Raw genomic sequence first — 72089 nt, forward strand, 5'->3', positions numbered from 1 at the left:
ATATTCAGATCTGAATTTTTAAAAATTGTTTGAATGTGATTCAAATATGATTTTTTAAAAATTGTTTGAATGTGATTCAAATCTGAATTTTTAAGGTTGTTTGAATGTGATTCAAATCTGATGAATACTTGAGATCGTGGAGGTGAATATTTAAGTACTGAATTTGATGAATACTTGAGAGAGCACGGCATTGTTTCCCAACTGACTCCTCTAGGAATGCCACAACTGAATGGTGTATTTGAAAGGAGAAATCATACCCTATTGGATATGGTACGTAGTATGATGAGCTATACTGATATGCCAATCTCCTTTTGGGGATTTGCATTAGAATCAGCTTTGTATATTCTGAATGGGATTCCATCAAAATCAGTTTCTTCCACACATTATGAGATATGGCATGGAAGAAAATCAAGTCTTAAGCATGTTAAGATTTGGGATTATCCAGCTTATGTAAAAAAGCTGAATACTGATAAATTGGAAACCAGATCAGAAAAAGGTCGATTTATTAGATATCCAAAAGATAGTTTTGGATATTATTTTTATTTGCCTACTTCACAAAAGGTCGTGATAAGTAGAGATGCTACATTTCTTGAACAATAATTTGTTCAAGAAGGAGGCAAAGGAAGGCAAATAGAGTTAGAATTGGAGAATTCTAACCAACCAATAGATGAGATGGATATAGATCCATCTAGTCAACCTACACCCGTTGATGAAACATCTACAGCTGTTCCTCGTAGAACAACTAGGGTATCTCACCCACCAGTGAGATATGGTTTCCTTCATGAAGAAGAACAAGAGTTGTCTACTCATGAAGAAGTAGATCATGGAGATGATCCACTCACCTATGAAGAAGCTATATCAGATATAGACTCTTCAAAATGGATTGATGCTATGAAATCCGAAATTGATTCCATGTATAAGAATCAAGTTTGGGATCTTGTTGACCCACCTGAAGGTATTGTACCTATAGGGAACAAATGGGTTTTCAAAAAGAAAATTGGTTCTGATGGAAAGGTAGAGACCTATAAGGCAAGGTTCGTAGCAAAAGGGTTTCGCCAAAGGCAAGGAATCGAATATGAGGAGACTTTCTTGCCTGTTGCCATGCTTAAACCAGTTAGGATTCTATTAGCAATAGCTGCATACTATGATTATGAGATTTGGCAGATGGATATCAAAACAGCTTTTCTCAATGGATATATTGAAGAAAACATTTTCATGAAACAACCTAGGGGTTTTGAATCCCAAGATAGTTCCAAGGTATGCAAGCTAAAACGATCCATTTATGGGTTGAAACAAGCTTCGAGGAGTTGGAACATCCGTTTTGATGAAGCCATTAAATCCTTTGGTTTTATTAAAAATGAGGATGAGCCATGTGTATATAAGAAGGTTAGTGACAGTGCTATCACTTTCCTTGTCTTATATGTGAATGACATACTGTTGATGGGTAATGACACAAGTATGTTGATAACTGTAAAGGTATAGTTGTCAAATACATTCTCCATGAAAGACATAGGGGAGGCAACCTATATTCTTGGGATTCGCATCTATAGAGATAGAGCGAAAAGAATAATTGGTTTATCCCAAAGTCTATACTTGGAAAAGGTGTTAAAGAGGTTTAACATGCTTGATTCCAAGAGAGGATTGTTACCAGTGAGACATGGTATCCATCTTTCTAAACAGATGTCTCCAAAGACACCTGAAGAAAGAGATAAAATGGCCAGGATTCCATATGCTTTAGCTATTGGAAGTTTAATGTATGCAATATTGTGTACTAGGCCGGATATTGCATATGCTGTTAGTTTGACTAGCAGGTATCAATCCAATCCAGGTTTGGAACACTGGAAAGCTGTCAAGAATATCCTTAAGTACTTGAGAAGAACTAAGGATTTATTCTTGATCTATGGAGGTGGAGACTTACAATTGGATGGTTATACTGATTCTGATTTCCAATCAGATATCGATGATAGAAAGTTTACCTCTAGATTTGTGTTCATTTGTATTGGAGGTGCAGTGAGTTGGAAGAGTTCCAAACAGAGCACGACTGCAGATTCCACTCACGAGGTGAGTATATTCTTTGCATCGATCTTTGCAAGGAAGCTGTTTGGATAAAGAAGTTCATGACAGAACTTACAGTAGTTCCTTCCATTTAGTCAGCAGTTCCTCTACACCGTGACAACAATGGAGCAGTCATACAGGCTAAGGAACCAAGGTCTCATCAGAAATCCAAACACATAGAAAGGCACTATCACATTATCAGAGAAATAGTTAGGCGAGGCGATGTAGCCATGCAGAAAATAGCATCAGCTGAAAATCCAGCTGATCCATTCACTAAGCCTATGCCACAGACTCAGCTAGACCGATATCTTGAGAAGATGGGTCTAAGATATTGTAATGAATGGCTCTAGTACTAGTGGGAGATTGTTAGTAGTATGCCCTAGAGCATATCATTTAGTATGTATCTTGTACATATTTTTATTAATAAAAGGCATTTCCACTTTTTCGTTTACATAATATATTTATGTGTAATAGAAAAGGTCCATTGATATTTTGTTAGAAATTCTATCCTTAAGTTGTTAAGAATATGAGTGACAGCATTTCTAGCACAAAGTATCATAAATAGGTTCACAATCGAGGATACTTCATAATAAGGACATGATTTATTCAGAAAGATTGTATTCATGTTTGTTCCTAAGTTATTTATATGAGAAATAAATAAGATGGAATGGTGAGTCTCATGCCATATGACAAACATGATAGGCACTTATAAATGATAAGTAGGCCGAACCAGTGACACTTATGACAAGCACATAGAGTTTACTCTTGTCAATGCATTGTCATAAATCATATCAGTGCATATAATCTTTAGACCTGAGATAGCACAGTTATTTTGTATATAGGTAGTTTGAGTTTGATACTGCTTTCATGCTTGCACTATGTATGGGTATATGGGCATGTGTTAGCTCTTACTAGTTATATATGGAGGTAGGTGTTAATCAAGATGGAATTTGTTCCTCTAAGTAAATAGATATAAAATCCTATGTTCATTTAATTGTTCTTGATGTTTCAAGTTCCTGGCCAGGACAGATAAATTTAATCAGAAAAGAGTTTCTGATGAGAAAAATCTTTCTAATCAAGAACTAGAATTAAAAGAGAACATAATATTCATAGTAAATGGAGTTTGACATAAACCATGACTCTAGCTTGAGTTGGGATTTTATAACAGAGAGATTCTAATGCATGGTAACATATGATTATAGGTTCATTTAAGGTAAACCTTATTACTGATTGGGTGGCCATGGCATGCTATGGTAGGTGTTAACCATGGTCTATGAGGTGCATAAAATGATTTAGAGAAATCATTTATGGTAAGAAAGAGTTCTGATGATATTAAGAGTTGATATCATATCTCATTGCCAATTAGTGATGAGCCTAGTAAGTCACACATATACACAAGTTATCACCTAATTAAATATGATTTAATTAATTAATTAAAGAGTTTAATTGATTAATTAAATAGGTTTGGTTTGCAATTAGATTGTAAAGTCCCTAGCATGACTTGAAACCAAATCTAGATTATTAGATGTATAGTATAAGTTAAATTTATATTTAAAGTGTTTAAATATGAATTTAATTGATGAGAAATTAATTAATAGAGATTAATTAATTAATTTATATTTGATATAAATTGATTAGAAGAAGAGAAATAATTATTTTGGGTTAAGAACTCAAAATTAAGACACATGGGCATTTTGGTCATTTCACAGGGTGACATGTGGCACCATGAGATGGTGACACATGGCATTACACATAAGCTTGCCAAATGTCTTTTAATCATGTAAGATGATTAAAATTAAGATTAAATATAGGTTTGACACTTGGCACAATGTGATTGGGTCAATTAAACCTAGAACCAATCAGAGGGTGACATGTGGCAAGGGTTTAATGTGTTGACCTAGCTATATAAGTGTTGTTATGAAAAAAAAATAACACAACCAGTAGCCTCTTTCTTTGATGCCGTCGCCCAAGAAGGTTTCTCTCTTCTTCATATTCTTCTCTCATCTTTCCAAGAGATTAACAAACAATCTCTTGAATTAAAAAATACTAGAAATTGTTTCTAGTGTCCTGTTTACATCTTTAATCTCTTAAAAGGCAGAACTTGATTTTCTAAATAATAAAAAAAGCTTTAGAAGCTGTTCAAGGGCTGCCATAGGTGTTCTTGGTGTGGACGAGCTAGAGGGACAATATCTGGTGTCCTGAAGACGCATCTCAAAGGCGCAAATACACTGCAGTGCATCAAGAGGTTAGTGTGTTTGTTCTTGATTTAATCTAGGGTTCTAAAATTAATTTGATTAATTTTAAAATCTTAAATGGGAAATACAGATCCAAAAACATATTAAAAGAGTTTTAATATGTTATTTATCATTGAAATTAAATAGATAAAAATAAATCTTGCATGATGCATGTGACCCTAGGTGAAAATTTTTAAATTCAATGGTATAAACTTGTGTTTTTCATGCTTCCGTTCCATCAAATTGTGACCATAACATGTTCAAAAAGGGACCTGCAGTCACTGCACAAAACACTATAGATTTGGTCAGTCCAGGAAAGCTAGAAAGTTTGCAATCTAGCCAGTTATGGTGTTTAAGCCATAACTTGAGCTACAAAACTCCAAATGGAGTGATTCAAAAAAAGAAATGTAACTATACACAATAAGGAACAACTTTCATGTTGACAACTTTGCCAAATTTCTACTGTAAAAATGACCAATAGAATAGTAAACACAAGCCTTGAAATCTAAAAATTTTGAACAACTAACACTAAGCTTAGAAATGGTATTGGCAACCAATACCAACAACTTTAGAATGTAAAATGTGGTATGTTAGAAGTATTAAAACCAATGTACCTATTGCCTATGCAAAAGTCAACATTTTAGTTGACTAATGAAATAAATAGTAACACCTAAACTTAAATTTCAAGAATTATACAATTTAAAAGTGTAACGTGCCCTAGTACACCTAGCAAGATTGGTTTGGATAGGTTGGGATGCCAATAGGGTTCAGTTAGCAGTACTGCACATGGCAATTCTGTGATTTTATGGCTTTTAGCCATTCTAACATTGTGTTGAGACTTGGCCTTGTGCCTAATGTTGTTACAGCTTATTAGCTATTCTGTTGCACACTGGGAGATACATATGTGACCGATGGTGTGACGGCCCAAGGTACTTGATACCCAGTGCCAGTTTACCCGTTTATCCAGTCTAGTCATCCAGTATAGGTTACTTGGGCAACCAAAAATGAAAGTGAATAAATTTAATGAAATTATGAATATAACAAGTACAAAATAAATAAGATTACTAATAATGATCGAAAAATTGTCTGCATAAGACATCAGAACATGCACTGCATATTTATTTTTTATTATTTCTTTTTATTCTATTATTGGCACCACTAAGCATTATTGCTTAGCGCGTTGCTTTTTGCCACGCATAGGTTCTGGAGAGACCGATAGAGAGCCCAATAGACCACAGACTGGGTGAGACCATCTTCAGCTCTGCATAGTGTCCGTGTCACCTCACCAACGTCAGTGCATTAGTAGGACACTAGGTTTCATTTTGGGTATTTTGTAATTAACTTTTATTTTCTCATATGTAATTGAAACTTATGTAATGTATTTGGTATTAATGTAAATAGTGAAAATTGTGTTCATGAATGAAAAAGTGAATATTTATTTATGACTTTTACATAAATATCATATGAGATGAATGATTGAGAAATGGAAATGTTGTTGAAAAATATTGAAATTTTGTTGATGAAATGAAGTTTTGGATTGATTGAAAATTTTGAAAGTGTTTTTCACAGGTTCCGAAGAACTGTTTTCTCCATTTTTAGCCAGTACTCTGCCGGATTTTCTATAAAATTTGCAAAACCTCAAATAAATTGATGTTTTCTATAAATAACTTAAATAAATTATACTTCACCAATTGTACTTCATAACTATGAAAAAAATAAATAAGGGAGGATAAAAAAATAATTAAGATAAAATATGGTGTTCCGGTACACTGTGTGGCATATCTTGCTCGGCTACACAGTAGACGGGTAAGGGGTGTCACACCCAACCCCTCAGGGTGCAGAAGGGCCAGCTGCAAAAGCCCCACCTATGCGGTTTCCTGCACAATTTGCTCAACAGATGGCTGTATTCTTCCAGCAACTGATTGGTAATGCGTAAGTACAAGCACAACCCCCACAGAGGTAATATGAGAAGCTGATGAAATATGGCATTACTGAATTCAAGGGCACGGTAGACCCTCTTGAGGCAGAAAAATGGTTGGAAAGGATGGACAGAGTCTTCAAGAAGCTTCAGTGTACCGATGCCCTAAAATTTGAATATGCCGTGTCATTGCTTCAGGTGGATGTATATGAATGGTAAAAGACTATTATGAATAGTCTAATAGAGCCTCCTATTCTGACGTGGGGTGACTTTGTTAGGGAGTTTAGGCAGAAGTATGTCCTGGATACTTATGTCGACATGAAGCTTCAAGAATTTCTGAGCTTAAGACAGGGGGACAAAATAGTAGCTGAATATGAAAGAGAATTCTCTCGGCTGAGTCATTATGCTAGGGGCCTGCTTAATACCATCAGAGATAGATGTAAGCGGTTTGAGACTGGTTTGAGGCCAAGCATTAGGATGCAAGTGGTGGGTTTCAGGTATATGAACTTTTTAGACCTAATTTCACGAGCTCTCAAACTAGAAAGAGTCGAATTAGGGATGATAGTTGAGAAGGGAGTGAAAGAGAAGGAAAAGAGTATAAAGACAACTGGTTAGACTTCAAGCACTGGATTAGGAAAGAGAAAGAGTTTTGGGGGACCCAATACTCACAGATTTAGTAGAGGCAGACATTCGGGATAGAGGCCAGCTAGACTGAGTCAGCAAATGTCTAGAGGAACATCATCTGTTCACACTTGTGAGACATGTGGAAGGTGCATGGGGGAGTTTGTTTTAAGGCCATAGGAGCTTGTTATAATTATAGAGGAATTGGACATTTTGCTAGGGATTGCACTAGTGCATGCTGACCTATGCCTTATACCATAGCAGAGGGGTCAGCTCAGGGTTCTACCCCTAGAGCATCACAGACTGCTAGTAGAGGTAGAGGTAGAGGTTGAGGCAGTACCACCACTAGTCAGGGGAGATTAATCAACCTGAGCAGAGTGGTACACCAACCCGAGTATACACCATGCGACAGAAAGAAGAAGCAGAAACTTCTAACATAGTGGTTGGTGTATTTTCTATCTTTGATTAAGATTTTTATGTGTTGTTTGACCCTGGCTCTACCCATTCATATGTTAGTGCTAAAGTTGTTTGTTATCATGCTATTCCTTGCGTGAAAATGGACTATGATATGTTAGTAACTAGTCCATTAGGACAAGAGGTGAAGGTGAATAGATTATATCAGGATTGTCCATTGGTGATTCAAGGACATACATTTTTGTCTGATTTGATTGAGATGCCCTTTAAGGATTATGATGTTATTTTGGGTATGGATTGGCTATCCAGGCACCATGCAATGATTGACTGTAGATTGAAGACAGTCACTTTTGGTCTCCCTGAGTATATAGATGTGGTGATATAAGGGGAGAGACAGTTGTTGCCCTCTAATCTCATTTCAGCTGCACTAGCTAAGAAGATGATTTGGAAGGGGTGTGAGGCTTATCTGGCTCATGTGGTAGACACACGTGTGGGGACTCTAGACCTTAAGGATATCCTTACAATGTGTGACTTTCCAGATATTTTTCCTAATGAATTGCCAGGATTGCCCCTAGTTAGAGAGGTGCAGTTTGAGATTGAGGTTATGCCTGGAGTGGAGCCAATATCTATCACTCCATATAGGATGGCGCCTGCAGAGTTGAATGAATTAAAGGTGCAATTGTAGGAATTGCTTGATAAAAGGTTCATACGCCCTAGTGTGTTAGCATGGGAAGTGCCAGCATTATTTGTTAAGAAGAAAGATGGTACTCTCCATTTGTGTATAAATTACAGACAGCTAAACAAGGTGATAGTGAAGAACAGATATCCTCTGCCTAGAATTGATGATTTGTTTGATCAGCTAAAAGATGCAACTGTGTTCTCCAAAATATATTTGAGATCAGAGTACTATCAGCTGAGCTTGCAGGAGCAAAGTGTCTCTTTTAGGACTTGATATGGCCACTATGAATTTTTGGTGATGCTATTCGGGTTGACTAATGCTCCAGCGGCATTTATGAGCCTGATGAACACAATCTTCAGGCCATATCTTGATCAGTTTGTGGTGTATATCGATGATATTTTGGTGTATTCAAAGAATGCAGAGGAGCATGATAAACATTTGAGAATTGTATTACAGATTTTGAGGGAGAAGCAGTTGTATGTCAAATTGTCCAAGTGTGAATTTTGATTGAAGGAGATTGCCTTTTTAGGGCATATCATGTCAGGAGAGGGAATTAAAGTGGATCCTAGTAAGGTGGAAGCCATCCTTAATTGGAAACCACCGAAGAATGTTACGGAAGTTCGCAGTTTCTTTGGTTTAGCTAGTTATTATTGCAGATTTGTCGAAGGATTTTCTAAGTTGGCATATCCATTAATGAAGTTGCTACGAAAAGATGTGAAATTTCAACAGACTGACCAGTGCCAAGAGAGCTTTGATAAGCTAAAGAGATGTTTGACGGAAGCTCCAATCTTGACTTTACCTACACTAGGTAAAGAGTATACCATCTATAGTGATGCTTCTCATAATGGATTAGGCTCTGTGTTGATGCAAGATAGAAATGTTATTGCCTCTGCTTCATGCCGGCTTAAGTCACATGAAAGGAATTATCCCACCACTGATTTGGGGCTTGCAACAGTTGTCTTTGCCCTTAAGAACTGGAGACATTATTTGTATGGGGAGAGATGTTATATTTACACAGATCATAAGAGTTTGAAGTATTTAGGCACTCAAAAGGAACTAAATTTGAGACAAAGGAGATGGTTGGAGTTGATAAAAGATTATGACTGTTTGATTGATTACCAGCCAGGGAAAGCTAATGTAGTGGCAGATGCTTTAAGTCGTAAGACCATAGCTAGTTTAAAAGTTTCACCCTTATCTATGGTGCATGACTTAAGAGCATTACATGCAAAGTTGATGATAGATATAGATGGACAGATTTTGGCTACCTTGCAAGTGAATCCAATGCTGATTGAACAGATTAAAACAATAGCTCAGAATGATGATAGCTATTTGAAGTTAATGGAAGAGGCTTGGTATGGCAAAAAATCGGAATTTTTAGTAAATAAAGAAGACATGTTTCTATATCAAGGTAGAATGTGCATTCCTAATGATGTTGGATGTAGACACCACATTTTGGGCCGATCTTTAATTTCAACTCGTTTTTCAGCCGATCTCCCTTGTAAGCATTTTACCCGATCTCTATCACTTACTTGACCTCAAGTCATTTTCTTCGAACCCACAATAACTTATTCCCAGATGAATAATAAATCTAGAGTCATCTCATGAATAAATTGAGCATTTTTCGATCTCTATGTTTTTGCTCTAGTTCGGCTATCCTTTCTTTGCAAGACTTCGCCCGATCTTCTAACTTAACAATATGATCATTGGCAACTAAGAGTAGGGCTTTGGCAGCTGCTGCATCCTGAACTGCTTTCATGATCTCCAATCTTAAGAGATGAGCCTTCTCTCTGATCACATGCTGGTTCGCAATAGCCTCCAAACCTAAGCTCATCATTTGAGTTAGGAGATCGTCAATGCTAACCTAGGCCATCCTATTCCAATCTTCTTGAAAATAAATGGTAGCACCCAGGACCTTAGCCAGATCGGGATTGCCCTGAACTGAGCAATTCCTTTCTAGAGATTGAAGGAGGACCTGAGCACCTCAGGAAAGTGTCCTAACGGCTGGTCTGGAAGACCCCCCTTTTGCACTTGAGGAGACCGGAGGAGGTGGAGGTTCAGTCTATCGAGGTGGAGAAGTGATGACCTCTACCTCCGAGGTTGGCTATTCTGGAGGTCAGAATGGAGAGCTCGATACTTTTACCAAGTCTCGTTTCAGTGTTTGGGCAACAACATTAGCAGCTTCTTTCATCTCTCATATTTCGGGCGAACTCCCCTTTTCACTTATGGCTTTCCTTTGCAATCTCACCTCCCGTCATACCTGCACAAAGAACAAGTTAGTGAGTTCACTAAGATTAAGAGACTAAGGATATAGATTATACCGATCCAAGGCAGAGGTCAGAGAGTTACAGCTCATAGTCCTCATGGGTGATCACTCGCATCATCCACCATTTTAGTTCGGCCATAACCGCATCTAAACATGAATATTTATGAACGGTCCCCTGATTCTTTAATTCCTTTACCATGGCATTCTCGTCTTTATTTAGGGCGATCTTCTTTGGTGCTTTAGGAACTAAATACTGCCAGCTACGTGGAATGCCTTCAAACCTGTTGGGGTCCTTGCTCTTCAGTATGAAAACCGATCTTTCTAGTTCTTCAGCGAGGAGGGGAGATCAGTGAAGAGCCCGCAATTCGGCTTGGCTTGGAATAACTAATATTCATCATCTTTTCGCCGAGCGAGCTTATGTAATTCAACAAAAACCTTCACCGTGGGCTTAAGCTTTTAGCCTGACAAAGACCTCTAAAGGCCACCAGGGTTCGCCAAGAGTTCAGATGCACCTGGGCTACACAGACATAGTGGAACTTCAGAATGGCTTTATAAAATCCATCTAGGGGAAACCAAAGCCCGGCGTTTAATTGCTCTTCATACACCATGATCAGGTTAGTTTCGTCAAAGAAGTGATTAGCCCGAAGATCGCCATGGCATCTAATAAGTTCAAAAGAGTCGATCGAAAGATTATACTCTTGGCTAATAGACTGGAGATCAGCCTCCCCGAGGACTGATGGCAGTTCATCCACAGGTAGGTTATCTTTCCTTGAAGTCGATGATTGTTCTAGTCTATTCGCTTGATCAAAGATCGGAATAATGGCTATGATAGGTTCAAGTCGCCTACTGGGTCTGACCGTATCGCCTTCTTCCGAGGTCCATGAAAAGCGAACGGAAGAGGGGCTCACAACTCTCTAACCTTCGGTACCGCTCATTTTTTAAGAATAAAAATTAAACTGATCGGAAAAAGATTAAAACTCTTACCGGAGTATAAATCGGTGTAGAAAAACTTTAGAAAATGAGAGAGAGCATCGAAGTCATTGAGGAAATCTAAATATGGCATAAGTGGACAAATGGCTAACCCCTTCCTATTTATATTTGCCCGAGCATTAAATGCTCATGAAGCCCTAAGTGATGCATCAGTTAGCGGGATCTGACCGTTTCAATGACTCATCAAAAGAAAATTCTAGAAGCATGGTAAAGAGATTAGACAAGTGAGGTCGGCTAACGGGGAATCGACAATTGATCTTATAGTAAAAGGTTTGGAACCAAAGAGATCAGTCAACGGGTGTGGTTTGTGAGATCTAATAGGACACAGTTATAAGAGATCGAAAAAATAATGCAATAATAAAGCAAAATAAACAATCAATTTTGAATAAACAAATTTTCATTTCATTTCCAAAAGATCAGGTTACATCATTTAAGCGATCTCTTAAAATCAACAATTACAACTATCCCTACACTACATTCTACCTTACTCTCATAGATCGGACCGCTCACAATTCCAAGATGCCATTCAAGAGATATGTGGAGATTGGGAGAGTAGCTCTCGTCAGCTATGGCAAAGACTACGGGAAGCTTGGTGTCATCGCCGATGTCATCGACCAGAACCGAGCAGCAATTGGGACCCCCAACATGGTTAGGAGCCAAATGAACTTTAAGAGGTAGTCACCGATATCAAGATTGAAATTAGCAGTCCCCTTGTCAAAGATTGGTCTGCAGATCATACCGGTAAACCGATCGGAGATCGACACGGTAGTCAGTTTCAACCCTGATTGGTCAATTAGTCCAGTTCCCTCACCGTTATTAGATGACGCCCTCAAAAGTCTCTGATCGCCGAAATCGTCCATCTTCAAGCAATGGGCAAGAAAAACATTCAAAAAAAGATCAAGATGGTTGTCATGAGGAGAATTCTTGCCAAAAAAGTCAAGATCAAAAAGTAAAATATTAGAAATTCACCAAAGAAAGAAGGGCGAGTATGAGAATGATGAAATTCTGCCTCATATATATAGTGGCTTGGCATTTATTACGTGCAGAACTCGAAGCGATTCATCGATAATTAGAAGATTTATTGCTTTGACTGATATAGGTCGAATACGGAGAAGAGATGAGAAAGAAATTGGGAAATAGAAGGAGGGATTGGGAAGTAGGAAAAGATTGAACGCAGGAAGAGTGGATGAAGATCGGAATAAGAAGTCTCATATTAGTCAACCATAATGAGAGATCGGGTAGATCGAGAAATGGTCTATAGAGATCGGAGGTGCTTGAGGAGTCGAATTGTTTCCAATCATGACCTTTAATTTATAAGTTTAACTCCTTGCTGTTGGATTGCAAGTGGTTAAAGCAGCTCAGTACATCCTAATTTACACCGTTGATCATAATTATTAGGACGGGTATAAAACCCTTAGATCAAAAAGTTAATAACTAATTTGGCACCTTTTGTTCCCAGCTCTTAGATCCATTTTGTAAGGTGGGATTCCTAACCGTTGGATGAAAGGATGAAAGGACAGAGATCCTGAATGAAATCCTAACCTTCAATTTTGATTCTCTTTAATTCTAAGACGTAGGATCGTGTCCTTTTAGATCCAAACCCTTAATCTCCTCCTGTTGAAATCTTGACCCTCTATTTTTGAGTGCCCATCTCTTATAAATACCTGTATGCAATACTATGGAGGTGGTGGTGATTATTAAGGAAAAACCCTGAATTTTTGCAACAGCTTTATTGTCTTTCAATTAGAAACTCCCAAGGTTTCTAGAGATTTTAGAAATAAGTTTTCTAAAGGATGTTGTTACTAAAGCTACAGGTCTTGCAATCCATATCCTTAACAACTGTGCACCATCTTGAAAACCCAAGCACAGCCCGTCAATAAGATCTCACTTTCATCACTTTTGGCACCTTAGAGTCACCTTACCATCTCAGCTTTAGTAGCTCTGGATTAGCAAGGACATCGATACCGGCTCACCCGTTATTTCAGCTCTTTACAGGTAAGCGTTTAACTTATCATTCTCAAAGTATCACTTGCCTATGTTCATGACATGAGTATATGTCTACATCAAATTTGACTTATCTCACAAATATAACCTTTTTTTTTATTATTGTGACATTCTCAAGTTTTACTTTTATCGTTACTTTATTCTTAATTTTCTTCATTTTATTTCGTATGAGAAATGACAGTTTGAGTCACTGATATTCCGTAAGTACCGCAAGGAGTACGGATGGAAGTGACGATATGAAGATTCCCAATCTGAACAAAAGAAAATAATTAGGAAAAGTTCAGACAAATTGAGAGGTCGACTACTTAGACTAGCTTGGAAAAGTAAAGAATGAGATCGGGAACCGAGATTAGCTCGGTCAGGCAAACTAAGAAATTGAAAGGATTTCAGACAATGAGCTGAGATGAGTTCAGACAATAAATCATGAGATCAGAAAATAAGTAAGTTTGAATAACAGGAAGAGTGAGAAGTGACGCACATTATGCCTTCGTTCTAGTTTTGAAGTAGGGTCAAAAAGAGTTTGGTTCCACGTCTGAGACCTTTAGAATTCACCTTTAACAAATTAAGGGGACCGAGAGAGAGTCCTTTCCTGAAACTCCTGTAATTTAACCTTTTATAAAGTGTCCGATACTATATCAGAGAAACTGGGAGAGAGTCCTTTCTTGAATTCTCTTAGCCAAAGTTCTAATAAAAATGTTTTAAGAGATCGGGAGAGAGTCCTTTCCTGAATTCTCTTAGCCAAAGTTCTAATAAAAATGTTTTAAGAGATTGGGAGAGAGTCCTTTCCAGAATTCTCTTAGCCAAAGTTCCAATAAAAATGTTTTAAGAGATCAGGAAAGAGTCCTTTCCCGAATTCTCTTGGCCAAAGTTCTAATAAAAATGTTTTGTATAAATTAGGGGAGATTGGCCGAGAGTCCTTTCCTTTCTAGCCTTGATACTTTTATTATAAAATTCATCACATATTTTAAACAATGGGTCTGCAGGAGAGTCCTTCCAAAGAATCCCGAATCTTATATTGAGGCTTGATGGAGAGTCTTCCTCAAGGCCCTCATATTCATATTATTAGGGTAGAGTTCTTCCTTCAGTTTGGCTTAATAAAAAAATATCGTAATTCCAAAAACATTAAATTACTTCAAGATGAAAAGATATGAGTAAAGGTTTCACTGGTAATTATGCCGATGATGGGACCTTCCTCTATTAACTGAGAGTCCTCATTAATAAAGGAAATTCTCTAGATTTTAATTAACACATCCCTTTTGAATTAGAGTCCTAATTAAAAGGAATGAAAATCTATACCCATATCGATTCTCAAATTATCCATTACACACACCACACCCTCAGTTATTTGAAGGCCAATGATGAGGTACATAATGTGTGAGTCGAGAGTCCTCCTCACTCGTTATGAATCTTTAGGGACCAAATAACATCTCTTCAAAATTAGAGTCCTAATTCGACGAGGGAGGAATTTAACAAATACATAACAAATTAAACAAGCACAATATCAATTCACTGTAGGGTCATCTCATATACTAGTGTTCTTGGGTAACACAAAATAGTGAAATATCAAATGTCCCTTTTATCAATAATAGGGACCAACATCATAATACTAACCCAAAATTATCGATCTTAAATTATAAAGAGTACATCGTTAAATCTGCTTGCCCTCATTGAGGGATGAGGTGGGGTGCCTAACACCATCCCCACACATACATGGACCCCGAGCCTAGAATCTCTGTTTTAGAAGTAGTTTTATAAATTTTTATTTTTACAAGTGGTTTTCTTTAATTACTCTCAAAATTAAAGTGGCGACACCTCACTTTTTCCACTTCAGTGAGAATTGTTTGGTGACCACAAAACCCTTATGACTTGGATTGAAGCAGACCATCTTACAGGAATCACGTGATTCACTAGTTGCCATGCATCTTGGTGGGAGTAAGATGTACAAAACTATAAAAGAACATTATTGGTGGAGAGGAATAAAGAAAGATATTGCTGAATTTGTAGCTAAATGCCTAACTTGTCAGCAAGTGAAGGCAAAACACCAAATGCCAGCAGAATTGCTACAGCCATTGCCTATTTTCGAGTTGAAATGGGAAAGAATTACTATGGATTTTGTAATGGGAATTCCTCACACTCAAAAAATTATGATGCAGTTTGGATAATTGTAGACAGATTGACTAAGTCTGCACATTTTCTACCAGTGAGGATGGATTATAGCCTGGACAGGTTGGCTAAGCTGTACATTGATAAAGTGGTGAGACTATATAGAGTGTCAGTATCTATTGTATCTGATAGAGATCTAAGATTCACTTCTAGATTCTGGGGTAGCCTTCAAAAAGCCCTAGGAACTAGATTGAATTTCAGCACAGTATTCCATCCATAGAGAGGTGGCCAATCTGAGAGAATAATTTAGATCTTGGAGGATATGATTCGAGCTTGTGTTTTGAGTTTGAAGGAAGTTGGGATATACACTTGCCTTTGATTGAATTTGTTTATAACAATAGCTATCAATCAAGCATTGGGATGCCTCCTTATGAAGCACCATATGGTAGAAAATGTAGAACTCCCTTATGTTTGGATGAAATGGGCAAAAGAAAATTGATTGGCCCAAAGATTGTATAGCAAACTGAGGAGAAAATCAGAATTATTCGAGATAGACTAAAGGCTACATCTGACCTACAAAAGTCCTATGTGGATCTGAAGAGACGGGATATTGAATATAATGTGGGTGATAAGGTATTTTTGAAAGTTTTCCTATGGGAAAAGATCATGAGATTTGGGAGAAAGGGAAAATTGAGTCCTCGCTTCATAGGACCATATGAAATTCTAGAAAGAGTGGATTCATTGGCATACAGACTTGCCTTACCTTCGGAGTTGGATAAGATCCATAATGTATTTCATGTGTCCATGCTTAAAAGTTATAGGTCGAATCCTTCACACATATTGCCATTGGAGTCAATTGAAGTCAGTTTAGACCTTACCTATGATGAGGAGCCCGTGGCTATTCTTGCAAGGGAGACAAAGTAGTTGAGAAATAAGCAAATTCCTCTGGTGAAGGCATTATGGAGGAACCACTCCAAGGCAAAAGCCACATGGGAATGTGAAGAGGATATAAGAAAGTAACATCCATAACTCTTCAAAGATTGATACCAGGTAAATCTCGGGACAAAATTTCTTTTAAGGGGGGGAGAATTGTGACGCCTTCACCTTAGGTAGTTCTGAACTTTCTACTGATCCGATAGACTGACATTTATTTGGACAGTTAGAATGTCTGGAACCATCCTTAAATTGAAGTGTGGAGTCATAATTTAAGTTATATTAAGATTAATTAAGTCATAGGTAGTTAAAAGAAACAGATTGAAATCAGTTAAATGTATTTTAGTCGTAGTGATGGGTGACTAGCTTGGGAAGTAACGAAAGACAGTGTTTTGGATCTGTCTTTTGCTCTAATTAGTGAGTGACCCTGTGAGACACTTAATTTAGACTTAAATAAGGAATTAATGAGTAAAGAAATGGAAAGGAGGACATAAGTTACATAAGAATGCAAAAAGGGACTTATCGGGTATTATGAAAAAGACGGACAGAAACTCGATAAGATCATAATTTGGTCAATTAAATTTAAAGGACCAACATTGACAAAAAAATGAAATTAATTAAGTTAATGAAGTGAGATTGGCTTAATTAATTAAGATTAAGATTAATAAATTTATTCAAACCTAGTGATTACCAAGGTCTAAATAATTATAAGTTTGTCATTCCTTATAAGTACAATATTGCCATTATGAAATTAAATAATATAAATATCAATTAAATGAGATAAAAATCAACAAATTCATCTTCATCTTCTTTCCTTGGCTGCCATCCCATACTCTCTCTCCATTTTTGCTTCACCAAGCTTCTAAAACCCTACAAGTACTCCACAATTTCCATAGAAAATCACAAGAAAACCTTGAAATAAACCCTAAAGTGAAGAAAGGGAGCAATAAATTCAAGAAATTTGGGAGATTTGTGAAGATAGAAAGCTAGCCATTTGAGGTGAGTTAAGATTCATGTTTAGTTACTTATAAATTTATAGATTTTTAGTTTTATTTTGGAAGTTTTGATGGAAATTGTCTGAAATTGGGTATGATATGTAGAAGGGAAGATTTGGTCATGATGGTAGAAGTTAGGGTTATGAGTTTTGATAGAGTTAATTGGATTATTAGGCATGAATAAAGTAGTAAGCATGATTGTTAACTTGAAATTGATTAGAATTGGAAGATGGCAATTAGGGTTTGTATGTAATTAGGGTTTTTGTGGTATGGAGCTTAATTAATATTAATATGGTTATATTATGACTATTGGATATGCAATTAGTGAGAAACAACCATGATTTAGTGGAGAAATTAAATGAATTGATGTGGTACCCTAAGTGCTAAATTTGGATAGCATGAGTCTAGTGGGGTTATTTACTCATAACTTGAGCTACATAACTCCAATTGAGGTGAAACCAACGGGAAATGAAACCTAAGACAAAATGATAAAACTTTTATGCAGAACACTTGACTTGAAAATGGTCAGAAGGTACCTTAATTAGGGTTAGAATCCGGTAATGCAAACCTGAAACCTGGAAAACTGAACAAATAAATAGTGCATACTTAATTGAGCATAACTCACTCTATAAAACTCCAAATTAAGTGATTATTGAACTTGTGTAATCCTGAGACACAGGGGAACAATTCATATAAGGACCATGAATGCAAATTATGACTAGAACCTATTCAAATTAGCTAGACAATGTGAGTTTAGAAATCTGACTGGATTCTGGAACAGCCCTAAAAACTTGAGAAATTGCCACTTGAGCAGTTTTGGTAAAATGATCATAACTGAAGTTATATAAATGCAAATTAGATGATTCTAAAGCTAAAATAAACATAAGACATAGAACTACAACTTTCATGTTTTAACTAAGGCCTAGATGTAAGGGAAAATTGGTTGAAATGTTAGAGTAAGTCAGAACATTAAAACTGGAATTTTCTATAACTAAGAAATTTTGTCCTGTGACCTTCGAGTAGTAAATAGAGCATAACCTTCTTTGTACATCCCCAATTGAGGTGCTACAAAATGATTTAGAAACTTAAGACTAAGGCTTAAAACTTTGTTTTAGAGACCTAGTACAAATTTTGAGTATTATCGCAAGGAAATTTGAGGTTGCCTCGATGAAGCTCTTCACCGAAGTGGGAAAAGTGAGGAGTCGCCAATTTAATTTTGAGGGAAATTAAAGAAAACTATTTGTGAAAATAGACTAAAAAGAAATGACTTCGAAAATAGAGATTCTAGGTTCGGGGTCCGTATACGGGCGGGGACGGTGTTAGGCACCCCGCCTCGTCCCTCAACGAGGGTAAACAGATTTAATGTTATGCTCTTCATAAGTTAAAAAGATAATTAGAGGTTCGGGATAGTGATAATGTTAATCCTTTGTGCGATATAAAGGAATATTTGATATTTCACTTATTTTGAGTTGCCCAAGAACACGAGTTCACGAGATGGCCCTTTAGTGAATAGGTATCGAGTAAAGTTATCTTGTGTATTGGAGTTGTGTTATTTTAATTTGGATTTTGTTAAGAGAGCTCGGATAAGAAGTTTCTACCGATCTCTAGGTATGTTTTTAGAGTTTTAAGCGGGAGATTTCGGATAAGAACTCTCCTCCGATCTCCACAGATTTTATTAAGATTTTGGCTGAGAATCGGGTAAGAAATCTCCCTTGATCTCTAAAAGTATTATGCTTAAAGTTTGAGTGAAGGATCTCGGATAAGAACTCTCCTCCGATCTCCACATGTTTTATTAAGATTTTGGTTTATAATCGGGTAAGAACTCTCCCCCGATCTTTAAAAGTATTATGGTTAAAGTTTGAGTGAAGGATCTCGGATAAGAACTCTCCTCCGATCTCCACATGTTTTATTAAGATTTTGGTTGAGAATCGGGTAAGAACTCTTCCCTGATCTCTTAAAGTATTCGGTTTAAAGTATTCAGTTTAAAGTTTTAAGTGAAGGATCTCGGATAAGAACTCTCCTCCGATCTCCACATATTTTATTAAGATTTTGGTTGAGAATTGGGTAAGAACTCTCCCCCGATCTCTTAAAGTGTTCAGTTTAAAGCTTAAGTGAAGGATCTTGGATAAGAACTTTCCTCCGATCTCCACATATTTTAAGATTTTGGTTGAGAATCGGGTAAGAACTCTCCCCCGACCTCTTAATATATTATGATTTTTTTAAAAAAAAAAATTAAACCGAGCTCGGGTAAGGACTCTCCCTCGAACTCTTAATGTGTTACGTTAAAAATTAGATTGAGTTCAGATAAGAACTCTTCCCCGAACTCTTAAGATGTTTATCGGAATTGCATTTTATAAGAACTATGAACTAAAGATTCTGGTGACCGAGGGCGCAAGAAACCCCTATCAAGCTTTTCCTAACCCACTGAGCCTTATAACTAGAGAGTGGATTCAAGACCAAACTTCCCACCGATCTCCTATGTGATCGCCTTATCAGAACTCTTTGATTGGTGATATCCGATCACTTTTAATCACTAGTCTGGGATCCGATCCTATCTCGATTCCCACTCTATTATATTATGCCCTGGGCTTGTTTCATAGCCCGATCCCATAACTTATTTGTTTGACCTACTATTTGACCTTTTGTTACACCTATCCTTTTGTCTTTTTTATTTGTTCGAAAACTCTCATATCGAAATACCCCTACCTACGTTCTTTTGAGTATTTATAAGTTGTCTATGAATTGATCGTCTACTCTTGGAGGAAATGAAAACTAAATGATGATAAATGGAATTTGCAAATGAAATAAAAGAAGGTACAGGAAATAACTGTTGGCCTGGACAATCTATTTTGAGATTTTAGTGTAACTGGATATAGAAGAAATTTCAAAAGAAAGGTGGAGAAAATAAACAAGGGTATTCGACTAAATAATAGTTTAGACACTTACCTGTGGGAAGTTGAGGAGACGGATGGAATGACTCTGGAATCCACAAATCTTACAGAGGTGAAAGCTAACAGCCGAAAGACTAGTACTTACTTAAAGTAACGGGAACTAGGTCAGAATGGAGTTGAGCTTGGAGAGTAATGTATTAATGTTAGACTGAACGAAAATGATCCTACAAAGTAATGAACAGGCACTGAAAATGAAGATTTCAGGTTCAGAACTCCTTTGATGAAGATACTTAAGAAAATTGGTTTTTAAAGTTTCTCAACACTACGAAAGCTCAGAATGGCAAAGTATCAAGACTGAATCAAATTTCAGAGTCTTTCCACTATAATCACCACCACCTTTTTGTCCGTCCCCTCTACAGTATTGCATACAGGTATTTATAGGGAACGGGTTCTCCTAATGAAGGGTTAGGATCCCTCTTGGGGAGACGGAGGGTTTGGATTCAAAAGGACATAATCCGATGTCTGAGAATTAAAGAGAATCAAAATGGAGGGTTGAGATTTCATTCAGAATATCCGTCCTTTCTTTTCTTAATCCAACGGCTTAGGGTCTTGCCTTACAAGATGGATCTGAGGGCTGGGAATGAAAAGCACCGAACCTGTCATCTACTTTGATCCAAGGGCTTTGGGTCCATCCTTATAAGTATGATCAACGGTGGAGATCAAGGTGTACAGGACTGCCATAACTGTTTTGGCATCTGTTAGCTAGGTGGGCGATTCTGCAAATGAGGCGTGCAGTAGAGATTTGATCACGCCTGCAACGCTTTAACTATCTCGGCTCTGATTATGAAGAGAGTTGGTTGGAAGTTATTTTAATCCCTCCATGCTTTCCGATCTCTATTTCTTCCGATCTCTCTATCATGACCTTCTTCTTTTTCGATCTCTTTCATATCGGGTCCCCCATCGCTTCCCGATCTCTCCCATTCTAGATTTTTCTTATTATCTAACCTACCTTGGTCAAAGCAATTAATTCTTCAGTTACTAATGCATACACTTCAGTTTCTGCATGCAATAAATGCTCAAGCCCTATATATATACACCAACGAGAAATCCCCTTCATACTTCACTTCTCCTCCTCTAGTTTTTCCATTTCTCCTATTCTAGCTTCCCCGGTAACAATTTTGACTATGGTGGCTACTTTTGATCTTTTTCCAACTGTTTTCTTTGCCCTTCGCTTGAAAATTTATGATCCCAATGATCGGAGAACCATGAGGACAACATCCGATGACAGTAAGGGAACCGGATTATTTTATCGATCAAGATCGAAAGTGACGATCGTGCCGATCTCGAATCGGTCTACCGATATAATCAATGAACCGATCTCGGGCAAGAGGACTGTAATTTTAATCTTAATATTGATGACTACCTCTTGAAGTTCATTTGGCCCCTCACCACATTGAGCGTCCCGACTGCAGCTCAGTTCTGGTCGATGACATCGACGATGACTTCGCTCACCATCATGAGAGTCATAGTCACCCTATCTGAACTGCACATCTATCTGAACTGCACATCTATCCAACACTTGTGGCTGGCTTTCTGATCAAGCATGTCTTTTGATTCAGCCACAAGACTAGGCTTTGACATAGGCCGCTACTAGGTAAGATGTAGTGCTGATCTTTAGAGATCGCCCAAATAATGTAATCCAATCTTTTGAGATCACCCAACTGATGTAATCCGATCTTTTGAAATGAAATGAAATTTTATTTAAACATTTTGTTTCATTATCGCACTATTTATTTTCCGATCTCTGATAAGTGCATCCGATTTGGTCGCTATTTGCCAATCCCTGACTTTGAAAATTGACTTTAGTAAGCCGATCTCATTTATTTGAATTTTTATTATGTTTCTAGAATCTTCTTGCGACGTGTCGAGGAAGCAAACCGATTCCACTAACCAATGCATCGCTTGGGACTTCGCGAGCATTTAATGCCCAGACGAGTATAAATAGGGGTGAAGTGAGTCAGTCATTTCCTCATGTCATTTTCAAAACTTTCCTTAGCACTCTCAACGTTTCCTCTCATTTTCTCAAGTTTCCCGGCACCGATCACATTCCGACAAGGTTTTTTATTCTCTTCTCGGTTAATTTCTTTTTTTTTCTGTGAAAATGAGTGGCGTCGAGGGTCAGAGAGCTGGTAGCCCGCCTTCCATTCACATCTCGTGGATATCGGACGAAGTTGAGGTAATTAGGCCAAGTGGGCGACCTGAACCTTCTGCAACCTTAGTCCCAGCTCGCGGTCGGGTGGCTCAATCCAAACGGGCCTCTACTTCGGGGAAAGAAAATCTTCCCATGGATGAGTTGCCATCGGTTCTCCAAGAAACTGATCTGTAGTCCATTAGTCAAGAGTATAACCTTTAGACTGACTCTTATGAGCTTATCAGATGCCATGGCGATCTCCGAGTAGATCACTTCTTTGAAGAAAATGACGCGATCATGGTGTATGAAGAGCAATTAAAAGCCGGGCTTCGGTTCTTGCTTGACGACTTCTTTAAGGCTGTTCTGAAGTTCCACCATGTATGTGTAGCCCAAGTGCATCTGAACTCCTGGCGGATTCTAGTGGCTTTTAAAGGCTTATGCCGGGCCAAGAAGCTCGAGCCTACAGCGAAGGTTTTTGCTGAGTTGCATAGACTTTCTCGCTGGAAGGACGACGAGTACTAGTGCTTCCAAGCCAAGCCACACTGTGGCCTTTTTACCGACTCCCCTCTTCACTGAAGAACTAGAAAAAGCGGTTCTTTATATTGAGGAAAAAAATCCCGAATGGCTTCAAAGGTTTCCCAAGCAGCTGGCAATACCTGGTCCCCTCGGCTAAAAAAAAAGGTCACTTTGAATAGAGACGAGGACGCCATGGTAAAGGAATTTAAGGAGCAGGCGCCACCCAAAAGTATTATTGCCCATATGCCGTAATGGCCGAACTGAAGTGGTGGCTTACGAGGGTGATCACCAATGAAGATTATGAACTGCAGCTCTCTGACCTCGGACTCGGGATCTGTATAACCTAAACTTTTAGCCTCCTGACTCAGGTGATCTCACTAACTTGTTTTTCCGTGTAGGAATGGCTAGAGGAGAAAGCACAAAGGAGAGCTGCAAGCGGAAAAGAGAGATCTCCCGAAAGGTGTGAGAAATGAAGATCGCCACGGCATCCCAGACGCTAAGGCGAGATTCGGAATAAGTGCCAAGCTTTTCGTCCCGACCTTCATAACAACCTATCCCAGAGATGGAGATCGCTCCTTCCCCTCCTCGACAGGAAGAACCGCCACCTCCGCCTATTTCCTCAAGTGCTGAGGGAGGATCTTCTCAACCTGCTGTAAGGACCCTTTCTTGTGGCGCCCAGGTCCTCATTCACTCTCTCGAGAAGAACCGCTTAGTTTGGGGAAATTCGAGCTTGGCCAAAGTTCTGGGTGCCACCATATGCCTTCAGGATGATTGGAACAGGCTGACCCCGAATAGCCTTGATAATCTCTTGGCTCAGACGATGAGCTTGAGCATGGAGAGTCTGGTGAACCAACACATAATTAGGAAAAAGGCTCACCTACTGAGGCAGGAAATTCTGAAGGCGGTCTAGGATGCCACTTCTCGAGCCCAACTTTCATCTGCTCAAGACTATATCACCAAGATTGAGGGTCAGATAAAATCTTACGAGGACAAGATAGCTGAACTGGAGCATGAACTAGAAGAAGCTCGGGCCTGCCAATGTCACTCGCCTCACTGAGGAGCTCAAAGTGAAAGAAGAGGAGGCTGTGACAAGGGAAGCTCGCGCTTATGTGAATGCACATGGCGATCTTTTAGCCGAGCTTGAAAGGCATTATCCTGGGGAAGACTTCTCCTGGATGGTTGATCTTACTCCTAGAGATGAAGAGGGTAGCGAGTAAGAGCCCGAGAGAGAGAGAGAAAATGAGAGAAACGATGATGTAGCTGGAGAACAGGCACGGGGAGACCCTCCAGCCAAATGACTTGTAAATTTTATTTTGAGATGAAATGAAGTCCTTTTTATTCAATTTCTTGATGAGATCGGAAAGTGTCCAAATTGTATGAGTACTTTATTATTTTGAATGTGTTGGACAATAAACTTAAAAGCAACCATTAACCTTAGTATAAAAGATTGGAAAAACATTATACATAAGCTTGAGATCGGACTAAGCCACGACCAAACACCGGGTAAGACTTTAAAACATTAGAATTGGAAAGATTGGACATTGATTTGAATTCTAAAGATCAGGATCGTCATTAGACCGGATAGAGACCTTAACTTCACTTTAATAACTGGGGCATTCAAGTGAGAATCCAATCCTGACATTAGCCAAATGAAGTTTCACAATATTTGTAAGAAGAGATCGGAAGCGAGACTGGATGGTCCGGAGATCCATTTTTTATTCGAAACCTTTTGATAAGAGATTGGAAAACTATTAACTAAGTATGGGATCGATTTATTCCATGATCGAGTAATCGGTGAGTTCGAAAAAGTCATTTATGATCGAAGGACATCGGCTGAGAGCGGATGATGAAGTCGATTTTAAAGTCCCTTAACTTCGGAGGTCGGCCAAAATATGGTGTCGATAAGTATAAAGTACTCAGACATGGAATGCAAGTTTAGGTAAAAATCTGGAAAACCTGAGCATCACAGGGTAATACACCCAAGAGTAGTACCTAGTATTTTGACCATAACTGATGATCTAGACCTCCAAATTAAGTGATTAGAATTGATAATTAAAGCTAAGACATGGAGAAATAACTTTTATGAAGATCACTTTGACAAATTATGATTGGAACTAGATTGAAATTGAGTTTAAAAGTTATGCTAAAATGCTGTCCTGAATTTGAAAAGGTTGGAATCTGTAGTTATTCTAGGAATTTTACTAGGGATTTATTTAATTTGGTATTGGGGACATTAGAATCAATATTGAGACATTTAAAATTGTATATTTCAGTGGAGAAAAATATTTTGAAGTGAAGGGAAGAATAGACCAAAGAAAAGAGACTAAGACAAGGTCTATGCACAACTTGAATTTCTCTTGTATTTTAACTTTGCAAATGAAATAAATGTGAATTTACTTTATTTTTGAGAAATGTTTACATTGTTTTGAGAATATTTTGAATGTTGAAAAGAATATATTATTGTGTTGAAAAGGCAGATGTTGGTTATTGATTTTACTGTAGCAAGGGGGTGGCCGGATTGAATGTGTTTTAGAAGTGCATTGTGAAATGGATGTTTTGCCAATCCTATGTGTTGATTTTAATGATTTCAATGGAAATTCTTTTATGTGATGATTTGAAATGTTTTGATTTGAATGGAAATTGTTTTAAATTGTTTTAAAACCATAGTTGGCATGGCAAACTTTGATTGTTCTCTCATTAATAACGGTTAATGAGGTTGAGATTGATTTGTTACCTTCCCTCTCTAGCTTGTCAGTTGAGATTGAGATCGGATGAATGCATTCATATTTGCTAGCTAGCCTTACTTCCCCAATAGTAATGGCTATGGGGTTGAAATAGCTTTATCGTGGTGTACAATGCAGCATTGATCGTAAAATTTTGTGTCATGACTTAAACTATGTGTAGTTGGCAACGTAAATGATTTTAATTGTTTTGATAAATGTGTTGTGAAAATAAATAATTTGTGAATAATGATTTGTTGATGTTGAGAACATTTTTACCATTTTCATATTTTATGAAAATTTGAGCATCTTGAATAATTTATCGTGGTTTGATTTATTTATATTTTATGATGATTTTATAAATTATTAAGTTGTGTACCACTGAGTTAAATACTTAGCGATAGCTATTTCTATGCTGTTACAGGTAAGGGAAAAAAGAAGGTAGCTAAGTGAACATATTAGAGCTATACTCCTTGACAGACAAGGTATATTTCTAGGTTACTCTTTATATTTTGTTTCAGATGTAAATAATTACTACATTTAGGTAAACATATTTGAGCAGTTGTACCAATAGTATTGTAATATTATTTCTTTTTTCTTTAAATGGATGTAAGTTCGTAAATATATATTCCTTTTGGATAATGAATGAAGAGAGTGTTTATTTAACTCTTGATTTGAGGAATTAAATTGTGAAATATAAATGTTGCACGGATTTTTAACAGGTTTTCAAATTTTTGGTTAATTGAAATTTTAGCCATCACCATGCCAAATTTTCGTAAAACTTCTTTAAGCTTTAAAAATTGCTTATTTTGCTTCTTAATTAATTTCATAGTATTTTTCTTAAACCTTTTATCATCAAGTTTAATTTTAAAATGTGAATTTGAAATCGTTTAAAAGCCCTTGTAGTATATTTAATGGATTATCGATAAACTGAGTTCGGTAATTCATTAGACATATTACGGGATCATGTCATATCTTACAAAAGGGTAGGGTGTGACAATACGCCCCATATGCGTCGAATCACAAGAAAGGAAAAGGATACAGCTTTTGTTTCTAAGATTGCTACCATGTCCACCTGATGTCTCAATATTAGCTTCCTTAGATGTGCTACTTTCTCAGACCACCTATACCACACGAGTTCCATGAAATGATAGCCACCATGATGGCTCACTTTACACTCCTTACTGATGAAGTAAATAGCTTATGCCATAGGCTGATGATTGCTTCTATCATTTTCAATTTGCTAAGCAATATGATCTAAGATGTGATTCTCATCTCCTTTGTAGTTAAAACCCATATTTCTTCCCATTTCAAGAGAAATAGCTACTTCGTCAAGCAGTGGTAAAATATTAATTATGAATACGGAGGATAATGGTGGGTGTTCATTCATTTGATCTCATTGGGTGAAAAGAACTTTTACCCTTTCTCATTTTCCTTTTGCCTCCTGATGATAGCTTTGGGTACAGATCCAGAATATCCATAATTGTTTTAGGCTTTCTTGTTTGTTTCATAAGTTGGCTCATTTTGAGGTGGGACTTTTGCACACTTCTATCTTGATAATCATTTCGTAGGGCTAGTAATGGGATGGGTTAACTGTTTAGCCTAGGACCCTCTTCCTGATTTCCTTGTTCTTCCATGATAATAACTTGAGATTAGTCCTTTGAGGACTAACAGCTTTGATTGATAGTCTATGTTCGATATCTCCAAGACTAATGGCAACTTCATGATGGAGGGAAGGATGTTGATGTAACATATGATCTAAAAAATCCTTATCTGCAGTAGAGAAGTTGGATCCTATTGGATAATATCTTGGCATCTCAAGAATTACTATGCCCAAAGAGCTAAGGTATGGCAGGGGAAGGCTTCTTCTCCTCTTTAGTGTATGGGTCTCCCTCCTTATCCTTGGGTGAGGTTGTAAATAGTGTTTATATTTGGTTTTGGGTTGGAGGAAGGGCAACATTGAGAGGGCTCTTTGAGTTTTCCTATGATTTGGGTCTATTGGCAGGAGGAATCATGTTTTCAACATGGCTTTGCTCTTTTCAGTGATAAATCGAGTTAAGGTTACGTGGGAAGGTGATGGACATAGATGGGTCCGCCAAATTGATATGCCATTGGCCAACCCAAGGTTAAAAAAGACTTTGTGGCGTGGTCCTCTACGCTTATTCTCCTTTTTTAGTCTCCTTTATTGATTTACGAATTATGATCTTAAGGTTTGAATGGTTGGGTTAGTCATGTTGGTGTGAAGAGTTGGCCTTTATAGCTTGACTCTGCTTTCATATCTTCTTAGGCTTCCCTTTTTTGCTTATCCAATTCTGGTGGTGGCGGAATGATAGAATGTACATGTCACGATCCGATTTCTGGGCTGGACCAACATTAGGACTTGGGTCAGCATAAGGCCCTTGAAGCCTGTAGTAAGCCTAACTATTTATAATCCATTCATAAAGCCCAATTTCAAGGCAGCCCAGTGAGTCAAGCTCCAGCCGCGACTACCTGTCATACCCATATCTATATCCACACTATACTCACGCCAACACATATACACACAGAGCTCTAAGTTATCTTAATACAACATCTACAAACAAATTCAATAGCATATGCAGCAAAGGAGTGCGCCTAGTAGTTAACTAATTATATATATACATATAAGTGAATACATGAGCATGCTTTAAATATAAGTTAATAATATTAAAATTACAAATAAAATCAACATCAAACTCATAGATTATCCAAGTGTTACTGAGGTGGCTGAAAAGAAGAGAAAGATTGACTCGGATCAGCTAAACAATTATATTCAAGAAATTTATCAATAATAAACCAAAATAAAAAACTAAAGAGTCAAAGACACCCTAAATTTTTGTAGAAAATTTGACAGAGTTTTTTATGTACCTAAGACCTACCCAACCTACAAAATAACTCAACTAACACTTCTCAATTCAAAAGGTCCAGGCCCACAACACAATAACAATACAATGCCCCTCCTGAGCCTGTCAAACCATTAAATTCTCACATAAATACACAATTTTAAAAACACAAAAAATTTAAATTAAAATATCACAATATTTAATATATTTAAATATTAAAATTTACACATAAAATAATTATTTAAAAATTTAAGAAATTACAATACACATGCGGGCAACTCTCCTTATTACCATGTCCTATGATTTTTGTTTTAGGAGTGGGAGAGATGTTATTGGATTTGGGGCTTGGGCTATATTAACTTGAGATGGCTGTTTAGGCCTCTTGATTGTATTTTGTTCTAGAGGCCAAGGCCTTTTGTGTGTTTCTCCTACTGCGTTTCAGATCATTTAATGCAAACTAGCATTTTCAAAAAAAATTTTTCAAATCCTTCTTAAGCCTTTTACTCACCAGTTTTTCTATCTCATTTGACAAAAGTCTTCATTTCTTTTAATGAATTACCCAATATTCTTTTAGCATGAAGTTTCTCCATGAGTTTTATTCACTTCATCTAAATATACTCGTATGAAGTCAATCTCAGAATTATATGACAACTTTATCTTTCCTCTTATTTTTTCATTAGGTTTCAAAAATATATTCCTAGATTAATGACTCCTAAAATTTTAGGCTTGTGAATTCTTATCAGCCTGTTTGGAAATTAGAAATTTATAAGAAATCAATTCAATTTTTTTTTAATTTTTATATTTGAAGTAAAATAATTTAATTTTCTTTTAAATTTATAATAATTTTTATTTTTAAAAAATAAAAATTATCGATTAAATTGTTTTTAATAAATTTTTCAAAGGAAGCCATAGTGAACAAAATAAACTAAATCGAATATCTCTTAAAAGTATAGAAGTGATATCGAACATTTACAATTTAACCCTTAGATGAGTAGAGAATATTTTTATTCTTGAAGAAAAAATCTACACCCTTTACGTGGTCACCGTCCTCTTTCATGTTTATGCTCCTACTTGAACGGCTATAATCAATTGAACCTTTCAAATCACTTTACCAGCTTTTTACGCACGTCTTTTGCTCCCCATTTGCTCATCTTTCTTGAAAAAAGGATTTAAATTATCCTATCTGTCATCTCTTTCACCATCCAATTGCATACCAAGTTTTGATATCGGCAACTTAATAAAATTAAATATCTTATGACAATATTTATTTATTTATTTTGATCATTCATCATATTATACTTTGTAATCATAGAAATTATCGTTTCATTTAATAGTAATAATAAATAAAGTAAAATTTACTTTGTAAAAAACAAAAATATGGTAAAAATTCCCATTATTTTTATATTAAAAATAAAATTTAATTTAATGATCAAATGTATATATGAAGTACAAATAAAGTGAGTTAAAAAATATGTTGCACTCATAATATTTTATTTTGATTTATTAAATCTTTTTTTTTAAATCTATTGCGCTATTTAATTTTAATTTTTAATTAATAGATAATTTTTAAAATTTATAGATAAAAATGATAAAATATATCATTTTTTTATTTTTATTTTATAATGAAATACATTGAATAATTAATTTATTTAATTTTTTAACATTAAATTAAGCAGATTGTGCTTATTAATTATAAAATAAAAAATTTTAAAAATTTAATAGCTAATCTACAAAATAACAATAAGTCAAAATAAAAAAATAAGGACACAATAATTTTTTTCTAAATAATCGAAGAGTTAGGCTCCCTTTGTTCTATAGAAAATAACTTGTGTACTCCATTTAAAAGTTCAGTAGCTAGAGGTCTAAAAAAATGAAAAGGTTACCTCTGACTTTATACTCCATCAATTTCTATTTTTTTTAAAAAAACCATTCTTAAATACATAATTTAAGTGTGATGTTGTCAATCGTTGAATTGATTTTCAATTTTAACTAAAATTTCCTCAAAATTATACAATTTAAATAGTCCAACTTGCCTAAATCTAGTCTACTATGAATTCAATACATAAAATTTATGATAAAACTTACCTATTAAATACATGAATCTTATATATTTATATTTTGAGTTATGATAAATTGAGGTCTAAGCAAATTTTTCTCTAGTTTTCATATATAGAACCTTAAATATGTTATTTAGATAAATTATAAAGTACACCAGGTGCACTAAAAAATAGTGTACCGAATACTCATATAAAAATAGTTGCACCATAAAATTAGAAAGATGAGACTCACTGCATTGTAAATAAAGTTTCATTACTTTATAAGTGAAAGTATACATGCATCATCGTATGCACTTAATAATTTACTTGTAATTTATCTTCAAATGAAAACCAGGAAAGGATTTTCTTTGCTTGGAGTAAGAAAATAGCAACACAACATATATATGAAAAAAGAATTGGATTTCTACAACATATAAATATGGTTATAGTTTATTATTATTATTATTATTATTTGACATTTGCAACACTACCCTCATTTTTCCTTCCCGAACATTCTATTATATTATCGTATTTACAATTGGAAATTTGAAATCATAAACTTCTATTCAATCATGTGGCCTCATCAGGATTACTAATGCTAGGACTTAAAACAGGATCGTTGGGTACGAAAAGCCTGCTAGTATTAAGGGCAGTGAACACCATCAAACCTAGAGTTACCAGAACTGAGAGCGAAGATAACACTAGCATTACCCCATGTGCAATGGCACCATTCACCTCCTGTGCATAATCAGCTGAAGCCAATGCCAGGACTGTCATTGGGAAAGAGTATGCCCAACATGCTACGTTGAACTTTCTTGTGGATTTCTTGAATAGGGTCGGCCTTGAAATCTGTTTTCACATCAAAAATAAGCAAACCATCAGCCAAGACTCGACGACAAATATTACTATGGAACACGAAGACACTTTATATTTTTAGTCTGAATAATAAGACGTCTGCCTTATAATATAAGAGACGGATAGGTATTTATTATTATTTTTTTCATTCAATAGAGGCACATTGGGCTATAATGGATGAGTTACACAACGGAGATAACTTTTTTCTTTTCTCACAGAAAGGTGAATAATCTTAAAAGAAGTAAGTGGAAAGATTTGAATTCAAGATCTCCTCACTCCATGCACCTAAAGGTGTAAAAAGATCAACCACACTGCTTATAAGTCTAATATCTTGGCATGCATAATTTGATTTTCTCTATAAGAAAATGACTTCCACTTGCTGGTGAAATACATGTCACAAGATCTTTATGGTCCCTACTTGAATGCTTATTTGAAGACGAAATATCATCATCAGCTATAACAATTCAAATTTAATTTTACTTCTCGAGCATAATCTATATATAAGTTAGAGAAGAAAAAAAAAGGCCTAACCATTGGGTATAGCTTGATAACTGTATATATACAAAAATAAATAAATAAATAACCTAACCCATACATTATATATTACCAGGGATAAGAAGAGGAAAAGAGAGAGAAAGAAAAGCATCTTTGCCAAGTTATCAAAGCATCCAGAAATTGAGTCCCAAGCCAAACTTGCCATGCTGGGAGCGGCAATGAATAAGAAGAAAACTGGGCTTAACACTGTTGGTAGGCAATTTCCCACAGATAATCTTTGATATAACGTGACAAAAAGCACAAGATAATGTGCCATGCCCAAAGAAAACATGCAAATACATGTCTCTTTCCATCCCATTTGGGCTGCCGCCCTGGCTCCCACCAAGTTCCCTATCACCGATAGCTGACTTGTCGGATTCGCGGCTGTTGATAAAGACCTCTTTCCTTTGGTAAACCACTGGCCGTAGATTTTGACATCAAGAACCAACATTGGAACCACAAAAGCCCACCATAGTACAAGGTAGTATATAGTTTTTGGGGTGAAAAAGGGAGATGATTGAAGCAAAAGAAGCCAAGAAATCCAAGGAGCAAAGAGATAGTTCACTCCTACATGGTGGAGGAATTCACCCTTCACCATCTCAAAGTGAACCAAACATCTAAGTATGTAAAGAAGAGAGAGTGAGGTTACTGTGAAAAGAGCTATTGACCAAAGTAGAAGAAAAGCTGTGGAGGGTAGCATTTGAAACACACGACGAAAAGCATGTGCATCTTCTGCTGATTGATCTCTAAGGATTTTCCACAGCAGGGCTTGGCTGCAAAGAGACATGCTTATCCTAAAATATCCGGCATGAAACCTTGCCAAGATTGAAATAAAGGTGTTTTTAATGATCTTCAGAGAGCTGAATTGTGGTGGTGGTGGAAAGGATGCCTCAGTGACAAGCTCGATATGAGTTTTGGATAGTTTGTCATCCATGTTAATCTCCATGTTTGATGGAACAAATGAATGTAGGATGGATTTTTATATAGAAGATGATCTGCTAATTGAAGTGATGAATAATTACCAAAGTTAATGGAAGTTGAAAATAATGTTCAATCAAGTGTGTACTTGTGAGCTGAAGGAGAGAAGTAGTGGCGGCTGACTCGGCTTGCTCTTGTGGACTTCGTGCTCATGAATTTTTGAGTTGTTTTCAATTCTTTACAGCTAGATCTTATAGTAGAGGAAACTGAAAGTATGTATTTATAGGTCAAGAATGTTATATATATAACTCAAATTATACCACCCACAAGAATGAAAGTGCATATTGCCGAATTATCTAACTCAGCAATGGCTCAGTAATATTGAAATTGTTTTCAAACGAGATTTTAAATTTGAGTGTCAATTTAAACCAAATGTATCAAAAACAGTAATAAAGTAATAACAGAGATTCCAAACAAGTTCCGAATTAACCCCTAAGAAAACCCCAAAGCTCAGCTTGAAGGATATCACACATTCCCAAGTTACACCCACAATTCTTAAACATTTACCCACACAATCTCTTGAAACACCAACAGCACAAGCCTTCAATTATTATTGTCAAGTCATAATTATATTATTATTATTATTATTATTATTATTATTATTATTATTGGCAATGGTGGTTCTATACTCGGAAAGCAATCAGGGGTCGCTTTCTCCCTTCGCATGTGCCTTTCTATATATACACATATATATCCTGCTTTGATCCAATTGGAATTTCTTGGGAAGTGCATGTTCAACCAATGCGTCAAAAAGTTTAAGATGGAGATAAATGGTGACCATCCATAAACAACTTTTCAAATGCTCTCACTTTTTAACTTTCTAGTGAATTGATTTATCCATGCTTGATAGTGGGAGAAATTTTAGAATATATTCAACAGTTGTGTATACAACAATTTTATCATAATTAATATTATCATAATTATTAATTATGTCTAATAAAAATACATAATTTTGATTTAAGTTTAGTTCTTTTTATGAATTGGAATCAAAATTCAATTTTATTTTTTTAAAAAAAAAATTGAAATTGAAGTCTTAGCTTGATTTTAATTTACTTTTAACTGTTTGTACTTTGACTTTCATTTTAGTTTTGATTTTAATTCAATTTTAATTTCCATTTGAGTTTTGGTTGTTACACTCAAAATCATAATGTTTTTATATTTTTAAAATAAAAATAATTATAAATATCTATTTTCAAAAAAAAATTATAAATATCTAATATCAAAACACCAATAAAAATAATAATACTAATATCAAATAACAATGTTAATATCAAAACAAAATATCAACAAAATAATATAAAAAAAGTACTTTTTTTACAAATAAAATCAACTAAGACATATAATTAAAAAGAAAAATACTGACATCAAATTAACAATATTCACATAGAAAATATAAGATAACACCATAAGGCATATAGTATTTTCCTCCAAAGTATACAAATAAAACGAAATTAATAAGCACGACATAAAGTCAAGCTTCATTGCTTTTTTTTAATAGAAAAGAAAAATATTTCATTAATTAAAAATAGGGTACAAAAAAGAAATACGTATTAACGTATATCTTATATTTTTACATAAATTAAACCAAGCACTTATACAAAAAATAATAAAAAGGATTTGGAAGCTCTGATAGTGTTAACAAGGCATATAGATTGGCTAATAGGTGAATTGAGCATGTCACTGTTTGAATCTTTTTACAAGCATCATCAAATAATCTCCAAATTTAGATCTCCTACCAAAGGAATGATTTGCACCTCATAGAGCACTCTTCTCTAAGAAATAAAGTATCTCACCAACAAAAACTCATAATAATTCTATTAGAAGAGAGATAACATCGTACATGCACTCAAGATCTATCAATAAGAACAGATATGAGGATTTATTTACTCAATATCTATTAACCATGATAAATTTGAGGAGATATACCCAAAATATATTCCAAAGGGATATAGATATGAAAGTTATTAAAAAAAAAAACTAATAGAAAAGAAAATAGAGGGGTTGCCATAGGTAAAAACACTCGCCGGTGGCCACTCAAAAAGAAGATCTAAGGGAGGAAAGGAGGAAAGAGAGAAGAAAAGATGGGAAAGAGGAGAGATTTCTAGAGAGAAGGTAGAACCTCTCTCTCTCTCTAAGCTTCATTGCTTCATTGACAAAGTAAAATTTTTTTAAATTAGGATTAAATATAAAATTAAAAATAAGATAATTAATATAATCTTATGTCAAAGGGTGGAATTATATTTAGTGAATTCAACTATCAACTTTCACTCCTAAAATTCTCATATTTATCATTACATTAAGACATTAGTTAAGATTAAATTCAATTATGATTGATTTAAATTTATGAACTTATAATTATTAGTATATATAATTCGTAATAAATATGTTGTATTATCTTCTACATATTGCTGGAAATATTAAAGAATGCTCAAGAACCAATTCTCATGTAATGGTTCAAAAATATTGTAATGAACATGATTTTAATTTATATGGCATTCGTTTTTTCTTTATCACATTTATTAATTGTTTGATTAATTGGTTAATTAAATAAATATAATAAAGTCCTTGATTAAATTTAAATACTTCACATTATGATAATAAGAGTCAAGTTCTTAATTATTTAATCTAAATTGTTATTGATCATAGAATCATTAAGATTAGAGCATTAATGAACTGGATAGATCAATATATATGTGATGGTCTCCACTGGATAGAGATTAGTTGATCATAGCTAAGTCTTTGGATTAAAGAAGGAATTGGGTATGATTAAGTGCTCGTGGGATTAGTGATTGATCAGAAGGAATCCATCAACTCTTGGTAATGAGTTTGAGCTTTATGTTGTCATTAATTATAACAACTATTTAAGACCTTTATTAGATGTTTTGAAGTTGACAAGAAAGTTGCCATCTTTAATGGTTGAGGCTCAAGAACCAGTTGTTGTTCAAGAACAAGTTAATGAACATGTTCAAGATCCAATTGAACAATAACCAAATCCAATACAAGTTGAATCAGTTGTACATTAGCCTTTTAGAAGGTCTAGATGTGTTCTTTAAGCACCAACTAAGTTAAACATAATGGTGCAAGATGATGCATCTAATGAGGTTGATCATAATGATGATGACCCTAAAACCTATCAAGAGGCTATGCAAGGTTTAGACTATGAGAAGTGGCAAAAAGCCATGGAATTCGAAATGGAGTCCATGAAGGTTAACAAAGTATGGACTTTAGTTAAAGCCTTAAAGGACATAAAACCTAGTGGTTGCAAAAGTTTTAAGAAAAAAGATTGGAGCATACATAAAGGTAGAGACCAATAAAGCTTGTCTTATTGCCAAATGATATCATCGAAGAGAAGGAACTGACTATGATGAAACTCTCTCTTTTGTGGCAATGCTCAAATCAATTTGGATTCTAATTGTTATAACAGCATGCGTATGATTATGAAATAAGGCAAATGAATGTGAAAGTTGCATTCCCTAATAGTGAGCTTGAATAGGAGATGTATATGACACAACTTGAAGGTTTCACATCCCCATCAAATCATAATAAAGTTTGCAAGCTACAAAGATCTATTTATGGACTAAAGAGCTTCTAGAAGTTGGAATATTCACTTTAACAAAACAATTGAAAAGTTGGTTTTTTTTTTTTTTTTTAGATGTGAAGAACTTTGTGTGTACAAAAAAGTTAGTGGGAGCGTCATTATTTTCATAGTGTTTTATGTTTATATTGCTCATTAGGAATGATGTGTCAGTGCTACAAAATAAAATTTGGCTATTGCAACCTATATTTTGGCAATAAAAAATCTATAGAGATAGATCTTGGACTTTCTCAATCTATGCGCATTAACACCATCTTAAAGGGGTATAACATGGAAAATTCCGAAGGGGCTATCTACCAATAGGCACTAGAATGATTTAGGGATTAAGAATGTTGATATGCGCATTTCTGTTTGTCATTAATAGTACCACTAACAATAGGGTGGACTTACTCCATTGTATAAAGTTGAGGATACTATAATTGTTAAAATTTTTAGTTTAAGGTACAATTATAAAAAGTAGGAAAGTTCATGAATTTTTTGGGTAATTTTCTCTACTTTATACTATAACTAATCAATAAACATTAACATAAATATATGTCATGTGTCACTTTATAGTTGAATATATATCTCAATTTTATTTACCATATAAAAATAAATTAATTTCATATAAAACTAAAATTAAATTATAATAATCATATTTTATATAACTTAATATATAAAATTTACAATAATTTTAAGTAATAATCATAGATAAATTATTTTATAAAATAATTATAAACAAAATTAATATATTTATAAAATTAGGAAATGCAAATAAACTTATAAATGAGTCGGTTCATGAACTTATTAAATGAATCATCAAGTTAAATCTCAATTTAATCCTCAATTTTTTTTAAATTATGTTAGATTATAGGGATCAAAATGAATTGCAAGTTATTTTGCATCGACGAATTCAAGTTAAATTAGTAGGTCAAAGTTAAAATTTGCCATCTCTATCCACATTACCTATCACCACAAGTCCTTCTAAAGTTTAAGGAATTACTTCTATCCAACCAGAGCGAAAGAGGTGTTTGTGACACTCCTTACCCGTCTACAGTATAGCTGAGTAAGATGTGTCACACAGTGTACCGGAACACTCTATTTTATCTCAATCATTTTTATTCTTCCTTAATTTATTTTTATCATAGTTATGAAGTACAATTTGTGAAATATAATTCATTTAAATCATTTATTGAAATTTTAATTTATTTGAGGTTCCGCAAATTTTATAGAAAATCCGGCAGACTGCCAGCTAAAAATGGATAAAACAGTTCTTCGGAACCTGTAAAAAATACTTCCAAAATTTTCAATCACTCCCAAACTCCATTTTATCAACAAAATCTCAATATTTCTCAAATATACTCTCATTTCTCATTCATTCATTACATAGGATATTCATGTACAAGTCATAAATAAATATTTACTTTTTCATTCATAAACATAATTTTCACTATTTACATTGATAACAAAATACATTACATGAGTCTCAATTTCATATGATAACATAAAAGTTAATTACAAAATACCCAAAATGAAACCTAGTGTCCTACCAATGCACTGATGTCGGTGAGGTGACACAGACATTATGCAGATCTGCAGAAGGTCTCACCCAGTCTGTGGTCTATTGGGCTCTCGGTCGGTCTCTCCAGAACCTACGCGTGGCAAAAAGCAACGCGCTAAGCAATAATGCTTAGTGGTGTAAATAATAAAATAAAAAGAAATAACAGAAAATAAATATGCAGTGCATATTCTGATGTCTTATGCAGACAATTTTTTTATCATTATTGGTAATCTTAATTATTTTGTATTTGTTATATTCATAATTTCATTAAATTTATCCACTTTCATTTTTGGTTGCCCAAGTAACCTATAATGGATGACTGGACTGGATAAATGGGTAAACTGACACTGGGTATCTAATACCTCGGGCCGTCACACCATCAGTCACATATGCATCTCCCGGAGTGCAACAGAACAGCTAATAAGCTATAATAATATTAGGCACAAGGCCAAGTATCAACATAATGTCAGAATGGCTAGAAGCCATGAAATCACAGAATGGCATAATGCCATATGCAGTACTACTAACTAAACCCTATTGGCATGTCAACCTATCCAAACCAATCTTGCTAGGTGTACTAAGGCATGTTACACTTTAAAATTTTACAATTCTTGAAATTTAAGCTTAGGTGTTACTATTCATTTCATTAGTCAACTAAAATATTGACTTTTGCATAGACAATAGGTATATTGGTTCTAATACTCCCAACATATCACATTTTGCATTCCAAAGTTGTTGGTATTGATTGCCAATACCATTTCTAAACTTAGTGTTAGTTATTCAAAATTTTCAGATTTTAAGCCTTGTGTTTACTGTTCCATTGATCATTCTTATAATAGGAATTTGGCAAAGTTGTCTTCATGAAAGTTATTCCTTATTGTGTCTAGTTACATTTCTTTTTTTGAATCACTCCATTTGGAGTTTTGTAGCTTAAGTTATGGCCTAAACACCATAACTGGCTGGATTGTAAACTTTCTAGATTTTCTGGACTGATCAAATCTACAGTGTTTTGTGCAGTGACTGCAAGTCACTTTTTGAATATGTTATGGTCAAAATTTGGGTTAGGTTTCTCCATGAAAGTTGTAGGTTTATATCTCAGCTTTCTGCTAGTAAAATTTCAGGTCAATCAGACCTTTCGACACTGAGTAATGACCAAATGAATAAACACTATTTATTTAGTCATTTTGCCCAGGCAGAATGCAGGTCACCTGGATTAGGGCAATTTTTAGGTCAACTTGGTTTAGTTTTCTAGGTAGGGTTTCTATACCAAAGTTGTGTCATTATGTATTTAATTTATAAAAATTTTTTGAAGAGAAAACCATAGTGATTTATATAGTCAAATCGAACTAAATCATCGATTTTTGAATTAATTTATTTTTATGGAAAATTTATGAATTATATTTAATTTTATATATATTAATTATTTAATTTCATTGATTAATGGTTATTAGGTTCAAATCAAAGTTAAAATTAGACCAAATAACTTGAAAATCAAGTCTAAATTAAAAAATCAATCAAAAATCAAATTGATTTTTCACTAATTTCGATTCGATTTCTAAAATTTTGATAATTTAATTTTGCTCACCCCTATCATTATGTGTCTAGTTTTATGTCTAATTGGCTTTGCACCAATTGAACCTCTATTACTTCATTTATAACTGTCCAAACCTGCTGGACTCATGCTCAGTTCTGCAGGTCAGCCAAGGCAGCTCACCCACACTCAATTGCCAAGCCTTAACTCACCTCATTTCCTCATCATGCACAGTCAAATGGTCACTAGTTGACCATTTAAACTTTTATTCACCATGTGACACCCCTTACTCGTCTACAGTGTAGTCGAGCAAGATATGCCACACAGTGTGCCGGAGCACCAAATCATATTTCAATTCAATTTACCCTTTTTTACTCATTTATTTACAATTTTTGATTAATCTGAATTTTCTGCAAATTTTATAGAAAATCCAGTAGAGTGCCGGCTGTAAATTGAAAAAACAGTTCTTCTGAATCTGTTAAAAACACTTCCAATATAATCATAATTTTAATCTCAGTCAACCACCAACATATTTTCAACAATTTCTCATTACTTCAGTATCTTAAAATTCAGTTCATTTCATATCACTCTCAATTCAATGAGGAATGCTCACATTTAATACTGAACATAGTTCATAGATAATTACATCAAAAACATAATTACATGAGTTTATAATATACATTACAGAAGTTTACAAAATACAAAATACCGAAATACCAAAAGTGGACTAATGTCCTACCAAATGCACTACAAATGTGAGGTGACTCTGGACTCTGTGTGCAGATCTGAAAGCTCACCCAGTATGAGGTCTGTTGGACTCCTTAGCTATGTCTCCAGTACCTGCGCGTGGCAAAAGCGACGCGCTAAGCAATTCTGCTTAATGGTGACAATATAAAATAAAATAACTAAAATAACATAAATATGCAGAATGTATGTTTGCATTATAGGTAGACTTAATTTCTAGCATTTATTGCAGTATAATTCGATTAAAATTTTGTAAGATTCATTATCATTGCCCAAGTAACCCATACTAGTCGACTGGACTGGATAAACGGGTAAACTGGCACTGGGTACTAAGTACCTCAGACCATCACACCATCGGTCACATTGTGTCTCCCGGTGTGCAACAGAATAGCTAATAAGCTGTAATAATCATCAAGGATAAAACTCAAGTATAATAACTCAATTAACATAGCCAAAGGCTATTTTATCACAGAATGGCACATGAGGCCATAAAACACAGGATGGCATGAAGCCATATGCAGTACTGCTAACAGAACCCTATTGGCATGCCAACCTATCCAAACCAATCTTGCTAGGTGTACTAGGGCATGTTACACTCTTAATTTATACAATTCTTGAAATTTAAGTTTAGGTATTACTATTCATTTCATTAGTCAACTAAAATGTTGACTTTTGCATAGACAATAGGTACATTAGTTTTAATACTCCCAACATACCATATTTTGCACTCTAAAATTGTTGGTATTGGTTGCCAATACCATTTCTGAGCTTAATGTTAATTGTTTAAAATTTTCAGATTTCAAGCTTTGTATTTACTGTTCCATTAGTCATTTTTGCAGTGGGAATTTGGCAAAGTTGTCAACATGAAAGTTGTTCCTTATTGTGTCTAGTTACATTTCCTTTTTTGAATCACTCCATTTGGAGTTTTGTAGCTCAAGTTATGGTTTAAGCACCATAACTGGCCAGATTGCCAACTTTCCAGATTTTTTTGGACTGACCAAATATACAGTGTTTTGGGCAGTGACTGCAAGTCACCTTTTAAACATATTATGGTCAAAATATGGGTTAGGTTTCTTCATGAAAGTTGTAAGTCTATATCTCAGATATGTGCTGGTAAAATTTCAGGTCAATTGGACCTTTCTACACTGAGTTATGACCAAATGACTAAACACTATTTATTTAGTCATTTTACCCAGGCAGATTGCAGGTCACCCAAATTAGGGCAATTTTTAGGTCAACTTAGTTTTGTTTTCTGGGTAGAGTTTCTTCACCAAAGTTGTGTCATTATGTGTCTAGTTTCATGTCCAATTGGCCTTGCACCAATTTAACCTACACAACTGCAGTTATGACTGCCCAAACCTACTGGACTCATGCTCAGTCCTGCAGGTCAGCCAAGGCAGCAACACTAACTGCAATTCCCACTAATCAAACCACTTCATTTCTTGTTTACACATAACCAAATGGTCAATAATTGACCATTAAAACTTATTTTCACCATTACATGATCAAAGTCTCTATTTCATATCCAAACCCTAACCCTAACATCTCAAATCATGCATTTAAATTGCATTCATCATTTCACTTAAGAGACTAATGTTAAGGCAGCCATACTACCATTTCCAGTTCCATGAAATCCTCAAAACCTCACCATATCCAAGGCAGCCGAAAATTGTGGGATGGCATACACATAATATTTATTCAATTTCCTTGTAAATTTTGCATTCAATTCACTCCCTTAACATGAATTAGAAAAGAAAACTCAAGTTTAGTCACTAACCTCTAATGGAGTGAGTTTCAACCTTGTAAGAGTTCCTCCTTTCTACTTCTTTTTGTTATCTTTAGCTTGCTCAAGATGTATGGATAATTTTTTGTGAAGACAATGATAGGTTTTATGGTGAAATGCTTAAGGAAATCAAGGTGAGATTGAACAAAAATAGTGGAAGCTCTTGAAGAAGTTTCGGCCACCATGAAAGAAGAAAAAGGTGAAATGTTTTTTTTTTCTTTTTCTGCCCATTAAGTCTTTTTAAACAAATTAGTGTCATGTGTCAACATTTGATTGGGTGGGAGGATTATAATAACATCATTATGATGTCATAATTCTAATTTCTCTCATTTTCTATCCTTTTCTTGTCTATTTAATTTCAATTAAATTTTTAACAATATTTATTCACATTTTGTGTCATAATAATTATTTGCTTAACTGGACAAGTCGGCCAAAAATCACCTCTGAAGGTGAAATGACCAAAATGCCCTCCGTTTGGCTTAACTGACTAAAATTGTCTGTACCGATAGAAAAATTTTTCTAAGCATTTTCTTGGCATTCTAATGCCATAGAAACCTCAATGACCCTTCTCTGGAGTCCCAAAAATTATTTTATAAATTTTTCCCTAGGTCTAGGGCTCCTAGTTGCGAGGACCGTAACTTCCCACTAGGTTACCCATTGCTAGGGCACCGGCTCATTTAACATGGCTGTATTTTATTTCTAAACTTTTTTTAAAATTTTCTTATTAATATTTGAGTTAATTATGGCTCCTCACTTTAGTTTAAATGTTTTTCGAGATATTCTAGCTGTCCGGATCGACATCGATCACTGGAACAGTAGAATGTACAGAATTGCTACAATGAGGATGTTACAATTCTTCCCTTCTAATTTAAATTTCATCTTCGAAATTACCTCCAAAGCACTTTCACCAGTGGAATCTGCTTATTCCTCAACTCTTTCACTTCCCGAGCTAGGATCTGTATGGGTTCTTCTTCATATGTCAAATCCGGTTGTACTTCAATTTCTTCCATGGAGATGACATGTAAAGGATCTGAGCGGTATCTTCTTAGCATAGATACGTGGAACACATTGTGGATCTTGTCCATCTCTGGTGGTAAAGCTAGCCTGTAGGCCACTGGACCCATACGTTCAATGACTTCATATGGGCCAATGAACCTAGGGCTTAACTTACCTTTTCTTCCAAACCTCAGTACCTTCTTCCACGGTAACACCTTGAGGAACACTTTGTCGCCAACTGTCTATTCTATTTCTTTTCTCTTCAGATCAGCATAGGATTTTTGTCTGTTTGAGGCAACCTTCAAATTGGCTTTGATTATCTTTACCTTCTCCTCAGTCTGTTTCACCAGGTCTGGTCCTACCAGTTTATCTTCGCTCAATTCAGTCCAGCACACTGGAGTTCTACATTTCCTCCCATACAGTGCTTCATACGAGGCCATTTAGATGCTAGCTTGGTAGCTATTGTTGTATGCAAATTCTGCCAGTGGGAGGTATCTATCCCAATTTCCCTCAAACTCAATGACATAACTCCTCAGCATATCCTCAAGGACCTGACATATATTTTATGTTATTATTATCATTTCAGTTCAATATATGTATTAGTTCAATTGGTTTCAATTGTTTACCTGGATTACTGTTTCTGATTGCCCATCCATCTGAGGATGGAAAGCTATGCTGAAATGGAGTTGTGTACCCAAGGATTCATGCAACTTTATCCAAAATCTCGATGTAAACCTTGGGTCTCGATCATATATGATGGAAAGTGGGATTCTATGCAGTCTAACTATCTCACTGATATACAATTCTGCTAACTTCTCCAGTGAGTAGTTAGTCCTAACTGGCAGAAAGTGTGCTGACTTCGTCAATCTATTTACTATCACCCATACTGCATCATGCTTCTTCTGGGTGAGAGGTAGACCACTTACAAAATCTATGGTGACCCGATCCCATTTCCATTCAGGTATACGTATAGGCTGTAGCAAACCCGATGGAACTTGATGTTCTACCTTGACTTGCTGACATGTCAAGCATTTAGTCACATAGTCAGCTATGTCCTTCTTCATACCAGGCCACCAATACTGAAGCTTTAGATCATACTGAAGTATTTAGTCACATAATTCAAATGAATCATAAATAAATATTCACTTTTTCATTCATAAACATAATTTTCACTATTTACATTGATAACAAAATACATTACATGAGTCTCAATTTCATATGATAAAATAAAAGTTAATTACAAAATACCCAAAATGAAACCTAGTGTCCTACCAATGCACTGATGTCGATGAGGTGACAAGGACACTATGCAGATCTGCAGAAGGTCTCACCCAGTCTGTGGTCTACTGGGATCTCGGTCGGTCTCTCCAGAACCTACGCGTGGCAAAAAGCAACGCGCTAAGCAATAATGCTTAGTGGTGCCAATAATAAAATAAAAAGAAGTAACAGAAAATAAATATGCAGTGCATGTTCTGATGTCTTATGCAGACAATTTTTTGATCATTATTGGTAATCTTATTTATTTTGTATTTGTTATATTCATAATTTCATTAAATTTATCCACTTTCATTTTTGGTTGCCCAAGTAACCTATACTGGATGACTGGACTAGATAAACGGGTAAATTGGCACTGGGTATCTAGTACCTCAGGCCATCACACCATCGGTCACATATGCATCTCTCGGTGTGCAACAGAACAGCTAATAAGCTGTAATAACATTAGGCACAAGGCCAAGTATCAACATAATGTCAGAATGGCTAGAAGCCATGAAATCACAGAATAGCATAATGCCATATGCAGTACTGCTAACTAAACCCTATTGGCATGCCAACCTCTCCAAACCAGTCTTGCGAGGTGTACTAGGGCATGTTACACTTTTAAATTTTACAATTCTTGAAATTTAAGTTTAGGTTTTACTATTCATTTCATTAGTCAACTAAAATATTGACTTTTGCATCGATAATAGGTATATTGGTTCTAATACTTCCAACATACCACATTTTGCATTCCAAAGTTGTTGTTATTGGTCGCCAATACCATTTCTAAGCATAGTGTTAGTTGTTCAAAATTTTCAGATTTCAAGCCTTGTGTTTACTGTTCCATTGATCATTCTTACAGTAGCAATTTGGCAAAGTTGTCTTCATGAAAGTTATTCCTTATTGTGTCTAGTTACATTTCTTTTTTGAATCACTCCATTTGGAGTTTTGTAGCTCAAGTTATGGCCTAAACACCATAACTGGCCGGATTGCAAACTTTCCAAATTTTATGGACTGACTAAATCTATAGTGTTTTGTGCAGTGATTGCAGGTTACTTTTTGAACACGTTATGGTCAAAATTTGGGTTAGGTTTCTTTATGAAAGTTATAGATCTATATCTCAACTTTCTGCTAGTAAAATTTCAGGTTAATTGGACCTTTCTACACTGAGTTATGACCAAATGAATAAACACTATTCATTTGGTCATTTTGCCCAGGAAGAATGCAGGTCACTCGGATTAGGGCAATTTTTAAGTTAACTTGGTTTAGTTTTCTGGGTAGGGTTTCTATACTAAAGTTGTGCCATTATGTGTCTAGTTTCATGTTCAATTGGCCTTGCACCAATTGAACCTCTACAACTCCATTTATAACTGCCCAAACCTGCTAGACTCATGCTCTGTCCTGCAAGTCAGCCAAGGCAGCTCACCCACACTCAATTGCCAAGCCTCAACTCACTTCATTTCCTCATCATACACAGCCAAATGGTCACTAGTTGACCATTTAAACTTTCATTCACCAACACATGAACAAAACCCTAGGTTTTTCCCAAACCCTAACTCCATCAACTTTAATTCTTCATATACAAGCAATCAATGAATTAAGACATCTAATTCATATTCAATGGCAGCCATGGACAACTATAAATTAATATAATCAATGAAATCCTAACATACTCTAAGGCTGCCAAAATTTTGAAGAGTGCATACTTATAGTTTTCTTTCCAATTCCTTGCAATTTTTAAGCTCAATCAAGTCCTTAAACATATATTGAAAGAAAGGAAGAGAGATTGATCACTAACCTTGTAAGTAGAATTTTTCCACTCAAAATTCCTTCACTTTCTTTGGCTTTCTTGGCAGCCAAACACTTGCTCAAGATGTAATATCAAGTTTTAATGAAGGAAAGTAGAAGGTTTATGGTGTATTTACAAGGAGAATCTAGTGAGAAGAAAAGCATCCATGGAGGGAAAGAGAGAGATAGGTTCGGCTGAAAATGGGAAAGAAGAAGAAATCTGTTTTTTCTTTCATTTTCTGCTCATTTTATTCATTTTAAATGGGTTAAGGACACGTGTCACAATGTGATTGGTCATTGGGGTTTTAATGACATCATAAGGATGTCAAAATTCTCATTTATTCCATTTTCTTTCATTTTTCTTTTCTACTCATTTTCAATTCAATTTTTAACAATATTTATTCACATTTTGTATTATGATAATTATTTCCTTAACTGGACAAGTCGGCCAAAAATCACCTCTGAAGGCGAAATGATCAAAATGCCCTCCGTTTGGCTTAACAGACTAAAATTGTCTGTACCAATTGAAAAATTTTTCTAAGCATTTTCTTAGCATTCTAATGCTATAGAAACCTCAATGACCCTTCTCTGGAGTCCCAAAAATTATTTTATGAATTTTTCCCCGGGTCTAGGGCTCTTAGTTGCGAGAACCGCAACTTCCCACTGAGTTACTCATCGTTAGGGCACCGACTCATTTAACTTGGTTGTATTTTATTTTTAAAATTTTTTCTAAATTTTTCTTATTAATATTTGAGTTAATTATGGTTCCTCACTTTAGTTTAAATATTTTTTCGGACGTTCTAGCTGTCTGTACTGACACTGGTCACTGGAATAGTAGAATTTATGGAGTTGCTACAGGGAGGGTGTTACAGTGTTAGTATATATGCACTGCAACCAATGGTTGGTTGCAAGTGTAGTTACTCTTTTCACATAAATACATTTTATAATTAATAAAGGCTATTTTTATCTTTGATTTTCATGTTAATGCTATAATGAATATTAAAAACCAAGAGTAAAGATAAAATCTATGAGACTAATATGCTTTGCAAAGCCAATTATAATGTGTGATAATTGTGGGATTCTTGTTGCATTATAGCATAGTTCCTAAATATTTTCAGTCAATGCTTTATTAAGACTAGACATCGATCATAAATATTGAGATCGATACATGTTTTATTCCTTCCTTTATAAAAAGAAGCAATTATTTTCACTAAGCTGAGACATAAAAGATACTTAGAACTAACGGTGCAGGGGCTTGTTAAGACAAGTTCACTAAGTTTACTCGCACAAGAATATCATATGAAAGTTTACCTGTGTCTATGGAAATACTCATGTAACAGTCATGCAAGTGATCTTTATACTTGAGACACTAAGCTTATAAAGAAATTACCATATATGTTTTACAAGAAATTACTATGTTTGATAATATTTACATGTCATTCTATTCAATGATGGTATTGGATATAGTATGAACTCTATGGAGGTATTTATTTAGTTGTCAAGAGAGGATTCATCACCCTAAGTAATTAAGAATCATATTGCAATTATTTTTTGCTACTGTAGATTGTTAAATCCTTACATAAGGTAGAATGAAATTTGCAATTATATTTTGGAATCTTATTTAGTCAATCAATCACACAAAAAGAACAACATGATTTACAAAAAATAGATATATTCCATGCAACGTGTATAAATAGTAGCATTTGATAATTATACTGATAGGCTGCTTACTGAAAAGTTAGTCAAATTACTTTAACAAGTCCTAATATTTGGGTAATCATAACAAATTCCTAAATGTTAATCATGATCTATTGATCAATTTGGAATTGATAATAAAATTAATGTGTTGATTTTATTTAATCCTTGAAAAGGGTTATAATTATATTTATTGCAAACATATTAGGCTCCTAATGTATCACACACATAAAGACGATGAGTGAGGAATTAAAATGGACCTATCAAGTTAGACTTGATTATAAGAAAATAACTTTGGAGACTTATGGACTAAAGTGTAATTTATAGGGATTGCTTTAGATCCTAATAATTAAGTATGGACTTAATTTGAAGTTCCAAGAGTTATAGAAATCAATATGAGATATTAATCTTCTAAAGGGGTCAACTTGTAATTATCCAATTTAATGGGTAAATTTGTAATTATCAAAAACTTATATATATATATATATATATATATATATATATATATATATATATATATATATAGTTTTCCAAACGGAGAAAATACAAAAATAATGCCCATGAAATTAAATAAAAATATTTGAACAATTTAAGAAAATGCAAATTCAATTTTAGTCTCTACACAATAAAATTTATATTTTTCATTTAGAATATATTTTTAAAATAGAAGGACTAATTAATTAGCTTCATTCTAATAAGGGGATTAAATAGTAGTGTCTTTTAAAATACAAGAATAAACTAATTAATTTCACTAAAATAAAGAAACTAAATAATAGTTTGATTAGATTAAAATTTATTGATTAACAGAAAAATTGATGAAGAAATTAAATAGTTTAATGGACTAAAAATAGGAAGGCAAAATAATATATATTTTAAAATAAAATAACTAAATATTTAATTTTATTAAAATTTAGAAATTTAATAATAATTTTCCCTTTTTTTTTCACCACAGAGACTAGTGGGGCAAGCAAGACCCACTTTGGTTTCGTCTATCATTTTGCAAATGCAAAATTAACGCTTTTGTTGTATGTTGCAAGCATCCTTTAGTGGCTATTGTCCAGCAAAAACAGGAAAAGGATTATAAAAACAAGAGGGCAAAACCAAGTGCATTTGAATTAAAAGAATAGTCTTACACAAAAGGCCAAAACAAATAATTTAATTGCTACCTAGAGCACAATTTTGTACCAAAGTCCAGCTATCCTTTTTGTCATTACCTAAAATCAATATATTAAATCAATATAATAAATATTTTGAAGTCTTAGCAAAGTTTTAGCTCAGTGACGTTAGAATACTCTTTAGAATTATAAAGTTTTGATTAAATAAATAAAAAGGCAAAATTTCAATCAATTATTTAATGGATATGGCAAATCTCCAAGTTTGAATCAAATCTCCAAGTTTGAATCCATGTATTGGTGGACAATTATTTGGCAAATAAAAAGGTAAAACTTGCTAGATTACTGGGGGAAGATTTTACAAGAAGCTCTAGTTCTTTGTAGTATTTTCCATGAATCCATGTATGAATTCACAAACAAGTTTTGATTTTCTGTCATGCGTACATTAACTTGATTTCATCACCCATATTTTCAATTAATGGTACTTTCTCACCAACATATTTTTATGTTTACCTTTAATTAATTATAGGCAGAAAGTATTTTTTTTCTTCTGTCTTATACTCATTCGATGCTTGAATTTTATAAAAATAAAATTATTAAATCTCTAAATTTATAAAAGCACAATTATAAAATTCTTTATTTTTGTAAAGATACAATAAAAAAATCAAAGTGCGTATAAATAACATTTGTATATTCATCAATCATATGGATTAAATAGCCCATGACGGAATGCAAATAAAAATAAGAGTGATAAGTGATTTTTCAAATAATAGTCATGAATCGATCGAAACTGAGAATAGGCACAGCCCATAAGATACAAACTACATTTATTTAAATTGAATGATATCAACTGGGGCTAATACAAATAACTGAAGCTGGAGTCATAGGTTGGACAGACAGGTGGGCTTTTTCAGGCCTTAATGTACTTGCACAACTAGGAAAATAAAAGGGTAAAAAAGAGAGGGAACAGACCCAAGTTATCAAATTTTTTTGTTTTTTTTTTTTAATAATTAACTCTAATTGAAATTGGAACTCAAGAGTTCTTAATCTCAAGGATAACTCTAATAGCACTGAACTAAAGCTCATTGGTATTATTATTATTATTATTATTATTATTATTACTCTGAATATTATTTTAATGCAATACCTTGCAACGACTCCAATATGTTACAATTTATGTTGCTAAATCTGATGAAATGAGAACTGAGACTGCAATCCACATTGAGAGTAATAAAGCACTGAAATGTTGCACCTAATAACCGAGTAAGCAGCAGGAATATCCAAATAATATGTCTCAAATGTTGCATATCCTCTTGCATACCTGAAAAGCCCTGTCCCAGACACTATAGAAACCTCTCTAACGCCCTCAAATTGCTTACTAGCACCTTGAATCTGTAAAGTGCTTCCACCATAGGCTTCATTAGTGAACACAATGGATACCATTACATGAGCGTTTAATCCATCCAAACCTGTCGTCGCAAAGAGTCCTTGGGCACGGCCGACCGGAGCAGAATTGGGGTCAGGGGTTTCAGTTATAGGCTCATCGGTGATGAAAATGGTTCCAAATTGAGTGAATGTCCAATGCTTGGTTGCTATTCCAGCAACTGGGATCGTAGTGGCATTAGGACCACTTGACACATCCTGAAAATATAAGGACATCTTGATTTCTGTAAGCTGCTGCTGAGTTTCTGCTGAACTTGCAGAAATTGCTACAAGGAAAAGCAAAGCTAAGAAAAAGCTGGAGGATCCTGCTAAAGCTGCCATTGATGGATATATGGCAGATGATGGAGGATATATGGGTTATTTATAGTCCAATTAGTGGTAGATTAAGGACAAAATTGGCGGAGAAAAACTAGATGATTGCACTATATATCCAAAAGTTCCTTTCAGGTGGTGTGATCCAACCAGTGAAAAACGCTGCCGTTTGATTGCTTCCCTGAACCTTACTCGAGTGTCATTACTAGCTAGAGATATTCCAAGCAGAATGAAACCAACGAATTAAGGCCGAGGTTTTGTTCAATTTAGACTTGGCCATTAGTTCTCAGCCTAAATGTTACGATTATATCTATGGAAATCCCCAAAACTCAAAACAAATTAGACCAAGTCTACAAATACACTAATGCGTCATCGTTTTCTAGTATAATAATTTGAGCAACTTTTTTTAACCAAGATTTTTTTTTTCTCTTAATGCCTCTTTTCTAACACAAATTATATGTACTTGATTGCATTTTGAAGATTTATTTATCGTTACTTTATGAGTAAAATCGATTATTTGTGATATAATAATAATAATAAGAATAATAATAAATTTGAATTTGTCTATATTGGTATTTTTATTGGTTAATATAATAAAATTTGACATTCATAATAATTGTGATTAACTTAGACTCTGTTTGACATTGAGATTTTAAATTGAAAAAGTGTCTTTCAAAACATAAACAGTTTTATATGCTATTAAAAAAAGTAATTTGAAAAAATTATTTTATAATTTTAGAGTTTTTATGGCTAAAACATATTAAATTTAATTTTAAATCAAATTTTAATACCTTTTAATTAATATATTTAAAAAAAAAATTTAATAGCAATTTTAATAATAATATCAAATAAGTCCTTTAAAACTTTAAAAATAGTGCAATAATGTATAAATGAATGAAGCATATGTAAAAATCTCAATTGGCAAAATATATTTCTATTTTTTTTCAATGTTGATAATATATAATTAAAATTTTTATTTTTAAAAACCATTAATATTAAAAAATAATAATATTAGTTATCATTTATCAACATTGTACTGCATGTGGGTCCATCTCAAAGTCCCCTTTTTTGAATTGGCAATATTGACTTACTCCTGGTATGTTCTGGTTTGCAATTTGAATGTTTGATTTAGTCCTAATTAGCTTTTGATTTTACATAGTGTCTTTTGTAGAGTAGGATATTTTTTGTTTCCTTGTGACATTTGGATATGAATAAGATAATTTTAAGAGGGAGAGAGCTATGAAGCATTAGTGAGTGAGACACTTTTGAGTAGGGGTGAGCAGATTTCGATTTGAACTGAAAAGTTAAACTGAACCGAATCAATTCGGTTCAATCAATTCGATTTATAAATTTTAATAATTTCAGTTAATTGATTTAGTTCAATTATTTTCATAAAAAATAAAAAAAGAAAAATCGAACCGAACTAAAATTATATATATATATATATATATATATATATATATATATATATAAAAGAAACCCTAAGATTTTTTAGCTTTGATTTTTAAGTTTTTTTTTTATGTTTGTAGAGTAGGATATTTTTTGTTTCCTTGTGACATTTGGATATGAATAAGATAATTTTAAGAGGGAGAGAGCTATGAAGCATTAGTGAGTGAGACACTTTTGAGTAGGGGTGAGCAGATTTCGATTTGAACTGAAAAGTTAAATTGAACCGAATCAATTCAGTTCAATCAATTCGATTTATAAATTTTAATAATTTCAGTTAATTGATTTAGTTCAATTATTTTCATAAAAAATAAAAAAAGAAAAACAGAACCGAACTAAAATTATATATATATATATATATATATATATATATATATAAAATCTTAGGGTTTCTTTTATATATATATATATATATATATATATATATATATATATATATATATATAAAAAAGAAACCCTAAGATTTTTTAGCTTTGATTTTTAAGTTTTTTTTTTATGTTTTTGTTATTGAGATTTAATATTGAAAATATAAAATCTTACAAAATTCAGTTTAATCAATTTAAAACTGAATCAAACCAATATTTATTGATTTGATTCGATTCAATTATCTCTTAGTGATCAGTTTGATTCGATTTTTAAAATTTTTTATTTTAAATTTTTGGTTTTATCGGTTCGATTCAATTCAGAATCGAACCGGCCATTTGCGCACCCCTACTTTTGAGCGTATTTTAAAAATCTTGCTTTACTACCACTGAACCAACTACATCTTTAACAACTGACAAAGTTTTACGGCAAATAACAAAATCCTTGTGCTAAACTTAGTTCTACTAAAGTGGTCTCTAAGACTGAGGTCTCGAGTTCAAGTCCCAGTCATATTCAATTGTAGTAAATAAAAGAAAAAAAAAATCCTTAGCCAAAAAGTATGTATAAATTGGAATGCAGAGAGACTTTTTGATACCAAAACAGGTAACAAGTTGACCATACATTGAGCTTTGAGCAGTTTCTAACACTGACCATTCATCATTTTCATTTAAATAGACAACACCATTTCAACTCTCTAGTTGTCTCCACTTTTTAGATCCAAAATCCAAAATTGCTTCATGGAGATCAAGAAAAAGAGGGAAATTGCATTGGGTAATTACTAACTCACATATTCTTCTTGCCATCAGATTGTGAACAAGTCTGGTCTATGGACTCCAATGGGCTCCACAGGCTTTGATTGTCATCATACTCTAGAAGGAAAACTTCAGATTACTTTCGCTTGGCATCCAGTTCAGCTTTCGCAGCATTTGCCTCCTTCGTTTTTGCCTCGCATTGAGATTCCAGATTCTTGATCTTAGTCTTCAAGTTAACAATCTCTTCCCCCAGTGATTTGATCTCCTCCGAACTACCATTTCTCCCATCATCAAGGCTTCGGCTTTGTTTCTTAACGGCCTCCATTGTCTTCCTGAGCAAACGTAGTTCTCTAATGTAATGGTGCAATCTATCTATCATCAGTGAGAGGAATAGCAAGAATCCTGCATGAAATTATTTGTGAAATCAAATGCTAAACTTCAAGAAATAATATCAACATGAATTATTTGATGATGACTACTACCAATCCGAGTCAAAGCCTCCAGCCTTCAGTAAAAGTCCACATTGCAACAAAATATTCCACCACATTCCAACAAAATATAAAGATTAAAAAAATAAAAATAATAAATAAAGCTGCTTTCAGGAACTTTTGCACACACTAAACCTCACCATTCTTTTCCTGCATATAGCAAATACGCTATACACCATGCCATATTAGAGTGTGAAGCACCAACTTTTGAACAAGGCAAACTTGAACAGAAGAAGAAGCATTGTATTAAACTACTGTTTCACAGAGCCTTCCACAAAAATTAATCAATAAGTTTAGATACTGCCACCCATCTCTAGGCAACATAAATTTAATTGCTAGCATTTCACGTAATGTAATGAGACTTATGCAACAGCATAGAATTACAATTCAATAAATCAAAATGTTAAGCGAATTATTATTAAATGCAGGCAATCAAAAGCAGCAATATTAAAGTGGCATATTAACAACACAACCAGCATCAATAGTTCAGAAGCAAAAATTAAGCAGCCTTAAATCTTGATCATTGGAAAAAGGATCTTCAAACTTCATTTGAGATAAATGACCAGATGATGTAGAACAAGCTCTGACACTAAATTGATGTAGAACAAGAAGAAACTAAAGGATCAAGAGGAATAAATTCTTAAAATTTTTATTAATTCCCAATAATAATCATAATAATAAGCTCCTCTAATAAAATACCTATACATACGGAATGCTAAATCAAAGTAATTTAGGAACACCAAACAAAGTTAAACTAGGAAAATAATAAAAATAAACCTAATTGAATTCCTAAATAATAATAAGAATAATGATAATAACAACAACTTCCTAATTTTATAATTAACATAAAATTCCATGTTGAATCTTCTTCCAATGCTGCATCGTTCTCCTCTGATTGGAGAAAATTCGATCTCAAGTCTTATAATGCAGAAGAATTGAGAACTGAATCAAGAGAACAAATAACTCTATCTTCTTCAATTGTACAATCTACAATGAACTTGAAAAAAAAAAACTTCATGCTTTCAATTTCATTTACATCACTAGAAACATCCAAACATAAAAAATAAATCACAACTTCAATCGAAATACTCTTCAATTTAGTAAGAATAAGGAAATCTGAAAAATTATCAATCTCCATTGTCATTTCATTTTCTTGATTTTCCTCAATTTCTTCAATTTTCATTGAAGTCTCAATGACTTGATCTTTTTTGTTCTCTAGGATATATTCCTCATGCTTGTTGCAACCTCATTAGCTTCTTTTTCTAGAACAAGTTGTTCAACATATGTTTCTAAAACTGGTTCTTCAACATGTGAGGACTCAAAAACATTCCAAATCAGATTCTTCAAGCTCAACTTCTTCAATTTTAGCTTCCACTTGTTCTTCTTGTTCTTCATCTTCAAGTTGCTTTTCGAGTTCAAGCTGCTCATTTTGTTCTTGCCTTACACCTTTAACAACTCTTGATAAATCATCAAGCTCTGCTTTCAGGTCAACTTTTGGTAACTCATCAAATTCTACTTTCATTTGAACAATGGCATCAAGCTATGACTTCAATTGAAAGAGTCATTTCTCCTTATAATCTTCCAATTCTCTTTCTCCAACTCATAAAATTTGTTGGTAATATAAATCATTATAGACGTTAGGAAAACTAACATATTTATTCATCCAATGATATAGATCAGCTAATTGTGCCTCATAGTAATCAATTTCATCTTGCAGTCTCTTGATGTATGTCCAAAACGTGAAATTTCAATTAGAGAAATGTACCTCACTGAAAACACAATTGTCAGCCTTTAGGAGTTGTTTCTGCAAAAAATGGATGTCATAATCAGAATCAACAAGTCAAAATTAGTAGGAAAGGGTCTTGTCAACTTTTGCTGACACGGCATTGTCCATTGATGTGACAGAAAGGTAGCACTGGAGTACCAATGAGGTGATGTGACATAGTGTTGAGCTAGCCAATGAAGTGGTGGCTCAGTGGCTGAGTTGTGAACAAAGCGGGAATAGGTGTTCACATGCTCATTGTAGCTAGTGTAAGCTCGTTTGTCAGAAACATCAAATCCGAAACCCGAACTGGCGAGATCTTGCAGCAGAGACTTTGGATGGAAGTTCTGATAATTGAGGCGAGGTTGCCAAAGTGCAACGAGTCTCCAAGAAGTGTCACAACGCCAAAATGAAGCCGAAAGACAATTTGGCTCCAACCTGACCCAGATTGAACTTGAGCTTTAAGCAGCTTCAAACTTTCGAATTGCTTTGTGGAGGGTCATCAGATGTCAAGGAAGGGATTCCCGGTGGTTTTGTGGCTCTTTGGTGATTGGCAACACTGGCTTTAAAAGGGAAGGTTAGGTTTCGCTGTTAACATGTTTTTTAAGGGAGAAATAGAGCCTTGCTCTGTTTTGCAATGAAGCCAACAGCAAACACAAGGCAGACTAGCGAGGTACAGACCTGCGAAGGGAAAGACAATGGGTGTTGAGGTCGGATGGAGATGCAAGGTGAAAGGGAGCGATGGTGCTACTTTATTCTATGTTTGTGATGGCTAGGATCTTTTTTTTTTAACAGTAAGATAATTTTGAAGGAAGCCAAGGGAGAACTGGGAATTTTGCAAGAGGTTGACGGTTTGATTGCTCACAGGCTAATCAAAGAGGCTCTAATACCAAATTGAAGTAGACAAAAAGAAACCAAAGGATCAACACAAATAAATTCTCAAAACTTCTATTAATTATAAAAAATAATCATAAAAATAAGCTCCTATAATAAAATACCTAGACATAGGTATTTATAATTTTGTATGATAGATAATCTTTTAAAGATTAAAAGTGTTGAATCATGTCAACACATCAAATAAGTTATTTTGGGTTGTGTAAAATAGTGTTAAATTTAAAATGGTAAAGTCATTTTAAATGAGCCGATTCAGGTGAAATTGTGCCAAATGGGTCATGTCATATTAACACAATTTAATATTAATCTTGTTGTATTATATAACCCATTTAATAGAAGGGTTGGGTTAGTATCAGTGTTGTAAAAGGTGCAAAAAGGCGCCTGCGCCTCGCCTGGCTAAGGCGAGGCAAATGAGAAAAGACGCGCGCCTGAGACCTTCGAGGCGAAAGGCAATGGGTCGAAGAGGTGACGCCTCTTCAAAGTAATGGAAACTTTCTCCATTTTTTTATAAATTTTGTTTTAAAAGCATAAAACAAAAGAAAACTCTAAAGCTACTCCACTTTACGCCCCCTGCAGAGTGCAGAACGTAAAGAGAAACAAGACAACTAGGTATTTCTTCCTTTCTTTCTCTTCCTCTCTCATCTCCACATTCTTTCCTCCCATGCTCCTCAACTCTTCTACTATTTTCTTCTCCTTTCACCTAAGTTGCGCAACATACAAGCATGTCTAGCACCTACTGTGACCCAGGTTTTTTTTTTTTTTACTTTTTCTTTTCTTCTTTCTCTCCTTCTTATTCTCTCCTTCTATGATCCATTCATCACACCAGTAGTACCAGACTTCCAACACTTTAATTTTTTTTAATCTTTTTAAATTTTTTGTTAAATGGATAATGTAATATGCTTTTTTGTTAAATGAGCATTATGATTTGTGATATGTTTTTAATGGGTAGTGAGGTTCTTGCTATGATGTGTAATTATGGAAATTATTGAAAAAATCAATTGTTTAATTGATGTAGAATACTTGAATTTCTTATTTGCTTGAATTAGGACAATATTGATATTGATATTTGATAGCTTTTATTGCTGTTACATAAATTCTTTTTCTTTTTCTTTTTCTTTTTCTTTTTCTTTTTAATATGCTTTTTTACTTAATAAAGTAGTTAAAAGTAGGAATTTTTATATTAAGTGTGTGTGTGTGTGTGTGTGTCTATATAGGTAATTTAGGCTCAGGCGCCTTGCTTTAAAAAGGCCCTCGCCTCTCGCCTCTCGCCTCTTGTTTAAGGCCATAGGATACCTTGTCGCCTTTCACCTTGACAACACTAGTTAGTATTAAGATTTTGACATGATTCATTAATTGTGTCGTATTCATATTAACCCTTATCGTTTTCATATTTACCCTAATTGTGTTCGTGTCATGTATTGACACGACATAAATACAACCAAGCAATTAGAATTTACACCCTTACCCAGCCCTCTCTATTGTGTGTCAAGCTTAGGATTAATGGTTATGTGAAGCCCAACTCAATCCACCCAACAAATTATTTATTTTATTTTATATAATGTCTATTAGTATAGGCCAAGTTTGGCCAAAGATATAGGTCCAATATTTAGGCCAAGCAAACCCAAATATTAAATATGTATAAACAAACATAAGCTCATTCCAAACATGTAAGCAATGTTGCTTTGTAATATATCCCAAGGAAACATGTCACACGATATTCTCATACTAAGGCCTCATTTGGGGTTGAGAATAGGAGGTCAAAAATCACTTTTTGAAAAAGCACCATTTTAGATACTATTGAATTTTTTTTTTTTTTGAATTCTTATAATCAAAATATGTCAAATTTAATTTTAAATCAATTTTTAATATCCTCTATCTAACATATTCAATGAGGTGTTTTTCTTAACGGTAGCTTCAACAATAATGTTACATAGACTCGAAAGGCCTAAGCATGCAGAAACTAAGTGAGGACTTTATCTTTTTTTTTTTGTTTGATGGGCCATATCACATTTAAATTAATACCAACATTCATTGTATCAGCCCTATGACTAAGTTCAACAGAACACATATTTTTCATAAAACCTCATATTGTTGCAATAGGTAGTGTGATAAAGAACTAAAACTTAGATGACACATATTTAGCCTTGATTACATCACTTGCTTATTCACTTGGAAGTAAAAAATAAATAAATAAAAAATTTCATCTTCCTTTTCTTCTTAGTTTAAGGAGCAATCAAACAAAACTAATTATGACACAATTTTAAGGTGTTTTTGTCACTTGATATAAAGTCTATTTCAAGTCGTGAAATGAACCCAGTATATCTTATACCACACACTGAAGCAGTATATGCATTACCACAAGTGGGTTGCATCTGCAAACTTAATGCACTCAACTCCCCAAGCGTAGAACATATTTATTAATATCGAAGAACTAGTCTCCCTCTTTTTAACGATAATGTCAAAGAACTAGTCTCTCTATTTCTAACAATTAACATCGAGATTTCAGCAAAGCATTTTGTTGATGTTGATGCTAGGAATGGAAATTTAACTCAAAATTAGCCTTGAATATAAATAACTTTGATAAAAAAAAAAAGTGAAATTAAAATAACAAAAAATCATGGGTTAAAGTTGCATGCATGAACAAAACCATTGGCTAAGCAGTTCAATGACTCAAGCAAAAAACTCAAGTGCGAAGAAGTCCTAGGAAGCAAAATTCTAAAGTCAGCTACTCTCCTGTAGAACAGCAGGAAGCCTTTTAATTGATATGGGTAGAGTGAGATTTATGGAGGGGGATTACCATCTATATTGTAGGTTGACCAACTGGACCAGAAAAAAAAAAAAAAAAAGAGGAGGAAGAAGAAGAACTGCAATTGTCCACTTGTGTACAAGGCTACAAGCCAAGCTTCCCATAGACGGACCATTATTAAGTAATGACAACATCAAACAGTTGCAAAAATATATAAAACTCCTGTTTCCAAAATGGTTTCACAAAAAAGCATGCCAAAGCTCCATAATGCTCCAAGTGATGACAAAAAAGTACTTGATATTTAATTAAGTAATTACATGAAATAATCGACAACAATCATCTAACCTCATTCTCCAAATTTAAATAAAAAAAAAATTCAAATTCAATAGTTCTCTAATTTGGGTGTGTAGCTCATTTGAAACAAATTACCCAATATTTTTTCCTTGTACTCAATTCCAATGCAATCAGATAATGATGAGCTCTAATAACCTTGAAAACAAAATAAACTAAAAGTAACTGAAAAACCCAGCTCACATCAATCTATTTGCGCGAAATTCAACAACCAGACAAAGAGCGACTGAAATTTTTTTGATGCAATTGCTATTTCATTCAGATATTTATGTCATTATTGCATTCATTTTTTTCAATAAAATCAAAATTCAAGAACAATCAAAAAAAAAAAATGTCAAAGCAAGAAATAAGTCTCATAGAACACCAAAATCGACGTAAAAGCGACAGAAAAGAATTACCCATGAGAGACGCTTCAAGCATGTGCTGGGACATGAGGACCTGGTCCGTAGGATTGGGAGCACCGGCCTCGATCGTACGGTTCTGGATCTCGACCATACTGTAAACACTAGACAAAAGCACAACGAAGACAGTACCGGCGATGGTCTTGACCATAATGGGGCCTCTCCCACGCTTGACCCGATCCAAAGTCATGATCACAAGCTTCCTCAAAGGGGTTTTGAATAGAAGCGTCAAAATCAGGACCATTTCTGCAAAAATTACGGTGTAAAGTAGCTGTATCATGTTGTGTACGGTTCAGCACTAGATCTACGAGATTGAGGACAAGCAGAGAAGGCAGAGAGATGGAAAGAGAGATATGAACAGGAAAGAATGAAGGGAAAGGTCGTTTTGATTTTTAAATTTGTTGTGGAGCGTGCGTAGCGTTGTGGTGGGTTTTGGTACTGTAGTTTCATTTTATTGCGATAAAGGCTCTTAAAATAAAAAATGTTATATAAAAATTCCTTTTCACTTCAAAAATATTGTATATAATCTTATTACATCTTCGACTAATTAAATATAATATTATATTATAAAATAAAAATTAATACTTTTTTTTTATTATAGAGTTTCAATTGTTATAGGTTTTTTAAGTGATATAATGACATAATCTTTAATTGAGTAAAAAATATAATTTATGAAAAATATAATTTATGAACTTTTGAGAAAGATTAATAAAATGAGACAGAAATTATAGGAGAGACTAATATGAATTTAATATGTAGTACTTTTTTCTTTTGTAATTTCTTTTATTGTATCATGTATCATATTGATCGGAAATAGATTTTGGTATGTGAAACTTTTATATAACTTTTTTAAGTTTAGAGATTTTTATGTTAATAAAATTAAGATGATAGGCGAAAGTGTAACAAATTCTAAATCTAAGAAACTACTAGTAAAAAATAACCATTCTCTATTAATTTGAGTAATTATTAGACTTGACCATAATTCAGTTTCGGCTTAGAATCGCTGGTTCTATTAATTTCACGATTCAGATCAGTTTTGATTAAAAGTAGTTTTAGTTCGTCAATGATTTTGGTTCGAAATGTTTTCGATCTGATTTTGATTTAGTTCATAGTCCAACCCAATTTTAATATAAAAAATTAAGGTATTCAACATAAACTTTTTAAAAAAGAAAAAAAACATATTTTGTGAATCGATTTGGTTCTTATTTAGGTTTAAGAAGGGAGACCAAATCGGCCCCCATACCCATATTTTCGAATTGGTTTGTAAACTTGAACCATAGACTCAATCTAATCTTAATTTTGACTTAGCTAATTCTAGTCCAGTTTAAGAATCAACCAGTGGCTGAGTTAGCAACTATAATCTTCTAAAAAATAGGAATATATATATATATATGGAATTATATTTTACAATAGTATATAAATGAAATTGAATTCTTTTACTTATTAGTTTCAAACATTAGAATAAAAATTAATTGAACTGAATTCTTTTAAACTTTTAGTCTCCAAATAAGGAATTTTTATTTGATAAAATCGATATACATATAATTATTTTATTATAACCATTGATTATAGTGAAATGTATGTGGGACTTATTTCAATCAATAATTATAATGAAACTGTTGAACATGCATTGATTCCATTATATAATTTTTCTCAAATATTGGGTAAATATTTTTTTTTATTTTATTTTTCTTATTCAACAAAAGAAAGTGGGCATCCCTCTTTTTTTTCCCCAATTATTTTATTTCTCCTCCCTTTTTCATCTAATCAAACAAGTTGCTAGTGGTATGTGATATCGAATATATTGCATCCTAATTTCCTCAAACCCGGAGCTCGTCCTATAACCGATTATATACTACCCAAACTCTTTTTATTAGGTTTCGATCATATTGAGTACCTATAAATACTCGACATATTACCATCCCTAGTAAAGGGCAATATGAGAACAAGAGATTTAACGAATAAGCTAAATAGAAAGAGACATTTGTGATATTAAACCCTTTTTACACGCACGGGATAAACTCTTGTTGGCATTGAGAGTTTATCTTTAACATGTTCCGAAATTTGGATTTGAGTGAGATTCAAAATCACAAATAATTTAGGATGCTTATTTCCTAAATTTAGTTAGTGTTTCAGTATGATACTATCATTTAGTTAAGCGTGCCTTACGACATTCAGACCATGTTATTTGGCGAGTGAATCATACTAATGTTTAAATCATATTCAAAATTAAACAATAATAATATATAAACTATGGCGGCATTCGAACTATGATATGGTTTTGGTGGTGGATCCTTAGTCGCTTGGGTATGAAGCCGTTTTTACCTGGGTATTTTAAGGTGTAATATATCAATAAATATAACAACAAATAAAGCATGAGTTTGAATCAAGTTCAAGTTTTGTATATTGGGTATTTGTTGCCTGAATCCTTTTAAATAAATTGTCACGACTCAACCTATAGGCCGAACCGGCACTAGGACCTGGGCTAGTCTAAAACCCCCGAGGCCCGTAGTAAGCCTAACTATTCCTCAACCTAATCCTAAGGCCCATTTGGGCCCAATTTCAAGAATTCAATCGGACAGAGTCCGGCCATAAAATAAACCATTTAACAGGAAGTTTTTAACTCGCTCGACCTGTAAACACAATATATAATAAATTGGAGAGCTCAGCTCACCCTCCACATAATCAAAATGTCATAACTCAAATAGAAGCTCAGTTCTCTCATCCAATTCCATCATGCATACAGTTAATAATTTTACAAGTCCAACATAACTTTTATAATATAGGCCCAAAATAAAAATAAGTGTTTCTAACACATGCAGAGTCTAAAATTTAACTCAATTGTACAAAATACATTAAATACTATTAATGGACCTGCGAAGAAGAAGAGCAGGTTAGCCACAACAAATAATCCTCCTGTAGCTTGGAAAAATAGATGAACAAGAGTGAGCGTTCGACTCAGAGAGTAGAATATCAATTTTAACCGTAATCTCTACAGTTATCTAAAGTTAATGCACCTTGTGGAGTAAAATGCAACATCGTCATAATTTTCTTATCATAATAGTAAAAAGGCAATTTGGAGCACTCACACACCCAACACTGTCAAGCAATACATATATGGGAGCTGATCTCCTATACAGCCCTCTTAATCCAACCTCTGCCAGTGAGTGTCTCTCAAGCCAAACTTTTGCTTAATAAACCAAATACGGGGTCCCAGCGAGTGTCTCTCAAGCCGTGTCTACCCGTCTTGTCCATATCCAATATCATACTACACGCACGCCACACGCACACACTGCTCCAAATTACCACAAACAACATCCATGGCACTTTAACAATTATGAATGCAATATAAAACGTGCCTAATGTTTAACTAAATAGATACATATTTATAAGTGATGCATGGGCATGCTTGAACATATGATAATATCGAAATTACAATTAAAATTAATATTTTACTCACAAACTTAAACCGAGGTCACTGCGGCGGCTGGGCAGAGGAGGAAGGCTGTCCCGGCTCACCTGACAATTTCATTGTAATTATTTAATATATTTGACTCAATACAAGTTTAGAAAAGACCAAAGACATCCTAAGTTGTGCTGAAAATTCGGCAGAGTCTTCCCTATACTTATGACCTATCCAACCTGCAAAATGGTTCAAATAACACTTCTGAACTCACCCCATATCTCATTATCATTATATGGCCCCTCCTGGGCCCTCCAAACCAAGCAATAATCACAACATCAGACAACTCAATTATAAGACTTCAAAACTAATATTTTTCAAAAACTATCCAAACTAACTTTAAAAATTCTATAAACCTACCCCGCGGTCTTTAACAGTATTATAAGGCTATTGCAATAGGAATCGTAATTTTCTTATCATCCACGAATATTTTATAAATTTTATTCTAACCTAGTACAAGGCAAAAATTGAGTAATATAGAGTTCGAGTTTACCTATGCCAAATCTGACAACTAGAACGCGTCCAGAACGTCTAAAAATGGTAGGGTAGCCTATAATCTTGACCCGGTTCTGAAATGGTTCCAGCAACTTATCTGCTCAGGTCGAAATTGTAGATCCGGGCGACGATCGAATTTCCACGAAATAAAAGTACATACGCGAAGTCCACAATACCAAGGTTAGAATAAAAAATATATATATATAAATATAATAATTATTTAAAAATTAGGAATGTTATATTCTTTCCCCCTTATAGAAAATTCGTCCTTGAATTTTACACAAGGCAGAACAATGACACATAGTTACATATCAAATTTATGAGTACTTACTGCGCATATCCCGCTCTAACTTCCAAGTGCATACCTCCATAGATTAACTCCTCCACAGGACTAACTATAGGGATTTGCCTTGACCAAAGTTGTCTCATCTGATAGTCTACTATGGCTACTAGTTGCTTCTCAAAGATCAAATTCTCATTTAACTCCACTGTGTCTGGTCGCAATACATGAGAAGGATCGGGAACATACTTTCTAAGCATGAAAATGTGGAATACTAGGTGGACATGAGAAAGGTTTGGTGACAACTCTAACTGATAGGCAACTACTCCCACTCTATCCATGATCTTAAAAGGTTTTATATAACAGAGTGCCAATTTGCCTTTTCTTTCCAAATCTCATAACCCTTTTCATAGGAGAAACCTTCAAGAACACGGTCACCCATTGCAAATTTTACATCTTCCGCCTTGGATCTACATGGATGGTTAAAAATTTTTATGTCTATTTGCTCCTATCGTAGTATGCCAGCTACCATCCTCCTTCTGAGTCTAAACCATCACATCTGACTACTCATTTACCCCTCTTTTTTTTTTGTCATCTCTAGTACTCATTATAACTCCACTACTCTCGACTTGATATCTAATAACTTTAATCAACTTTGGCACTTACCTCACTTTTATTACGCCCTAACGTGTCTCTTAGTGACTTCAGTCCTCATTCCTTTGTTTCAATAATCTTTGTTCCCCAAAAATATGACTTATGTTCCTTATCCTATAGTATCCTATGAAATGCTTTCCTGTAGCACCTATCATATACATCTCGTTCGAAACCTTTACTTGTCCTATGACCTCAATAGTCAATACTTATAAATCTTCTCACTCCCATGATACTTCAAATTTTCAATCTCTTTTGTGTTATTACTAAGGTCCTTAGACCAGCTCTTGTCCATCTTATGTAACTAGTTATGTAGACCTCCATCCAAGTGTCAAGCGTACCCTACACCACTTATCAATATTGGAAAGTGAACTGGGTCTCTTCTCTTATAGGACAAATGTATTTATATTCCCTGACAACCCAGTTAATGCAACTTTATCGTTTCCCACTCCTTCTCTGGAATGAAAATATCTAGACTTCTTCCTAAAGCTTCTTAGTATGTGGCCTACTTCTGACACATTGGCACTCAGATCGAAGCTCTACTACTCCTTTAATCTATCATCTCATAATAACTTGTTTCAAACATCTCTTAGTGTGTTCCTAGCATACCTATTCCTTCTTATCCTCGTCATTATAACTAGCTATACCGAGCTTTCTTCCTGTCCTTTGGATCTTATCCACTTTCTTTTCTTATTTCTGCTATCGTTGATATCTTTTCAACATGCTGTACTTATTCCTTAGTCTAAGTCCTATCTCACCCTTACACCTTTTCCTTTAAGGATGTCCATCCCATCATCAATTTTTTCCTTTTTTTTTTTTATTTCTTAGTCTTATCTTGATTACTAGTTCCATTACTTAGAGAATTCTAACTTTATGATTGACTCTTACCAGCACATTCTTCACATTACGTAACACTTGTAATTAACCATAGAAAATTCTTTTTGTATCCCCTTTCCCAACTTACCTATCAGAACATTATCATTCCCTACCAGCCTTAGTAGGAAATTGCTCATCCTAGATGGATAGGAGCCCTAGAAATTATAAGTTCCATCTGAACTAACACGACTGTGGGAAATATGTGCCATGCCTTAATTCTGAACAAGATACTTCACGTATTCATTCTCATTAATATAATCACATATACTGCTTATAGCTTTCCAAACTTCAGCCTCAACTTTTCCCATTAGCAATAATTTTATTCGTTATAACTCATTAGCAAATAGCACTTCCTCCAGCTTATAGTTTAAAAGGGTTATAAGCCCTAGTAACTAGCTCGATTTAACTCCTGTTACCTCTCTCATCATTCTTTCATACTTAACATTAGGTACACTATTATCGTCATTTTTGCCTCAAAAGATTGGATATGTACTAATGCCCATCAAATTTTCAATTAATTGGGTCACTTTGACACGACCTCTCTTCTTAACATAATCTCCTAGAATCGAAATACGAGCCAATTTGAAAAGAAGGAGAAATGTTCTCCCACCATTTATGGTATACCATTGTTTGATAAACAAGATTTAGCTCATACCCCTTAGTCTCCCTTTTTAGTTTCATTATTTCTTTGTAATTATTGTGCATTATTATAAGATATCAGTTGTATCTACCATTTGTTATACTGTTGTCCTGCCTGACATATCATCTTAGAATTTACTATTTCCTTTTTACTCTTCATTTATCTTTCATACTTATAATTATTTGTCCAATGCTCCTTATACTTAGATATATTCTAGAAGATAAAAGCACTCACAGATTCTTTCAGATCTACTCCAATCTTATCAACAATCACTCCTCTAATCCATGTACGTCTCAATATCTTATAATTACACCTATACCTATCTTATCCTATTTTGACCGTTATTAGCGTTCTGCTACATATTATCATACTATTATTTATTTATTATTATTCTTTTTTTTTACATAATTATTCTATCGATCACACTGAAAATATATGTCTAACTCCAATTTTTGACTTTAGGTCTCACCACTCTAAATTTTAATATCAAGCCTCTGTGACATTATCTTTCATCTTGCATATTTATATCCCTTATGCTGACTTTTGTCCAACTTACTCCTACTGATCTTGCTTCTTTATCTGACAATATAATTCAAGTTACCACAGCACGCTCAACAGTTACTACCTCCTTTGGTCACACACCTCACCTAATTTCCATTATATTGCCAACAACCAAAAGGGTTCTTATGTCATTGCCCCAGTATCCTACCTTGGGGGTAGAAAACAGATAAGGTCTAATCCAAATCCTGTAACTCTAAGCTCTAGGCTCAGGCTCCTAACACTACATCACTTATGACGTGCTCTAAGCCCTGTACTTCTGGGTTCCATAACTTAACAATGTTCTTCCTAATGCCATCCTTTTCTATGCTCTCTATCCTTTTTTTTTTTTTTTATCTCGTTTACCCATCCTAGAACCACATTCACCTCCTTGGTATTTTGGCTCTATTCTTCCTAATCTTATCCTAATCTGTTTTTCCAGTTTATTCATTAGCCGACTCTTTTTATCTTACCCAAATCTGAACTTTCACTCTTCCATCCTTTAGCTCTATTTTCTTTTTGCACCTGATTGTCATATCAGAAACTTATACCTTTCCACTATCCCTACCATGTCATCTATACCTCAATGTTACTCAGAATTAATACTCTAACTACCCTAGCTAGACTTCTACTGGCATTCAGGCTATCTCTCCTACTGCATTTGAACCGCACTCCATCTATATATATATATATATCTATATATATATTCTATGATTTATCGATGCTAACTTTTGTCCTTTTTCTTTTACTTTATTTGGAGTATACTTTAGTCTTAAGCATTAAGAAGCTAAGGATGAACTTAGGGAATAACAGTCATACTTCTCATGCGTGATCTCTATTCTTACCCTTTTGGACTACATACTGCCCCCTACTACCTTAGGGAGGGGATCTGTAGCAACTCTAATTTTTTATATCCATTTAATTAGCTGAAACTTAAAATACTAGGTATCCAAACCCGTCATTCAATTTAAAGGCTTACATACATCTTGATCTTACATCTTATAATTCCTACATGGAACTTGTACCCTCTCCATAACACCTGAGCTAACAACTCTCTATCTCACGCTACAATCCCATCTGGGACACTACTCCATAAGTCATCATTATCAGTAATAACCTTCGATCCCTTCTGAAAAGAAAGGACTATGCCCTAACTTACTGCAACAAAGGTACTACATTTAGCACCTTGCCAAAAGCATGTTAAATTAATGACTCTCTTATCATATCATAGCTTTGTAAATCATCAATTCATAGTTTCGACCTTTCCTAGGTAGTAGGGTTATACTTTACACCTTGCTGATACACACAAGATATACTATTCTCACTAAGCTCTAAGCAAAACGTCTGTCGTACTGCAAAAACCATCCAAAATTCCATACCAAAGACCAGATGATCTCACTCTATAGATATCACCTTTACTTTGCAACTAATCCGCAACCTCTAGTCTGATGGCAACTCTTGATGTAACTCGAGCTCATGCTGGGGTAACCGAATTACTGACTCTAGTTACCACTCAATTGTAACCTTTCGATATTCTAGCTCTAGATCCCTAACTAGGAGTTCCTAACTCCTCTGCAGATATAGAACTCTGTTCTGGCATAATTGTACCAAAATAGAGGCCATCCGTAAACACCCTCATTATGGAGCACCACGAGGATGCACGCAACTCTACACAATAATCTCATATCGATACTGTAATCTGCAGCTTACAAAGCAGACATTGAGAATATTGTATAGTTACTACTATACGTCCTGACAGACTAGGTCTCCTAATCTCTTATCTCTCTTGAATCTATTATTATCATAAACTTACTTTGACTGGGTCATCCACTGACGACTGCCAGCAGTGGTATCTTCACCCTTATCTAGTGCAATTATACTATCAAAACTCACCTTTATGTACTAGTGCCTAGCACCAGATAGGCATAACACTTAGAGCCATACTGAGAAATATAGTGTTTCTTGGAGAACGTATTTCCATGGCAGACCTCAACATGTCTGCTAACTCTATTTCACACTTCTATATACTTCATAAAACTGAGTTGCTAAACTGAAGCACTCTTATATTAATCGAGGAATAACGCAGAATCTAGAAACAAAGAATTATAGAAAAAAGACGAAACAGAATCCTATACTCCGCATGTGACAACTCTAGGTGCATACTTTCCCATGAATCTAAAGCCTAAGCTCTGATACCACTTTTGTCACGACCCAACCTATGGGTCAGACCGGCACTAGGACCTGGGCCAGCCTAAAGGCCCCGAGGCCCATAGTAAGCCTAACTATTCCTCAACCTAATCCTAAGGTCCATTTGAGCCCAATTTCAAGAATTTAACCGGACAAAGTCCGGCCATAAAATGGACCATTCAACGGGAAGTTTTTGACTCACCCGACCTATAAACACAATATATAATAAATTGGGGAGCTCAGCTCACCCTCCACATAATCAAAATGTCATAACTCAAATGGGAGCTCAGTTCACTCATCCAATCCCATCATGCATACAGTTAATAATTTTACAAGTCCAACATAACTTTTATAATATAGGCCCAAAATAAAAATAAATGCTTCTAACATATGCGAAGTCTAAAATTTAACTCAATTGTACAAAATACATTAAATACTATTAATGGAACTGCGAAGAAGAAGAGCAGGTTAGCCACAACAAATAATCCTCCTGTAGCCTGGAAAAATAGATGAACAGGAGTGAGCGTTTGACTCAGAGAGTATAATATCAATTTTAACCATAATCTCTATAGCTATCTAAAGCTAATGCACCTTGTGGAGTGAAATACAACATCATCATAATTTTCATATCATAGCAGCAAAAAGGCAATTTGGAGCACTCACACACCCAACACTGTCAAGTAATACATATATAGGAGTTGATCCCCTATACAGCCCTCTTAATCCAACCTCTGTCAGCGAGTGTCTCTCAAGCTGAACTTTCGCTTAATAAACTAAATGCGAGGTCCCAACGAGTGTCTCTCAAGCCATGTCTACCCCAAAGGACCGGGTCTCAGCGAGTGTCTCTCAAGCCGTGTCTACTCATCCTATCCATATCCAATACCATACCACACGCACGCCACGCACACACACTACTCCAAATTACCACAAACAACATCCATGGCACTTCAACAATTATGAATGCAATATAAAACGTGCCTAGTATTTAACTACATAGATACATATTTATAAGTGATGCATGAACATGCTTGAACATATAATAATATCGAAATTATAATTAAAATTAATATTTTACTCACAAACTTGAACTGAGGTCATCAAGCGGTGGCGGAGGAGGAAGGTCATCTGCTCACTTGATAATTTCATTGCAATTATTTAATATATTTGACTCAATACAAGTTTAGAAAAGACCAAAGACACCCTAAGTTGTGCTGAAAATCTGGCAGAGTCTCCCCTATACCTATGACCTACCCAACCTGCAAAATGGTTCAAATAACACTTCTAAACTCAACTCATATCTCATCATTATTATATGGGCCCTCCTGAGCCCTCCAAACCAAGCAATAATCACAACATCAGACAACTCAATTATAAGACTTCAAAACTAATATTTTTCAAAAACTATCCAAACTAACTTTAAAAATTCTATAAACCTGCCCCGCGGTTCTTAACAATATTATAAGGTTATTGCAATAGGAATAATAATTTTCTTATCATCCACGAATATTTTATAAATTTTATTCTAACCCAGTACAAGGCAAAAATTGAGTAATGTAGAGTTTAAGTTTATCTATGCCAAATCTGACACCTGGAACACGTCCAGAACGTCTGAAAACGATGGCGTAGCCTATAATCTTGACCCGGTTTTGAAATAGTTCCAGCAGCTTATCTGCTCTGAAATTATAAATCCGGGCGACGATCGAATTTCTATGAAATGAAAGTACATACGCGAAGTCCACAATACCAGGGTTAGAATAAAATATATATATAATAATAATAATAATTATTATTATTATTTAAAAATTAGGGATGTTACATAAATAATTAATTCAATATAAAATATGTATTTTATAATAATATTTATAAATTTTTATATATTATTTTTTAAACAAATAGAATTTAAATATTTTATGAAATTATTAAAGTTTTAAATATAGTTATTAATAAAATATTTTTATGTAGATTATTAATTAAAAAGTATAAAATTAAATGGATTCAAATATTTTTTAGTAATGATAATCGATCAGGTGTGAAACGGATTCAGGTATTGAGTATATTAATGAGATTCAAATAAAATAAATTTTGCGATTACCCTTCCTGCTGCCATTCCTATTCATGACATAAATATAAATATATGAGAGATTACCAAACCAATCCACCCTACGTTCTACTCTTGCCCTGCAGGCTTAGGCTCGTAGGAGAATACTCGTGAGTAGCATCATTTGTATTGTAGGATATTTAGACAGACCGAAGAAAAGAGTTAAATAAACATTACTTTTAAGTTTAAATCCACAAGTAAGATATATATAACATAAAGACGCATTTTATATTTGCTTCTTTTAATCCATTCCTTTGTATTTCTCAGCACATTACCGAAATTCACTGTTAAAAATATTATAATCGAAAACACTTGCGACGAAAACTCTTAAACAAATATATTATTGTGAAAAATTATATTTATAACTTTTTAGTGATAATGTGCATTTATATTCTATTTTAAATATAAAATATATTAACTATTTAAATATAATACACATATATATATATTAATCTTAATCAAATATATTTTATATAATTATACTGAAAATATATATACTGAAAATATATAATACACATAAAAAATTATAGAAAAAACATATGTATGGAATTAGTTCTCCATTCGATATCGATATAGGTCCAATTCAATTCTTAGTGAAAACCCATAAACAAACCAAAATATTAATAAAAGTTTAGTTCAGTATAGTCACTTCTTTAGTTCAATTCAAGACCTCAGAGAACTGTGCATAATACCAAGCCAAGAATAAGTTAATTTTAATAAGTTTTTTACTCAACATTAGTGATTTCTTAAGCCATTTGATTTGAAAAGAATGAAGTCAATTTATTCTTTTGACTATAATTTTAATATCCCAAGATTTTTAATAAAATAGAAATGAAGATGGACTTTTTACAAATTAATGGGAAAAGAATTGTAATTTTCTAGGCACCTAGTAATTTTTTTGGGGAATAATTAAAGTTAGAAGAAAATTACAAAGCACGTTCAATGCGATCTAACAGCAACTCGGCAGTTGTAGTTCATGAAATCATTGCTTTCAGTCATTAGAAAATCAACCCAACTTATGTTAATCTATCTAGATAGTTAATTTCTTATATTAACTATCCTATGTTTAGTG

General features: G+C 34.3%; 3 protein-coding genes across 3 annotated transcripts; all 3 read right to left on the reverse strand.

Annotated features, from left to right (window-relative positions):
- Positions 1-30900: 30900 nt before the first annotated feature.
- On the reverse strand, positions 30901-32909 carry LOC110645248 (S-type anion channel SLAH1). The gene is made up of 2 exons (XM_058129227.1): positions 31887-32909; positions 30901-31273 (listed from the first exon to the last, which is right to left on the reverse strand). Exons 1-2 carry the CDS (start codon positions 32757-32759, stop codon positions 30995-30997), a joined length of 1152 nt encoding a protein of 383 aa, XP_057985210.1. The 5' UTR covers positions 32760-32909; the 3' UTR covers positions 30901-30994.
- Positions 32910-49690: 16781 nt separating this feature from the next.
- On the reverse strand, positions 49691-50782 carry LOC110645254 (dirigent protein 1). The gene has a single exon (XM_021798340.2). It carries the CDS (start codon positions 50594-50596, stop codon positions 50015-50017), a length of 582 nt encoding a protein of 193 aa, XP_021654032.1. The 5' UTR covers positions 50597-50782; the 3' UTR covers positions 49691-50014.
- A 2160-nt stretch (positions 50783-52942) lies between these two features.
- On the reverse strand, positions 52943-60208 carry LOC110645251 (uncharacterized). The gene is made up of 2 exons (XM_021798338.2): positions 59788-60208; positions 52943-53550 (listed from the first exon to the last, which is right to left on the reverse strand). Exons 1-2 carry the CDS (start codon positions 60068-60070, stop codon positions 53285-53287), a joined length of 549 nt encoding a protein of 182 aa, XP_021654030.2. The 5' UTR covers positions 60071-60208; the 3' UTR covers positions 52943-53284.
- Between the last annotated feature and the right edge of the window lie 11881 nt (positions 60209-72089).

Source organism: Hevea brasiliensis, chromosome 10, assembly GCF_030052815.1.
Source record: "Hevea brasiliensis isolate MT/VB/25A 57/8 chromosome 10, ASM3005281v1, whole genome shotgun sequence".
Taxonomy (NCBI): domain Eukaryota; kingdom Viridiplantae; phylum Streptophyta; class Magnoliopsida; order Malpighiales; family Euphorbiaceae; genus Hevea; species Hevea brasiliensis.

Bases quoted from the DNA above. Each gene is read 5' to 3' on its own strand.
- LOC110645254 (XM_021798340.2), bottom strand. From the start codon at position 50,596: ATGGCAGCTTTAGCAGGATCCTCCAGCTTTTTCTTAGCTTTGCTTTTC.
- LOC110645248 (XM_058129227.1), bottom strand. From the start codon at position 32,759: ATGGAGATTAACATGGATGACAAACTATCCAAAACTCATATCGAGCTT. The intron at 31,274-31,886 runs GTAATATATAAT...ATGTGAAAACAG, and splicing joins TTTTCCTCTTCTTATCCCTG to ATTTCAAGGCCGACCCTATT.
- LOC110645251 (XM_021798338.2), bottom strand. From the start codon at position 60,070: ATGATACAGCTACTTTACACCGTAATTTTTGCAGAAATGGTCCTGATT. The intron at 53,551-59,787 runs GTAATTCTTTTC...AATTTCATGCAG, and splicing joins GCTTGAAGCGTCTCTCATGG to GATTCTTGCTATTCCTCTCA.